Consider the following 72,089-nt stretch of genomic DNA (forward strand, 5'->3'; position numbering starts at 1 on the left):
GAAGCGATCCGATTCTTTTCGATTCAAATCGATACGATTCTTTTCGATTTGATTCGATTCGTTTTGATTCGACTCGATTCTTTTCGATTCAATTCTTTTCGATTCAATGAAATACGATTCTATTCAATTCGATTTGCTTCTTTTTGATTCGATACGATTCGATTTGATTCTTTTCGATTTGATTCGATTCAACTCGATACTTTTCAATTCGATCATTTTGATCGATTCGATTCGATTCTTTTCATTTCGATTCGATTCTTTTCGATTCGATTCGATTCTTTTCATTTTGATTCGATTCTTTTCGATTTGATTCAATTCTTTTCAATTCGATTCGATTCGATTCTTTTCGTTTCGATTTGATTCTCTTCTATTTTATTTGATTCGATTCATTTCAATTAGATTCGATACTGTTCGATTCGATTCTTTTCGATTCAGGTCGATTGGAATCGATTCGATTCTTTCGGTTCTATTCGATTCGATTCGATACGTTTCTCTTCGATTCGATTCTTTTCGGTCTGTTCGATTCGATTCTTTTCGATTCAGTTCGATTCGATTCTTTTTGATTCGATTCGATTCTTTTCGCTTTGATATGATTCGATTCGTTTCGACTTTTTTCGATTCGTGTCGATTCGAATCTATTCGATTCTTTTCTATTCAATTCGATTCGATTGATTCTTTTCGATTCGATTCCATTCGATTCTATTCTTTTCGATTCGATTCGATTCTTTTCGATTCGATTCGATTCTTTTTGATTCGATTTTTTCAATTCCATTCTTTTCAATTCGATTCTTTTCAATTTGATTCTTTTCGATTCGATTCGATTCGCCTCTTGTTTCGATTCGATTCGTTTTGATTCGATTCGATTCGATTCTTTTCGTTTCGATTATATTCTCTTCGATTCGATTCTTTTCGATTCGATTCGATACGATTCGATTCTTTTCGATTCGATTATTCTCGAATCGATTCAATTCAATTCGATTTGTTTCGATGCGATTCTTTTCGATTTGATTCGATTCGATCATTTGGATTCCACTTGTTACATTTCGATTCGATTCTTTTCGATTCTATTCGATTCAATTCTTTTGGATTTCATTGGATTGATTTAGATAATTTTTGATCCGATTCGATTCTTTTACCCTAGCTTCGATTTGATTCTACTCGATTCAATTCATTTCGATTCTTCTTGATTCAATTCTTTTCGATTCTTTTTGATTCGGTTTGATTCTTTTCGATTCCATTCGATTCTTTTCGATTCGATTTAATTGTTTTTGAATCCATTTGATTCGATTCGATTATTTTTGATTCGACTCGATTGGATTCGATTCGGTTCGATTATCGATTCGATTCAATTCCAATTATTTTTGATTCGACTCGATTTGATTATTTTTTATTCAATTCGATTCAATTATTTTCGATTCGATGCAATTCGATTCGATTCTTCTCATTTCAATTCAATTCGATTCTTTCGAATTCGATTCGATTCGATTCTTTGTGTTTCGATTCGATCCTTTTCGATTTGAGTCAATTCTTTTCAATTCGATTTGATATTCTTCGATTCAATTCTTTTCGATTCGATTCGATTCGATTCAATTCTGTTCGATTCGATTCCATTCGATTCGATTCTTTTCGATTCAATACGATTCGATGGATTCTTTTCGATGCGAATCAATTCGATTCCATTCTTTTTGATTCGATTCGATTCGATTCTTTTAGATTTGATTTGATACGATTCTTTTCAATTCGATTTGATTCGATTCGATTCATTTCGATTCGTTTCGATTCTCTTTGATGTTTTTTGATTCGATCTTTTCAAACGATTTAATTCGATTCGATTCATTTCGATTTGATTCGATTCCAATTATTCGATTCTATTCTTTTCAATTCGATTCTTTTCGATTCGATTCGATTCGATTTTTTTCTATTCGCTTCTTTTCGATTGGATTCGATTCGCCTCTTTTCGTTTCGATTCTATTCTTTTGGATTCGATTTGATTCTTTTCGTTTCGATTAGATTCTCTTCGATTCGATTCTTTTCGATTCAGTTCTTTTCGATTCGGTTCGATTTGATTCTTTTCCATTCGATTCGATTTGATTCTATTCGATTCGATAAGATTCTTTTCGTTCGATTCAATTCTGTTCGATTCTATTCGATTCGATTCTTTTCAGTTCGATTCTTTTCGTTTCGATTCGATTCTGCTCGATTCTTTTCGATTTGATTCGATTCGATCATTTGGATTCAATTTGTTACATTTCGATTCGATTCTTTTCTATTCAGTTCGATTCGATTCTTTTTGATTCAGTTCAATTCGATTCTTTTCAATTCGATTCGATTCGATTCTTTTCGATTCGATATGATTCGATTCGATTCAACTCAACTCGATTCTTTTCGATTCGATTTTTTCAATTCGATTCCTTTATATTCGAATCGATTGGATTCTTCTCGTTTCAATTAGATTCTTTTCCATTTTATTTGATTCGAATCTTATCAATTCGATTCGGTACTGTTCGATTCGATTCTATTCAATTCAATTCGATTGGAATCGATTCTTTTCGATTCAATTCGATTCGATTCGATACGATTCTTTTCGATTGTATTCGATTCGATTCTTTTCAGTTCTCTTCGATTCGATTCTTTTCGATTCAATTCGATATGATTCGATTCTTTTCGATTCCATTCGATACGATTCGATTCTTTTCGATTCAATTCGATATGATTCGATTCTTTTCGATTCCATTCGATTCTTTTCTATTCGATTCGATTCGATTATTTTCGATTCAATTCGGTTCGATTCGATTATTTTCAACTCAATTCGATCGACTCGGTTCAATTATTTTCGATTCGATTCGATTCGATTATTTTCGATTCGATAAGATTACTTTCGATTCGATTATTTTCGATTCGATTTCATTATTTTCAATTCAATTCATTTCGTTGTTTTTCGATTCGATTCAATGCGAATCGATCATTTTCTATTAGATTCGCTTCAATTATTTTCTTTTTTTTCTAAATTTTTTATTTATTTATGATAGTCAGAGAGAGAGAGAGAGGCAGAGAGATAGGCAGAGGGAGAAGCAAGCTCCAAGCACCGGGAGCCCTATGTGGGATTTGATCCCGGGTCTCCAGGATCGCGCCCTGGGCCAAAGGCAGGCACTAAACCGCTGCGCCACCCAGGGATCCCCGCTTCAATTATTTTCGATTTGATTTGATTCGGTTATTTTCAATTCGATTCCATTTGATTATTTTCATTTCGGTTCGGTGCGATTCGATTCTATTATTTTCGATTCGATTCGTTTCGTATCCATTCGAATCGTTTTGATTCCTTTCGGTTTTCGATTTGAATCGATTCTTTTCTTTTCGATTCGATTCTTTTCTATTCGGTTTGATTTTTTTGATTTGAATCGACTCGATTCTTTTTGATTCAAGTATATAAGATTCGATCCGATTCTTTTCGATTCAAATCGATACGATTCTTTTCGATTTGATTCGATTCGTTTTGATTCGACTCGATTCTTTTCGATTCAATTCTTTTCGATTCAATGAAATACGATTCTATTCGATTCGATTTGCTTCTTTTTGATTCGATACGATTCGATTTGATTCTTTTCGATTTGATTCGATTCAACTCGATAGTTTTCAATTCGATCATTTTGATCGATTCGATTCGATTCTTTTCATTTCGATTCGATTCTTTTCGATTCGATTCAATTCTTTTCAATTCGATTCGATTCGATTCTTTTCGTTTCGATTTGATTCTCTTCTATTTTATTTGATTCGATTCATTTCAATTAGATTCGATACTGTTCGACTCCATTCTTTTCGATTCAGGTCGATTGGAATCGATTCGATTCTTTCGGTTCTATTCGATTCGATTCGATACGATTCTCTTCGATTCGATTCTTTTCGGTCTGTTTGATTCGATTCTTTTCGATTCAGTTCGATTCGATTCTTTTGGATTCGATTCGATTCTTTTCGCTTTGATATGATTCGATTCGTTTCGACTTTTTTCGATCGTGTCGATTCGAATCTATTCGATTCTTTTCTATTCAATTCGATTCGATTGATTCTTTTCGATTCGATTCCATTCGATTCTATTCTTTTCGATTCTTTTCGATTCGATACGATTCGATTCGATTCTTTTTGATTCGATTTTTTCGATTCGATTCTTTTCAATTTGATTCGATTCTTTTCAATTTGATTCTTTTCGATTCGATTCGATTCGCCTCTTGTTTCGATTCGATTCTTTTTTATTTGATTCGATTCGATTCTTTTCGTTTCGATTATATTCTCTTCGATTCGATTCTTTTCGATTTGATTCGATTTGATACGATTCGATTCTTTTCGATTCGATTCTTCTCGAATCGATTCAATTCAATTCGATTCTTTTCGATTCGATTCTTCAGATTTGATTCGATTCGATCATTTGGATTCCACTTGTTACATTTCGATTCGAATCTTTTCGATTCGATTCGATTCAATTCTTTTGGATTTCATTGGATTGATTTAGATAATTTTTGATTCGATTCGATTCTTTTACCCTAGCTTCGATTTGATTCTACTCGATTCAATTCATTTCGATTCTTCTTGATTCAATTCTTTTCGATTCTTTTTGATTCGGTTTGATTCTTTTCGATTCAATTCGATTCTTTTCGATTTGATTTAATTGTTTTTGAATCCATTTGATTCGATTCGATTATTTTCGATTCGACTCGATTGGATTCGATTCGGTTCGATTATCGATTCGATTCAATTCCAATTATTTTTGATTCGACTCGATTTGATTATTTTTTATTCAATTCGATTCAATTATTTTCGATTCGATGCAATTCGATTCGATTCTTCTCATTTCAATTCAATTCGATTCTTTCGAATTCGATTCGATTCGATTCTTTGTGTTTCGATTCGATCCTTTTCGATTTGAGTCAATTCTTTTCAATTGGATTTGATATTCTTCGATTCAATTCTTTTCGATTCGATTCGATTCTTTTCGATTCGATTCAATTCGATTCGATTCTTTTCGATTCAATACGATTCGATGGATTCTTTTCGATGCGAATCAATTCGATTCTATTCTTTTTGATTCGATTCGATTCGATTCTTTTAGATTTGATTTGATATGATTCTTTTCAATTCGATTTGATTCGATTCGTTTCGATTCGTTTCGATTCTCTTTGATGTTTTTTGATTCGATCTTTTCAACCGATTTAATTCGATTCGATTCATTTCGATATGATTCGATTCGAATTTTTCGATTCTATTCTTTTCAATTCGATTCTTTTCGGTTCGATTCGATTCGATTTTTTCTATTCGCTTCTTTTCGATTCGATTCGATTCGCCTCTTTTCGTTTCGATTCTATTCTTTGGGATTCGATTTGATTCTTTTCGTTTCGATTAGATTCTCTTCGATTCGATTCTTTTCGATTCAGTTCTTTTCGATTCGGTTCGATTTGATTCTTCTCCATTCGATTCGATTTGATTCTATTCGATTCGATAAGATTCTTTTCGTTCGATTCAATTCTGTTCGATTCTATTCGATTCGATTCGATTATTTTCAGTTCGATTCTTTTCGTTTCGATTCGATTCTGTTCGATTCTTTTTGATTTGATTCGATTCGATCATTTGGATTCAATTTGTTACATTTCGATTCGATTCTTTTCTATTCAGTTCGATTCGATTCTTTTCGATTCAGTTCGATTCGATTCTTTTCAATTCAATTCGATTCGATTCTTTTCGATTCGATATTATTCCATTCGATTCAACTCAACTCGATTCTTTTCAATTCGATTTTTTCGATTCGATTCCTTTCAATTCGATTCGATTGGATTCTTTTCGTTTCAATTAGATTCTTTTCGATTTTATTTGATTCGAATATTATCAATTCGATTCGCTACTGTTCGATTCGATTCTATTCAATTCAATTCGATTGGAATCGATTCTTTTCGATTCAATTCGATTCGATACGATTCTTTTCGATTGTATTCGATTCAATTCTTTTCGGTTCTCTTCGATTCGATTCTTTTCGATTCAATTCGATATGATTCAATTCTTTTCGATTCCATTCGATACGATTCGATTCTTTTCGATTCAATTCGATATGATTCGATTCTTTTCGATTCTATTCGATTCTTTTCTATTCGATTCGATTCGATTATTTTCGATTCAATTCGGTTCGATTCGATTATTTTCAACTCAATTCGATCGACTCGGTTCAATTATTTTCGATTCGATTCGATTCGATTATTTTCGATTCGATTTCATTATTATCAATTCAATTCATTTCGATGTTTTTCGATTCGATTCAATGCGAATCGATTATTTTCTATTAGATTCGCTTCAAGTATTCTTTTTTTTTCTAAATTTTTTATTTATTTATGATAGTCACAGAGAGAGAGAGAGAGGCAGAGATAGGCAGAGGGAGAAGCAAGCTCCAAGCACCGGGAGCCCTATGTGGGATTTGATCCCGGGTCTCCAGGATCGCGCCCTGGGCCAAAGGCAGGCACTAAACCGCTGCGCCACCCAGGGATCCCCGCTTCAATTATTTTCGATTTGATTTGATTCGGTTATTTTCAATTCGATTCCATTTGATTATTTTCATTTCGATTCGGTGCGTTTCGATTCTATTATTTTCGATTCGATTCGTTTCGTATCCATTCGAACCGTTTTGATTCCTTTCGGTTTTCGATTTGAATCGATTCTTTTCTTTTCGATTCGATTCTTTTCTATTCGGTTTGATTTTTTTGATTTGAATCGACTCGATTCTTTTTGATTCAAGTATATAAGATTCGATCCGATTCTTTTCGATTCAAATCGATACGATTCTTTTCGATTTGATTCGATTCGTTTTGATTCGACTCGATTCTTTTCGATTCAATTCTTTTCGATTCAATGAAATACGATTCTATTCGATTCGATTTGATTCTTTTTGATTCGATACGATTCGATTTGATTCTTTTCGATTTGATTCGATTCAACTCGATACTTTTCAATTCGATCATTTCGATCGATTCGATTCGATTCTTTTCATTTCGATTCGATTCTTTTCGATTCGATTCAATTCTTTTCAATTCGATTCGATTCGATTCTTTTCGTTTCGATTTGATTCTCTTCTATTTTATTTGATTCGATTCATTTCAATTAGATTCGATACTGTTCGATTCGATTCTTTTCGATTCAGGTCGATTGGAATCGATTCGATTCTTTCGGTTCTATTCGATTCGATTCGATACGATTCTCTTCGATTCGAATCTTTTCGGTCTGTTCGATTCGATTCTTTTCGATTCGATTCTTTTCGATTCGATTCGATTTTTTTCTATTCGCTTCTTTTCGATTCGATTCGATTCGCCTCTTTTCGTTTCGATTTTATTCTTTTGGATTCGATTTGATTCTTTTCGTTTCGATTAGATTCTCTTCGATTCGATTCTTTTCGATTCAGTTCTTTTCGATTCGGTTCGATTTGATTCTTCTCCATTCGATTCGATTCGATTCTTTTCGATTCGATTCGATAAGATTCTTTTCGTTCGATTCAATTCTATTCGATTCGATTCTATTCGATTCGATTCGATTATTTTCAGTTCGATTCTTTTCGTTTCGATTCGATTCTGCTCGATTCTTTTCGATTTGATTCGATTCGATCATTTGGATTCAATTTGTTACATTTCGATTCGATTCTTTTCTATTCAGTTCGATTAGATTCTTTTTGATTCAGTTCGATTCGATTCTTTTCAATTCGATTCGATTCGATTCTTTTCGATTCGATATGAATCGATTCGATTCAACTCAACTCGATTCTTTTCGATTCGATTTTTTCAATTCGATTCCTTTCAATTCGATTCGATTGGATTCTTTTCGTTTCAATTAGATTCTTTTCGATTTTATTTGATTCGAATCTTATCAATTCGATTCGGTACTGTTCGATTCGATTCTATTCAATTCAATTCGATTGGAATCGATTCTTTTCGATTCAATTCGATTCGATTCGATACGATTCTTTTCGATTGTATTCGATTCGATTCTATTCGGTTCTCTTCGATTCGATTCTTTTCGATTCAATTCGATATGATTCGATTTTTTTCGATTCCATTCGATACGATTCGATTCTTTTCGATTCAATTCGATATGATTCGATTCTTTTCGATTCCATTCGATTCTTTTCTATTCGATTCGATTCGATTATTTTCGATTCAATTCGGTCGATTCGATTATTTTCAACTCAATTCGATCGACTCGGTTCAATTATTTTCGATTCGATTCGATTCGATTATTTTCGATTCGATAAGATTACTTTCGATTCGATTATTTTCGATTCGATTTCATTATTTTCAATTCAGTTCATTTCGATGTTTTTCGATTCGGTTCAATGCGAATCGATTATTTTCTATTAGATTCGCTTCAAGTATTTTCTTTTTTTCTAAATTTTTTATTTATTTATGATAGTCACAGAGAGAGAGAGAGGCAGAGAGATAGGCAGAGGGAGAAGCAAGCTCCAAGCACCGGGAGCCCTATGTGGGATTTGATCCCGGGTCTCCAGGATCGCGCCCTGGGCCAAAGGCAGGCACTAAATCGCTGCGCCACCCAGGGATCCCCGCTTCAATTATTTTCGATTTGATTTGATTTGGTTATTTTCAATTCGATTCCATTTGATTATTTTCATTTCGATTCGGTGCGATTCGATTCTATTATTTTCGATTCGATTCGTTTCGTATCCATTCGAATCGTTTTGATTCCTTTCGGTTTTCGATTTAAATCGATTCTTTTCGATTCGATTCTTTTCTATTCGGTTTGATTTTTTTGATTTGAATCGACTCGATTCTTTTTGATTCAAGTATATAAGATTCGATCCGATTCTTTTCGATTCAAATCGATACGATTCTTTTCGATTTGATTCGATTCGTTTTGATTCGACTCGATTCTTTTCGATTCAATTCTTTTCGATTCAATGAAATACGATTCTATTCGATTCGATTTGATTCTTTTTGATTCGATACGATTCGATTTGATTCTTTTCGATTTGATTCGATTCAACTCGATACTTTTCAATTCGATCATTTCGATCGATTCGATTCGATTCTTTTCATTTCGATTCGATTCTTTTCGATTCGATTCAATTCTTTTCAATTCGATTCGATTCGATTCTTTTCGTTTCGATTTGATTCTCTTCTATTTTATTTGATTCGATTCATTTCAATTAGATTCGATACTGTTCGATTCGATTCTTTTCGATTCAGGTCGATTGGAATCGATTCGATTCTTTCGGTTCTATTCGATTCGATTCGATACGATTCTCTTCGATTCGATTCTTTTCGGTCTGTTCGATTCGATTCTTTTCGATTCAGTTCGATTCGATGCTTTTTGATTCGATTCGATTCTTTTCGCTTTGATATGATTCGATTCGTTTCGACTATTTTCGATTCGTGTCGATTCGAATCTATTCGATTCTTTTCTATTCAATTCGATTCGATTGATTCTTTTCGATTCGATTACATTCGATTCTATTCTTTTCGATTCGATTCGATTCTTTTCGATTCGATTCGATTCTTTTTGATTCGATTTTTTCGATTCGATTCTTTTCAATTTGATTCGATTCTTTTCAATTTGATTCTTTTCCATTCGATTCGATTCGCCTCTTGTTTCGATTCGATTCTTTTTGATTCGATTCGATTCGATTCTCTCGTTTCGATTATATTCTCTTCGATTCGATTCTTTTCGATTCGATTCGATTCTTTTCGATTCGATTCTTCTCGAATCGATTCAATTCAATTCGATTCTTTTCGATTCGATTCTTTTCGATTTGATTCGATTCGATCATTTGGATTCCACTTGTTACATTTCGATTCGAATCTTTTCGATTCGATTCGATTCAATTCTTTTGGATTTCATTGGATTGATTTAGATAATTTTTGATTCGATTCGATTCTTTTACCCTAGCTTCGATTTGATTCTACTCGATTCAATTCATTTCGATTCTTCTTGATTCAATTCTTTTCGATTCTTTTTGATTCGGTTTGATTCTTTTCGATTCCATTCGATTCTTTTCGATTCGATTTAATTGTTTTTGAATCCATTTGATTCGATTCGATTATTTTCGATTCGACTCGATTGGATTCGATTCGGTTCGATTATCGATTCGATTCAATTCCAATTATTTTTGATTCGACTCGATTTGATTATTTTTTATTCAATTCGATTCAATTATTTTCGATTCGATGCAATTCGATTCGATTCTTCTCATTTCAATTCAATTCGATTCTTTCGAATTCGATTCGATTCGATTCTTTGTGTTTCGATTCGATCCTTTTCGATTTGAGTCAATTCTTTTCAATTCGATTTGATATTCTTCGATTCAATTCTTTTCGATTCGATTCGATTCGATTCTTTTCGATTCGATTCGATTCCATTCGATTCGATTCTTTTCGATTCAATACGATTCGATGGATTCTTTTCGATGCGAATCAATTCGATTCCATTCTTTTTGATTCGATTCGATTCGATTCTTTTAGATTTGATTTGATACGATTCTTTTCAATTCGATTTGATTCGATTCGATTCGTTTCGATTCGTTTCGATTCTCTTTGATGTTTTTTGATTCGATCTTTTCAACCGATTTAATTCGATTCGATTCATTTCGATTTGAATCGATTCGAATTTTTCGATTCTATTCTTTTCAATTCGATTCTTTTCGATTCGATTCGATTCGATTTTTTTCTATTCGCTTCTTTTCGATTCGATTCGATTCGCCTCTTTTCGTTTCGATTTTATTCTTTTGGATTCGATTTGATTCTTTTCGTTTCGATTAGATTCTCTTCGATTCGATTCTTTTCGATTCAGTTCTTTTCAATTCGGTTCGATTTGATTCTTCTCCATTCGATTCGATTCGATTCTTTTCTATTCGATTCGATAAGATTCTTTTCGTTCGATTCAATTCTATTCGATTCGATTCGATTCGATTATTTTCAGTTCGATTCTTTTCGTTTCGATTCGATTCTGCTCGATTCTTTTCGATTTGATTCGATTCGATCATTTGGATTCAATTTGTTACATTTCGATTCGATTCTTTTCTATTCAGTTCGATTCGATTCTTTTTGATTCAGTTCTATTCGATTCGGTTCGATTCTTTTCGATTCGATATGATTCGATTCGATTCAACTCAACTCGATTCTTTTCGATTCGATTTTTTCAATTCGATTCCTTTCAATTCGATTCGATTGGATTCTTTTCGTTTCAATTAGATTCTTTTCGATTTTATTTGATTCGAATCTTATCAATTCGATTCGGTACTGTTCGATTCGATTCTATTCAATTCAATTCGATTGGAATCGATTCTTTTCGATTCAATTCGATTCGATTCGATACGATTCTTTTCGATTGTATTCGATTCGATTCTTTTCGGTTCTCTTCATTCGATTCTTTTCGATTCAATTCGATATGATTCGATTCTTTTCGATTCCATTCGATACGATTCGATTCTTTTCGATTCAATTCGATATGATTCGATTCTTTTTTTTTAAGATTTTATTTATTTATTCATGACAGTCACACACAGAGAGAGAGAGAGAGGCAGAGACATAGGCAGAGGGAGAAGCAGGCTCCATGCAGGGAGCCCGACGTGGGATTCGATCCTGGGTCTCCAGGATCGCGCCCAGGGCCAAAGGCAGGCGCCAAACCGCTGCGCCACCCAGGGATCCCCTATGATTCGATTCTTTTCGATTCCATTCGATTCTTTTCTATTCGATTCGATTCGATTATTTTCGATTCAATTCGGTTCGATTCGATTATTTTCAACTCAATTCGATCGACTCGGTTCAATTATTTTCGATTCGATTCGATTCGATTATTTTCGATTCGATAAGATTACTTTCGATTCGATTATTTTCGATTCGATTTCATTATTTTCAATTCAATTCATTTCGATGTTTTTCGATTCGATTCAATGCGAATCGATTATTTTCTATTAGATTCGCTTCAATTATTTTCTTTTTTTTCTAAATTTTTTATTTATTTATGATAGTCACAGAGAGAGAGAGAGAGGCAGAGAGATAGGCAGAGGGAGAAGCAAGCTCCAAGCACCGGGAGCCCTATGTGGGATTTGATCCCGGGTCTCCAGGATCGCGCCCTGGGCCAAAGGCAGGCACTAAACCGCTGCGCCACCCAGGGATCCCCGCTTCAATTATTTTCGATTTGATTTGATTCGGTTATTTTCAATTCGATTCCATTTGATTATTTTCATTTTGATTCGGTGCGATTCGATTCTATTATTTTCGATTCGATTCGTTTCGTATCCATTCGAATCGTTTTGATTCCTTTCGGTTTTCGATTTGAATCGATTCTTTTCGATTCGATTCTTTTCTATTCGGTTTGATTTTTTTGATTTGAATCGACTCGATTCTTTTTGATTCAAGTATATAAGATTCGATCCGATTCTTTTCGATTCAAATCGATACGATTCTTTTCGATTTGATTCGATTCGTTTTGATTCGACTCGATACTTTTCGATTCAATTCTTTTCGATTCAATGAAATACGATTCTATTCGATTCGATTTGATTCTTTTTGATTCGATACGATTCGATTTGATTCTTTTCGATTTGATTCGATTCAACTCGATACTTTTCAATTCGATCATTTCGATCGATTCGATTCGATTCTTTTCATTTCGATTCGATTCTTTTCGATTCGATTCAATTCTTTTCAATTCGATTCGATTCGATTCTTTTCGTTTCGATTTGATTCTCTTCTATTTTATTTGATTCGATTCATTTCAATTAGATTCGATACTGTTCGATTCGATTCTTTTCGATTCAGGTCGATTGGAATCGATTCGATTGTTTCGGTTCTATTCGATTCGATTCGATACGATTCTCTTCGATTCGATTCTTTTCGGTCTGTTCGATTCGATTCTTTTCGATTCAGTTCGATTCGATGCTTTTTGATTCGATTCGATTCTTTTCGCTTTGATATGATTCGATTCGTTTCGACTTTTTTCGATTCGTGTCGATTCGAATCTATTCGATTCTTTTCTATTCAATTCGATTCGATTGATTCTTTTCGATTCGATTCCATTCGATTCTATTCTTTTCGATTCGATTCGATTCTTTTCGATTCGATTCGATTCTTTTTGATTCGATTTTTTCGATTCGATTCTTTTCAAATCGATTCGATTCTTTTCAATTTGATTCTTTTCGATTCAATTCGATTCGCCTCTTGTCGTTTCGATTCGATTCTTTTTGATTCGATTCGATTCGATTCTTTTCGTTTCGATTCTATTCTCTTCGATTCGATTCTTTTCGATTCGATTCGATTTGATACGATTCGATACTTTTCGATTCGATTCTTCTCGAATCGATTCAATTCAATTCGATTCTTTTCGATTCGATTCTTTTCGATTTGATTCGATTCGATCATTTGGATTCCACTTGTTACATTTCGATTCGAATCTTTCCGATTCGATTCGATTCAATTCTTTTGGATTTCATTGGATTGATTTAGATAATTTTTGATTCGATTCGATTCTTTTACCCTAGCTTCGATTTGATTCTACTCGATTCAATTCATTTCGATTCTTCTTGATTCAATTCTTTTCGATTCTTTTTGATTCGGTTTGATTCTTTTCGATTCAATTCGATTCTTTTCGATTCGATTTAATTGTTTTTGAATCCATTTGATTCGATTCGATTATTTTCGATTCGACTCGATTGGATTCGATTCGGTTCGATTATCGATTCGATTCAATTCCAATTATTTTTTATTCGACTCGATTTGATTATTTTTTATTCAATTCGATTCAATTATTTTCGATTCGATGCAATTCGATTCGATTCTTCTCATTTCAATTCAATTCGATTCTTTCGAATTCGATTCGATTCGATTCTTTGTGTTTCGATTCGATTCTTTTCGATTTGAGTCAATTCTTTTCAATTCGATATGATATTCTTCGATTCAATTCTTTTCGATTCGATTCTTTTCGATTCGATTCGTTTCGTTTCGATTCTTCGATTCGATTCGATTCTTTTCGATTCAATACGATTCGATCGATTCTTTTCGATGCGAATCAATTCGATTCCATTCTTTTTGATTCGATTCGATTCGATTCTATTATTTTTTTTATTTTTATTTATTTATGAGAGTCACAGCGAGAAAGAGAGAGAGGGGCAGAGACATAGGCAGTGGGAGAAGCAGGCTCCATGCACCGGGAGCCCGACATGGGATTCGATCCCGGGTCTCCAGGATCGCGCCCTGGGCCAAAGGCAGGCGCTAAACCGCTGCACCACCCAGGGATCCCGATTCGATTCTTTTAGATTTGATTTGATACGATTCTTTTCAATTCGATTTGATTCAATTCGATTCGTTTCGATTCGTTTCGATTCTCTTTGATGTTTTTTGATTCGATCTTTTCAACCGATTTAATTCGATTCGATTCATTTCGATTTGATTCGATTCGAATTTTTCGATTCTATTCTTTTCAATTCGATTCTTTTCGATTCGATTCGATTCGATTTTTTTCTTTTCGCTTCTTTTCGATTCGATTCGATTCGCCTCTTTTCGTTTCGATTCTATTCTTTTGGATTCGATTTGATTCTTTTCGTTTCGATTAGATTCTCTTCGATTCGATTCTTTTCGATTCAGTTCTTTTCGATTCGGTTCGATTTGATTCTTCTCCATTCGATTCGATTCGATTCTTTTTATTCGATTCGATAAGATTCTTTTCGTTCGATTCAATTCTATTCTATTCGATTCGATTCGATTCGATTCGATTATTTTCAGTTCGATTCTTTTCGTTTCGATTCGATTCTGCTCGATTCTTTTCGATTTGATTCGATTCGATCATTTGGATTCAATTTGTTACATTTCGATTCGATTCTTTTCTATTCAGTTCGATTCTATTCTTTTTGATTCAGTTCTATTCGATTCGGTTCGATTCTTTTCGATTCGATATGATTCGATTCGATTCAACTCAACTCGATTCTTTTCGATTCGATTTTTTCAATTCGATTCCTTTCAATTCGATTCGATTGGATTCTTTTCGTTTCAATTAGATTCTTTTCGATTTTTTTTGATTCGAATCTTATCAATTCGATTCGGTACTGTTCGATTCGATTCTATTCAATTCAATTCGATTGGAATCGATTCTTTTCGATTCAATTCGATTCGATTCGATACGATTCTTTTCGATTGTATTCGATTCGATTCTTTTCGGTTCTCTTCATTCGATTCTTTTCGATTCAATTCGATATGATTCGATTCTTTTCGATTCCATTCGATACGATTCGATTCTTTTCGATTCAATTCGATATGATTCGATTCTTTTTTTTTTAAGATTTTATTTTTTTATTCATGACAGTCACACACAGAGAGAGAGAGAGAGGCAGAGACATAGGCAGAGGGAGAAGCAGGCTCCATGCAGGGAGCCCGACGTGGGATTCGATCCTGGGTCTCCAGGATCACGCCCAGGGCCAAAGGCAGGCGCCAAACCGCTGCGCCACCCAGGGATCCCCTATGATTCGATTCTTTTCGATTCCATTCGATTCTTTTCTATTCGATTCGATTCGATTATTTTCGATTCAATTCGGTTCGATTCGATTATTTTCAACTCAATTCGATCGACTCGGTTCAATTATTTTCGATTCGATTCGATTCGATTATTTTCGATTCGATAAGATTACTTTCGATTCGATTATTTTCGATTCGATTTCATTATTTTCAATTCAATTCATTTCGATGTTTTTCGATTCGATTCAATGCGAATCGATTATTTTCTATTAGATTCGCTTCAATTATTTTCTTTTTTTTCTAAATTTTTTATTTATTTATGATAGTCACAGAGAGAGAGAGAGAGGCAGAGAGATAGGCAGAGGGAGAAGCAAGCTCCAAGCACCGGGAGCCCTATGTGGGATTTGATCCCGGGTCTCCAGGATCGCGCCCTGGGCCAAAGGCAGGCACTAAACCGCTGCGCCACCCAGGGATCCCCGCTTCAATTATTTTCGATTTGATTTGATTCGGTTATTTTCAATTCGATTCCATTTGATTATTTTCATTTTGATTCGGTGCGATTCGATTCTATTATTTTCGATTCGATTCGTTTCGTATCCATTCGAATCGTTTTGATTCCTTTCGGTTTTCGATTTGAATCGATTCTTTTCGATTCGATTCTTTTCTATTCGGTTTGATTTTTTTGATTTGAATCGACTCGATTCTTTTTGATTCAAGTATATAAGATTCGATCCGATTCTTTTCGATTCAAATCGATACGATTCTTTTCGATTTGATTCGATTCGTTTTGATTCGACTCGATACTTTTCGATTCAATTCTTTTCGATTCAATGAAATACGATTCTATTCGATTCGATTTGATTCTTTTTGATTCGATACGATTCGATTTGATTCTTTTCGATTTGATTCGATTCAACTCGATACTTTTCAATTCGATCATTTCGATCGATTCGATTCGATTCTTTTCATTTCGATTCGATTCTTTTCGATTCGATTCAATTCTTTTCAATTCGATTCGATTCGATTCTTTTCGTTTCGATTTGATTCTCTTCTATTTTATTTGATTCGATTCATTTCAATTAGATTCGATACTGTTCGATTCGATTCTTTTCGATTCAGGTCGATTGGAATCGATTCGATTCTTTCGGTTCTATTCGATTCGATTCGATACGATTCTCTTCGATTCGATTCTTTTCGGTCTGTTCGATTCGATTCTTTTCGATTCAGTTCGATTCGATGCTTTTTGATTCGATTCTTTTCGCTTTGATATGATTCGATTCGTTTCGACTTTTTTCGATTCGTGTCGATTCGAATCTATTCGATTCTTTTCTATTCATTTCGATTCGATTGATTCTTTTCGATTCGATTCCATTCGATTCTATTCTTTTCGATTCTTTTCGATTCGATACGATTCGATTCGATTCTTTTTGATTCGATTTTTTCGATTCGATTCTTTTCAATTCGATTCGATTCTTTTCAATTTGATTCTTTTCGATTCGATTCGATTCGCCTCTTGTTTCGATTCGATTCTTTTTGATTCGATTCGATTCGATTCTTTTCGTTTTGATTATATTCTCTTCGATTCGATTCTTTTCGATTCGATTCGATTCGATTCGATTCGATACGATTCGATTCTTTTCGCTTCGATTCTTCTCGAATCGATTCAATTCAATTCGATTCTTTTCGATTTGATTCGATTCGATCATTTGGATTCCACTTGTTACATTTCGATTCGAATCTTTTCGATTCGATTCGATTCAATTCTTTTGGATTTCATTGGATTGATTTAGATAATTTTTGATTCGATTCGATTCTTTTACCCTAGCTTCGATTTGATTCTACTCGATTCAATTCATTTCGATTCTTCTTGATTCAATTCTTTTCGATTCTTTTTGATTCGGTTTGATTCTTTTCGATTCAATTCGATTCTTTTCGATTCGATTTAATTGTTTTTGAATCCCTTTGATTCGATTCGATTATTTTCGATTCGACTCGATTGGATTCGAATCGGTTCGATTATCGATTCGATTCAATTCCAATTATTTTTGATTCGACTCGATTTGATTATTTTTTATTCAATTCGATTCAATTATTTTCGATTCGATGCAATTCGATTCGATTCTTCTCATTTCAATTCAATTCGATTCTTTCGAATTCGATTCGATTCGATTCTTTGTGTTTCGATTCGATTCTTTTCGATTTGAGTCAATTCTTTTCAATTCGATTTGATATTCTTCGATTCAATTCTTTTCGATTCGATTCTTTTCGATTCGATTCGTTTCGATTCGACTCTTCGATTCGATTCGATTCTTTTCGATTCAATACGATTCGATCGATTCTTTTCGATGCGAATCAATTAGATTCCATTCTTTTTGATTCGATTCGATTCGATTCTATTATTTTTTTTATTTTTATTTATTTATGATAGTCACAGAGAGAGAGAGAGGGGTAGAGACATAGGAAGTGGGAGAAGCAGGCTCCATGCACCGGGAGCCCGACATGGGATTCGATCCCGGGTCTCCAGGATCGCGCCCTGGGCCAAAGGCAGGCGCTAAACCGCTGCACCACCCAGGGATCCCGATTCGATTCTTTTAGATTTGATTTGATACGATTCTTTTCAATTCGATTTGATTCGATTCGATTCGTTTCGATTCTCTTTGATATTTTTTGATTCGATCTTTTCAACCGATTTAATTCGATTCGATTCATTTCGATTCGAATGTTTCGATTCTATTCTTTTTAATTCGATTCTTTTCAATTCGATTCGATTCGATTTTTTTCTATTCGCTTCTTTTCGATTCGATTCGATTCGCCTCTTTTCGTTTCGATTCTATTGTTTTGGATTCGATTTGATTCTTTTCGTTTCGATTAGATTCTCTTCGATTCGATTCTTTTCGATTCAGTTCTTTTCGATTCGGTTCGATTTGATTCTTCTCCATTCGATTTTATTCGATTCGATAAGATTCTTTTCGTTCGATTCAATTCTGTTCGATTCTATTCGATTCGATTCGATTCGATTATTTTCAGTTCGATTCTTTTCGTTTCGATTCGATTCTGTTCGATTCTTTTCGATTTGATTCGATTCGATCATTTGGATTCAATTTGTTACATTTCGATTCGATTCTTTTCTATTCAGGTCGATTCGATTCTTTTTGATTCAGTTCGATTCAATTCTTTTCAATTCAATTCGCTTCGGTTTGATTCTTTTCGATTCGATATGATTCGATTCGATTCAACTCAACTCGATTCTTTTCGATTCGATTTTTTCGATTTGATTCCTTTCAATTCGATTCGATTGGATTCTTTTCGTTTCAATTAGATTCTTTTCGATTTTATTTGATTCGAATCTTATCAATTCGATTCGGTACTGTTCGATTCGATTCTATTCAATTCAATTCGATTGGAATCGATTCTTTTCGATTCAATTCGATTCGATTCGATACGATTCTTTTCGATTGTATTCGATTCGATTATTTTCGGTTCTCTTCGATTCGATTCTTTTCGATTCAATTCGATATGATTCGATTCTTTTCGATTCCATTTGATACGATTCGATTCTTTTCGATTCAATTCGATATGATTCGATTCTTTTCGATTCCATTCGATTCTTTTCAATTCGATTCGTTTCGATTATTTTCGATTCAATTCGGTTCGATTCGATTATTTTCAACTCAATTCGATCGACTCGGTTGAATTATTTTCGATTCGATTCGATTCGATTATTTTCGATTCGATAAGATTACTTTCGATTCGATTATTTTCGATTCGATTTCATTATTTTCAATTCATTTCGATGTTTTTCGATTCGATTCAATGCGAATCGATTATTTTCTATTAGATTCGCTTCAATTATTTTCTTTTTTTTCTAAATGTTTTATTTATTTATGATAGTCACAGAGAGAGAGAGAGGCAGAGATATAGGCAAAGGGAGAAGCAAGCTCCAAGCACCGGGAACCCTATGTGGGATTTGATCCCGGGTCTCCAGGATCGCGCCCTGGGCCAAAGGCAGGCACAAAACCGCTGCGCCACCCAGGGATCCCCGCTTCAATTATTTTCGATTTGATTTGATTTGGTTATTTTCAATTCGATTCCATTTGATTATTTTCATTTCGATTCGGTGCGATTCGATTCTATTATTTTCGATTCGATTCGTTTCTTATCCATTCGAATCGTTTTGATTCCTTTCGGTTTTCGATTTAAATCGATTCTTTTCTTTTCGATTCGATTCTTTTCTATTGTTTGATTTTTTTGATTTGAATCAACTCGATTCTTTTTGATTCAAGTATATAAGATTCGATCCGATTCTTTTCGATTCAAATCGATACGATTCTTTTCGATTTGATTCGATTCGTTTTGATTCGACTCGATTCTTTTCGATTCAATTCTTTTCGATTCAATGAAATACGATTCTATTCGATTCGATTTGATTCTTTTTGATTCCATACGATTCGATTTGATTCTTTTCGAATTGATTCGATTCAACTCGATACTTTTCAATTCGATCATTTCGATCGATTCGATTCGATTCTTTTCATTTCGATTCGATTCTTTTCGATTCGATTCAATTCTTTTCAATTCGATTCGATTCGATTCTTTTCGTTTCGATTTGATTCTCTTCTATTTTATTTGATTCGATTCATTTCAATTAGATTCGATACTGTTCGATTCGATTCTTTTCGATTCAGGTCGATTGGAATCGATTCGATTCTTTCGGTTCTATTCGATTCGATTCGATACGATTCTCTTCGATTCGATTCTTTTCGGTCTGTTCGATTCGATTCTTTTCGATTCAGTTCGATTCGATGCTTTTTGATTCGATTCGATTCTTTTCGCTTTGATATGATTCGATTCGTTTCGACTTTTTTCGATTCGTGTCGATTCGAATCTATTCGATTCTTTTCTATTCAATTCGATTCGATTGATTCTTTTCGATTCGATTCCATTCGATTCTATTCTTTTCGATTCGATTCGATTCTTTTCGATTCGATTCGATTCTTTTTGATTCGATTTTTTCGATTCGATTCTTTTCAATTCGATTCGATTCTTTTCACTTTGATTCTTTTCGATTCAATTCGATTCACATCTTGTCGTTTCGATTCGATTCTTTTTGATTCAATTCGATTCGATTCTTTTCGTTTCGATTCTATTCTCTTCGATTCGATTCTTTTCGATTCGATTCGATTTGATACGATTCGATTCTTTTCGATTCGATTCTTCTCGAATCGATTCAATTCAATTCGATTCTTTTCGATTCGATTCTTTTCGATTTGATTCGATTCGATCATTTGGATTCCACTTGTTACATTTCGATTCGAATCTTTTCGATTCGATTCGATTCAATTCTTTTGGATTTCATTGGATTGATTTAGATAATTTTTGATTCGATTCGATTCTTTTACCCTAGCTTCGATTTGATTCTACTCGATTCAATTCATTTCGATTCTTCTTGATTCAATTCTTTTCGATTCTTTTTGATTCGGTTTGATTCTTTTCGATTCAATTCGATTCTTTTCGATTCGATTTAATTGTTTTTGAATCCCTTTGATTCGATTCGATTATTTTCGATTCGACTCGATTGGATTCGATTCGGTTCGATTATCGATTCGATTCAATTCCAATTATTTTTGATTCGACTCGATTTGATTATTTTTTATTCAATTCGATTCAATTATTTTCGATTCGATGCAATTCGATTCGATTCTTCTCATTTCAATTCAATTCGATTCTTTCGAATTCGATTCGATTCGATTCTTTGTGTTTCGATTCGATTCTTTTCGATTTGAGTCAATTCTTTTCAATTCGATTTGATATTCTTCGATTCAATTCTTTTCGATTCGATTCTTTTCGATTCGATTCGTTTCGATTCGATTCTTCGATTCGATTCGATTCGATTCTTTTCGATTCAATACGATTCGATCGATTCTTTTCGATGCGAATCAATTAGATTCCATTCTTTTTGATTCGATTCGATTCGATTCTTTTATTTTTTTTTATTTTTTTTATTTTTATTTATTTATGATTGTCACAGAGAGAAAGAGAGAGAGGGGCAGAGACATAGGCAGTGGGAGAAGCAGGCTCCATGCACCGGGAGCCCGACATGGGATTCGATCCCGGGTCTCCAGGATCGCGCCCTGGGCCAAAGGCAGGCGCTAAACCGCTGCACCACCCAGGGATCCCGATTCGATTCTTTTAGATTTGATTTGATACGATTCTTTTCAATTCGATTTGATTCGATTCGTTTCGATTCTCTTTGATGTTTTTTGATTCGATCTTTTCAACCGATTTGATTCGATTCGATTCATTTCGATTCGAATGTTTCGATTCTATTCTTTTTAATTCGATTCTTTTCGATTCGATTCGATTCGATTTTTTTCTATTCGCTTCTTTTCGATTCGATTCGATTCGCCTCTTTTCGTTTCGATTCTATTGTTTTGGATTCGATTTGATTATTTTCGTTTCGATTAGATTCTCTTCGATTCGATTCTTTTCGATTCAGTTCTTTTCGATTCGGTTCGATTTGATTCTTCTCCATTCGATTTTATTCGATTCGATAAGATTCTTTTCGTTCGATTCAATTCTGTTCGATTCTATTCGATTCGATTCGATTCGTTTATTTTCAGTTCGATTCTTTTCGTTTCGATTCGATTCTGTTCGATTCTTTTCGATTTGATTCGATTCGATCATTTGGATTCAATTTGTTACATTTGGATTCGATTCTTTTCTATTCAGGTCGATTCGATTCTTTTTGATTCAGTTCGATTCAATTCTTTTCAATTCAATTCGATTCGGTTCGATTCTTTTCGATTCGATATGATTCGATTCGATTCAACTCAACTCGATTCTTTTCGATTCGATTTTTTCGATTCGATTCCTTTCAATTCGATTCGATTGGATTCTTTTCGTTTCAATTAGATTCTTTTCGATTTTATTTGATTCGAATCTTATCAATTCGATTCGGTACTGTTCGATTCTATTCTATTCAATTCAATTCGATTGGAATCGATTCAATTCGATTCGATTCGATACGATTCTTTTCGATTGTATTCGATTCGATTCTTTTCGGTTCTCTTCGATTCGATTCTTTTCGATTCAATTCGATATGATTCGATTCTTTTCGATTCCATTCGATACGATTCGATTCTTTTTGATTCAATTCGATATGATTCGATTCTTTTCGATTCCATTCGATTCTTTTCTATTCGATTCGATTCGATTATTTTCGATTCAATTCGGTTCGATTCGATTATTTTCAACTCAATTCGATCGACTCGGTTCAATTATTTTCGATTCGATTCGATTCGATGATTTTCGATTCGATAAGATTACTTTCGATTCGATTATTTTCGATTCGATTTCATTATTTTCAATTCAATTCATTTCGATGTTTTTCGATTCGATTCAATGCGAATCGATTATTTTCTATTAGATTCGCTTCAAGTATTTTCGATTTGATCTGATTCGGTTATTTTCAATTCGATTCCATTTGATTATTTTCATTTCGATTCGGTGCGATTCGACCCTATTATTTTCGATTCGATTCGTTTCGTATCCATTCGAATCGTTTTGATTCCTTTCGGTTTTCGATTTGAATCGATTCTTTTCTTTTCGATTCGATTCTTCTCTATTCGGTTTGATTTCTTTTATTTGAATCGACTCGATTCTTTTTGATTCAAGTATATAAGATTAGATCCGATTCTTTTCCATTCAAATCGATACGATTCTTTTCGATTTGATTCGATTCGTTTTGATTCGACTCGATTCTTTTCGATTCAATTCTTTTCGATTCAATGAAATACGATTCTATTCGATTCGATTTGATTCTTTTTGATTCGATACGATTCGATTTGATTCTTTTCGATTTGATTCGATTCAACTCGATACTTTTCAATTCGATCATTTCGATCGATTCGATTCGATTCTTTTCATTTCGATTCGATTCTTTTCGATTCGATTCAATTCTTTTCAATTCGATTCGATTCGATTCTTTTCGTTTCGATTTGATTCTCTTCTATTTTATTTGATTCGATTCATTTCAATTAGATTCGATACTGTTCGATTCGATTCTTTTCGATTCAGGTCGATTGGAATCGATTCGATTCTTTCGGTTCTATTCGATTCGATTCGATACGATTCTCTTCGATTCGATTCTTTTCGGTCTGTTCGATTCGATTCTTTTCGATTCAGTTCGATTCGATGCTTTTTGATTCGATTCGATTCTTTTCGCTTTGATATGATTCGATTCGTTTCGACTTTTTTCGATTCGTGTCGATTCGAATCTATTCGATTCTTTTCTATTCAATTCGATTCGATTGATTCTTTTCGATTCCATTCGATTCGATTCTTTTCGATTCGATTCGATTCTTTTTGATTCGATTTTTTCGATTCGATTCTTTTCAATTCGATTCGATTCTTTTCAATTTGATTCTTTTCGATTCAATTCGATTCGCCTCTTGTCGTTTCGATTCGATTCTTTTTGATTCGATTCGATTCGATTCTTTTCGTTTCGATTCTATTCTCTTCGATTTGATTCTTTTCGATTCGATTCGATTTGATACGATTCGATTCTTTTCGATTCAATTCTTCTCGAATCGATTCAATTCAATTCGATTCTTTTCGATTCGATTCTTTTCGATTTGGTTCGATTCGATCATTTGGATTCCACTTGTTACATTTCGATTCGAATCTTTTCGATTCGATTCGATTCAATTCTTTTGGATTTCATTGGATTGATTTAGATAATTTTTGATTCGATTCGATTCTTTTACCCTAGCTTCGATTTGATTCTACTCGATTCAATTCATTTCGATTCTTCTTGATTCAATTCTTTTCGATTCTTTTTGATTCGGTTTGATTCTTTTCGATTCAATTCGATTCTTTTCGATTCGATTTAATTGTTTTTGAATCCATTTGATTCGATTCGATTATTTTCGATTCGACTCGATTGGATTCGATTCGGTTCGATTATCGATTCGATTCAATTCCAATTATTTTTGATTCGACTCGATTTGATTATTTTTTATTCAATTCGATTCAATTATTTTCGATTCGATGCAATTCGATTCGATTCTTCTCATTTCAATTCAATTCGATTCTTTCGAATTCGATTCGATTCGATTCTTTGTGTTTCGATTCGATCCTTTTCGATTTGAGTCAATTCTTTTCAATTCGATTTGATATTCTTCGATTCAATTCTTTTCGATTCGATTCGATTCGATTCGATTCCATTCGATTCGATTCTTTTCGATTCAATACGATTCGATGGATTCTTTTCGATGCGAATCAATTCGATTCCATTCTTTTTGATTAGATTCGATTCGATTCTTTTAGATTTGATTTGATACGATTCTTTTCAATTCGATTTGATTCGATTCGATTCGTTTCGATTCGTTTCGATTCTCTTTGATGTTTTTTGATTCGATCTTTTCAACCGATTTAATTCGATTCGATTCATTTCGATTTGATTCGATTCGAATTTTTCGATTCTATTCTTTTCAATTCGATTCTTTTCGATTCGATTCGATTCGATTTTTTTCTATTCGCTTCTTTTCGATTCGATTCGATTCGCCTCTTTTCGTTTCGATTCTATTCTTTTGGATTCGATTTGATTCTTTTCGTTTCGATTAGATTCTCTTCGATTCGATTCTTTTCGATTCAGTTCTTTTCGATTCGGTTCGATTTGATTCTTCTCCATTCGATTCGATTCGATTCTTTTCTATTCGATTCGATAAGATTCTTTTCGTTCGATTCAATTCTATTCGATTCGATTCGATTCGATTCGATTCGATTATTTTCAGTTCGATTCTTTTCGTTTCGATTCGATTCTGCTCGATTCTTTTCGATTTGATTCGATTCGATCATTTGGATTCAATTTGTTACATTTCGATTCGATTCTTTTCTATTCACTTCGATTCGATTCTTTTTGATTCAGTTCGATTCGATTCGATTCGATTCTTTTCGATTCGATATGATTCGATTCGATTCAACTCAACTCGATTCTTTTCGATTCGATTTTTTCAATTCGATTCCTTTCAATTCGATTCGATTGGATTCTTTTCGTTTCAATTAGATTCTTTTCGATTTTATTTGATTCGAATCTTATCAATTCGATTCGGTACTGTTCGATTCGATTCTATTCAATTCAATTCGATTGGAATCGATTCTTTTCGATTCAATTCGATTCGATTCGATACGATTCTTTTCGATTGTATTCGATTCGATTCTTTTCGGTTCTCTTCATTCGATTCTTTTCGATTCAATTCGATATGATTCGATTCTTTTCGATTCCATTCGATACGATTCGATTCTTTTCGATTCAATTCGATATGATTCGATTCTTTTTTTTTAAGATTTTATTTATTTATTCATGACAGTCACACACAGAGAGAGAGAGAGAGGCAGAGACATAGGCAGAGGGAGAAGCAGGCTCCATGCAGGGAGCCCGACGTGGGATTCGATCCTGGGTCTCCAGGATCGCGCCCAGGGCCAAAGGCAGGCGCCAAACCGCTGCGCCACCCAGGGATCCCCTATGATTCGATTCTTTTCGATTCCATTAGATTCTTTTCTATTCGATTCGATTCGATTATTTTCGATTCAATTCGGTTCGATTCGATTATTTTCAACTCAATTCGATCGACTCGGTTCAATTATTTTCGATTCGATTCGATTCGATTATTTTCGATTCGATAAGATTACTTTCGATTCGATTATTTTCGATTCGATTTCATTATTTTCAATTCAATTCATTTCGATGTTTTTCGATTCGATTCAATGCGAATCGATTATTTTCTAATAGATTCGCTTCAATTATTTTCTTTTTTTTCTAAATTTTTTATTTATTTATGATAGTCACAGAGAGAGAGAGGCAGAGAGATAGGCAGAGGGAGAAGCAAGCTCCAAGCACCGGGAGCCCTATGTGGGATTTGATCCCGGGTCTCCAGGATCGCGCCCTGGGCCAAAGGCAGGCACTAAACCGCTGCGCCACCCAGGGATCCCCGCTTCAATTATTTTCGATTTGATTTGATTCGGTTATTTTCAATTCGATTCCATTTGATTATTTTCATTTTGATTCGGTGCGATTCGATTCTATTATTTTCGATTCGATTCGTTTCGTATCCATTCGAATCGTTTTGATTCCTTTCGGTTTTCGATTTGAATCGATTCTTTTCGATTCGATTCTTTTCTATTCGGTTTGATTTTTTTGATTTGAATCGACTCGATTCTTTTTGATTCAAGTATATAAGATTCGATCCGATTCTTTTCGATTCAAGTCGATACGATTCTTTTCGATTTGATTCGATTCGTTTTGATTCGACTCGATTCTTTTCGATTCAATTCTTTTCGATTCAATGAAATACGATTCTATTCGATTCGATTTGATTCTTTTTGATTCGATACGATTCGATTTGATTCTTTTCGATTTGATTCGATTCAACTCGATACTTTTCAATTCGATCATTTCGATCGATTCGATTCGATTCTTTTCATTTCGATTCGATTCTTTTCGATTCGATTCAATTCTTTTCAATTCGATTCGATTCGATTCTTTTCGTTTCGATTTGATTCTCTTCTATTTTATTTGATTCGATTCATTTCAATTAGATTCGATACTGTTCGATTCGATTCTTTTCGATTCAGGTCGATTGGAATCGATTCGATTCTTTCGGTTCTATTCGATTCGATTCGATACGATTCTCTTCGATTCGATTCTTTTCGGTCTGTTCGATTCGATTCGTTTCGATTCAGTTCGATTCGATGCTTTTTGATTCGATTCGATTCTTTTCGCTTTGATATGATTCGATTCGTTTCGACTTTTTTCGATTCGTGTCGATTCGAATCTATTCGATTCTTTTCTATTCATTTCGATTCGATTGATTCTTTTCGATTCGATTCCATTCGATTATATTCTTTTCGATTCGATTCGATTCTTTTCGATTCGATTCGATTCTTTTTGATTCGATTTTTTCGATTCGATTCTTTTCAATTCGATTCGATTCTTTTCAATTTGATTCTTTTCGATTCGATTCGATTCGCCTCTTGTTTCGATTCGATTCTTTTTGATTCGATTCGATTCGATTCTTTTCGTTTTGATTATATTCTCTTCGATTCGATTCTTTTCGATTCGATTCGATTCGATTCGATTCGATACGATTCGATTCTTTTCGCTTCGATTCTTCTCGAATCGATTCAATTCAATTCGATTCTTTTCGATTTGATTCGATTCGATCATTTGGATTCCACTTGTTACATTTCGATTCGAATCTTTTCGATTCGATTCGATTCAATTCTTTTGGATTTCATTGGATTGATTTAGATAATTTTTGATTCGATTCGATTCTTTTACCCTAGCTTCGATTTGATTCTCTCGATTCAATTCATTTCGATTCTTCTTGATTCAATTCTTTTCGATTCTTTTTGATTCGGTTTGATTCTTTTCGATTCAATTCGATTCTTTTCGATTCGATTTAATTGTTTTTGAATCCCTTTGATTCGATTCGATTATTTTCGATTCGACTCGATTGGATTCGATTCGGTTCGATTATCGATTCGATTCAATTCCAATTATTTTTGATTCGACTCGATTTGATTATTTTTTATTCAATTCGATTCAATTATTTTCGATTCGATGCAATTCGATTCGATTCTTCTCATTTCAATTCAATTCGATTCTTTCGAATTCGATTCGATTCGATTCTTTGTGTTTCGATTCGATTCTTTTCGATTTGAGTCAATTCTTTTCAATTCGATTTGATATTCTTCGATTCAATTCTTTTCGATTCGATTCTTTTCGATTCGATTCGTTTCGATTCGATTCTTCGATTCGATTCGATTCGATTCTTTTCGATTCAATACGATTCGATCGATTCTTTTCGATGCGAATCAATTAGATTCCATTCTTTTTGATTCGATTCGATTCGATTCTTTTATTTTTTTTTATTTTTTTTATTTTTATTTATTTATGATTGTCACAGAGAGAAAGAGAGAGAGGGGCAGAGACATAGGCAGTGGGAGAAGCAGGCTCCATGCACCGGGAGCCCGACATGGGATTCGATCCCGGGTCTCCAGGATCGCGCCCTGGGCCAAAGGCAGGCGCTAAACCGCTGCACCACCCAGGGATCCCGATTCGATTCTTTTAGATTTGATTTGATACGATTCTTTTCAATTCGATTTGATTCGATTCGATTCGTTTCGATTCTCTTTGATGTTTTTTGATTCGATCTTTTCAACCGATTTGATTCGATTCGATTCATTTCGATTCGAATGTTTCGATTCTATTCTTTTTAATTCGATTCTTTTCGATTCGATTCGATTCGATTTTTTTCTATTCGCTTCTTTTCGATTCGATTCGATTCGCCTCTTTTCGTTTCGATTCTATTGTTTTGGATTCGATTTGATTATTTTCGTTTCGATTAGATTCTCTTCGATTCGATTCTTTTCGATTCAGTTCTTTTCGATTCGGTTCGATTTGATTCTTCTCCATTCGATTTTATTCGATTCGATAAGATTCTTTTCGTTCGATTCAATTCTGTTCGATTCTATTCGATTCGATTCGATTCGTTTATTTTCAGTTCGATTCTTTTCGTTTCGATTCGATTCTGTTCGATTCTTTTCGATTTGATTCGATTCGATCATTTGGATTCAATTTGTTACATTTCGATTCGATTCTTTTCTATTCAGGTCGATTCGATTCTTTTTGATTCAGTTCGATTCAATTCTTTTCAACTCAATTCGATTCGGTTCGATTCTTTTCGATTCGATATGATTCGATTCGATTCAACTCAACTCGATTCTTTTCGATTCGATTTTTTCGATTCGATTCCTTTCAATTCGATTCGATTGGATTCTTTTCGTTTCAATTAGATTCTTTTCGATTTTATTTGATTCGAATCTTATCAATTCGATTCGGTACTGTTCGATTCGATTCTATTCAATTCAATTCGATTGGAATCGATTCTTTTCGATTCAATTCGATTCGATTCGATACGATTCTTTTCGATTGTATTCGATTCGATTCTTTTCGGTTCTCTTCGATTCGATTCTTTTCGATTCAATTCGATATGATTCGATTCTTTTCGATTCCATTCGATACGATTCGATTCTTTTTGATTCAATTCGAAATGATTCGATTCTTTTCGATTCCATTCGATTCTTTTCTATTCGATTCGATTCGATTATTTTCGATTCAATTCGGTTCGATTCGATTATTTTCAACTCAATTCGATCGACTCGGTTCAATTATTTTCGATTCGATTCGATTCGATTATTTTCGATTCGATAAGATTACTTTCGATTCGATTATTTTCGATTCGATTTCATTATTTTCAATTCAATTCATTTTGATGTTTTTCGATTCGATTCAATGCGAATCGATTATTTTCTATTAGATTCGCTTCAAGTATTTTCGATTTGATTTGATTCGGTTATTTTCAATTCGATTCCATTTGATTATTTTCATTTCGATTCGGTGCGATTCGATTCTATTATTTTCGATTCGATTCGTTTCGTATCCATTCGAATCGTTTTGATTCCTTTCGGTTTTCGATTTGAATCGATTCTTTTCTTTTCGATTCGATTCTTTTCTATTCGGTTTGTTTTCTTTTATTTGAATCGACTCGATTCTTTTTGATTCAAGTATATAAGATTCGATCCGATTCTTTTCGATTCAAATCGATACGATTCTTTTCGATTTGATTCGATTCGTTTTGATTCGACTCGATTCTTTTCGATTCAATTCTTTTCGATTCAATGAAATACGATTCTATTCGATTCGATTTGATTCTTTTTGATTCGATACGATTCGATTTGATTCTTTTCGATTTGATTCGATTCAACTCGATACTTTTCAATTCGATCATTTCGATCGATTCGATTCGATTCTTTTCATTTCGATTCGATTCTTTTCGATTCGATTCAATTCTTTTCAATTCGATTCGATTCGATTCTTTTCGTTTCGATTTGATTCTCTTCTATTTTATTTGATTCGATTCATTTCAATTAGATTCGATACTGTTCGATTCGATTCTTTTCGATTCAGGTCGATTGGAATCGATTCGATTCTTTCGGTTCTATTCGATTCGATTCTTTTCGGTCTGTTCGATTCGATTCTTTTCGATTCAGTTCGATTCGATGCTTTTTGATTCGATTCGATTCTTTTCGCTTTGATATGATTCGATTCGTTTCGAATTTTTTCGATTCGTGTCGATTCGAATCTATTCGATTCTTTTCTATTCATTTCGATTCAATTGATTCTTTTCGATTCGATTCCATTCGATTCGATTCGATTCGATTCGATACGATTCGATTCTTTTCGCTTCGATTCTTCTCGAATCGATTCAATTCAATTCGATTCTTTTCGATTTGATTCGATTCGATCATTTGGATTCCACTTGTTACATTTCGATTCGAATCTTTTCGATTCGATTCGATTCAATTCTTTTGGATTTCATTGGATTGAGTTAGATAATTTTTGATTCGATTCGATTCTTTTACCCTAGCTTCGATGTGATTCTACTCGATTCAATTCATTTCGATTCTTCTTGATTCAATTCTTTTCGATTCTTTTTGATTCGGTTTGATTCTTTTCGATTCAATTCGATTCTTTTCGATTCGATTTAATTGTTTTTGAATCCATTTGATTCGATTCGATTATTTTCGATTCGACTCGATTGGATTCGATTCGGTTCGATTATCGATTCGATTCAATTCCAATTATTTTTGATTCGACTCGATTTGATTATTTTTTATTCAATTCGATTCAATTATTTTCGATTCGATGCAATTCGATTCGATTCTTCTCATTTCAATTCAATTCGATTCTTTCGAATTCGATTCGATTCGATTCTTTGTGTTTCGATTCGATTCTTTTCGATTTGAGTCAATTCTTTTCAATTCGATTTGATATTCTTCGATTCAATTCTTTTCGATTCGATTCTTTTCGATTCGATTCATTTCGATTCGATTCTTCGATTCGATTCGATTCGATTCTTTTCGATTCAATACGATTCGATCGATTCTTTTCAATGCGAATCAATTCGATTCCATTCTTTTTGATTCGATTCGATTCGATTCTTTTATTTTTTTTTTATTTTTTTTATTTTTATTTATTTATGATTGTCACAGAGAGAAAGAGAGAGAGGGGCAGAGACATAGGCAGTGGGAGAAGCAGGCTCCATGCACCGGGAGCCCGACATGGGATTCGATCCCGGGTCTCCAGGATCGCACCCTGGGCCAAAGGCAGGCGCTAAACCGCTGCACCACCCAGGGATCCCGATTCGATTCTTTTAGATTTGATTTGATACGATTCTTTTCAATTCGATTTGATTCGATTCGATTCGTTTCGATTCTCTTTGATGTTTTTTGATTCGATCTTTTCAACCGATTTGATTCGATTCGATTCATTTCGATTCGAATGTTTCGATTCTATTCTTTTTAATTCGATTCTTTTCGATTCGATTCGATTCGATTTTTTTCTATTCCCTTCTTTTCGATTCGATTCGATTCGCCTCTTTTCGTTTCGATTCTATTGTTTTGGATTCGATTTGATTATTTTCGTTTCGATTAGATTCTCTTCGATTCGATTCTTTTCGATTCAGTTCTTTTCGATTCGGTTCGATTTGATTCTTCTCCATTCGATTTTATTCGATTCGATAAGATTCTTTTCGTTCGATTCAATTCTGTTCGATTCTATTCGATTCGATTCGATTCGTTTATTTTCAGTTCGATTCTTTTCGTTTCGATTCGATTCTGTTCGATTCTTTTCGATTTGATTCGATTCGATCATTTGGATTCAATTTGTTACATTTCGATTCGATTCTTTTCTATTCAGGTCGATTTGATTCTTTTTTATTCAGTTCGATTCAATTCTTTTCAATTCAATTCGATTCGGTTCGATTCTTTTCGATTCGATATGATTCGATTCGATTCAACTCAACTCGATTCTTTTCGATTCGATTTTTTCGATTCGATTCCTTTCAATTCGATTCGATTGGATTCTTTTCGTTTCAATTAGATTCTTTTCGATTTTATTTGATTCGAATCTTATCAATTCGATTCGGGACTGTTCGATTCGATTCTATTCAATTCAATTCGATTGGAATCGATTCTTTTCGATTCAATTCGATTCGATTCGATACGATTCTTTTCGATTGTATTCGATTCGATTCTTTTCGGTTCTCTTCGATTCGATTCTTTTCGATTCAATTCGATATGATTCGATTCTTTTCGATTCCATTCGATACGATTCGATTCTTTTTGATTCAATTCGAAATGATTCGATTCTTTTCGATTCCATTCGATTCTTTTCTATTCGATTCGATTCGATTATTTTCGATTCAATTCGGTTCGATTCGATTATTTTCAACTCAATTCGATCGACTCGGTTCAATTATTTTCGATTCGATTCGATTCGATTATTTTCGATTCGATAAGATTACTTTCGATTCGATTATTTTCTATTCGATTTCATTATTTTCAATTCAATTCATTTCGATGTTTTTCGATTCGATTCAATGCGAATCGATTATTTTCTATTAGATTCGCTTCAAGTATTTTCGATTTGATTTGATTCGGTTATTTTCAATTCGATTCCATTTGATTATTTTCATTTCGATTCGGTGCGATTCGACTCTATTATTTTCGATTCGATTCGTTTCGTATCCATTCGAATCGTTTTGATTCCTTTCGGTTTTCGATTTGAATCGATTCTTTTCTTTTCGATTCGATTCTTCTCTATTCGGTTTGATTTCTTTTATTTGAATCGACTCGATTCTTTTTGATTCAAGTATATAAGATTAGATCCGATTCTTTTCGATTCAAATCGATACGATTCTTTTCGATTTGATTCGATTCGTTTTGATTCGACTCGATACTTTTCGATTCAATTCTTTTCGATTCAATGAAATACGATTCTATTCGATTCGATTTGATTCTTTTTGATTCGATACGATTCGATTTGATTCTTTTCGATTTGATTCGATTCAACTCGATACTTTTCAATTCGATCATTTCGATCGATTCGATTCGATTCTTTTCATTTCGATTCGATTCTTTTCGATTCGATTCAATTCTTTTCAATTCGATTCGATTCGATTCTTTTCGTTTCGATTTGATTCTCTTCTATTTTATTTGATTCGATTCATTTCAATTAGATTCGATACTGTTCGATTCGATTCTTTTCGATTCAGGTCGATTGGAATCGATTCGATTCTTTCGGTTCTATTCGATTCGATTCGATACGATTCTCTTCGATTCGATTCTTTTCGGTCTGTTCGATTCGATTCTTTTCGATTCAGTTCGATTCGATGCTTTTTGATTCGATTCGATTCTTTTCGCTTTGATATGATTCGATTCGTTTCGACTTTTTTCGATTCGTGTCGATTCGAATCTATTCGATTCTTTTCTATTCAATTCGATTCGATTGATTCTTTTCGATTCCATTCGATTCTATTCTTTTCGATTCGATTCGATTCTTTTTGATTCGATTTTTTCGATTCGATTCTTTTCAATTCGATTCGATTCTTTTCAATTTGATTCTTTTCGATTCAATTCGATTCGCCTCTTGTCGTTTCGATTCGATTCTTTTTGATTCGATTCGATTCGATTCTTTTCGTTTCGATTCTATTCTCTTCGATTTGATTCTTTTCGATTCGATTCGATTTGATACGATTCGATTCTTTTCGATTCGATTCTTCTCGAATCGATTCAATTCAATTCGATTCTTTTCGATTCGATTCTTTTCGATTTGGTTCGATTCGATCATTTGGATTCCACTTGTTACATTTCGATTCGAATCTTTTCGATTCGATTCGATTCAATTCTTTTGGATTTCATTGGATTGATTTAGATAATTTTTGATTCGATTCGATTCTTTTACCCTAGCTTCGATTTGATTCTACTCAATTCAATTCATTTCGATTCTTCTTGATTCAATTCTTTTCGATTCTTTTTGATTCGGTTTGATTCTTTTCGATTCAATTCGATTCTTTTCGATTCGATTTAATTGTTTTTGAATCCATTTGATTCGATTCGATTATTTTCGATTCGACTCGATTGGATTCGATTCGGTTCGATTATCGATTCGATTCAAATCCAATTATTTTTGATTCGACTCGATTTGATTATTTTTTATTCAATTCGATTCAATTATTTTCGATTCGATGCAATTCGATTCGATTCTTCTCATTTCAATTCAATTCGATTCTTTCGAATTCGATTCGATTCGATTCTTTGTGTTTCGATTCGATCCTTTTCGATTTGAGTCAATTCTTTTCAATTCGATTTGATATTCTTCGATTAAATTCTTTTCGATTCGATTCGATTCGATTCTTTTCGATTCGATTCGATTCCATTCGATTCGATTCTTTTCGATTCAATACGATTCGATGGATTCTTTTCGATGCGAATCAATTCGATTCCATTCTTTTTGATTAGATTCGATTCGATTCTTTTAGATTTGATTTGATACGATTCTTTTCAATTCGATTTGATTCGATTCGATTCGTTTCGATTCGTTTCGACTCTCTTTGATGTTTTTTGATTCGATCTTTTCAACCGATTTAATTCGATTCGATTCATTTCGATTTGATTCGATTCGAATTTTTCGATTCTATTCTTTTCAATTCGATTCTTTTCGATTCGGTTCGATTCGATTTTTTTCTATTCGCTTCTTTTCGATTCGATTCGATTCACCTCTTTTCGTTTCGATTCTATTCTTTTGGATTCGATTTGATTCTTTTCGTTTCGATTAGATTCTCTTCGATTCGATTCTTTTCGATTCAGTTCTTTTCGATTCGGTTCGATTTGATTCTTCTCCATTCGATTCGATTCGATTCTTTTCTATTCAATTCGATAAGATTCTTTTCGTTCGATTCAATTCTATTCGATTCGATTCGATTCGATTCGATTCGATTATTTTCAGTTCGATTCTTTTCGTTTCGATTCGATTCTGCTCGATTCTTTTCGATTTGATTCGATTCGATCATTTGGATTCAATTTGTTACATTTCGATTCGATTCTTTTCTATTCAGTTCGATTCGATTCTTTTTGATTCAGTTCGATTCGATTCGATTCGATTCTTTTCGATTCGATATGATTCGATTCGATTCAACTCAACTCGATTCTTTTCGATTCGATTTTTTCAATTCGATTCCTTTCAATTCGATTCGATTGGATTCTTTTCGTTTCAATTAGATTCTTTTCGATTTTATTTGATTCGAATCTTATCAATTCGATTCGGTACTGTTCGATTCGATTCTATTCAATTCAATTCGATTGGAATCGATTCTTTTCGATTCAATTCGATTCAATTCGATACGATTCTTTTCGATTGTATTCGATTCGATTCTTTTCGGTTCTCTTCATTCGATTCTTTTCGATTCAATTCGATATGATTCGATTCTTTTCGATTCCATTCGATACGATTCGATTCTTTTCGATTCAATTCGATATGATTCGATTCTTTTTTTTTTAAGATTTTATTTATTTATTCATGACAGTCACACAGAGAGAGAGAGAGAGAGGCAGAGACATAGGCAGAGGGAGAAGCAGGCTCCATGCAGGGAGCCCGATGTGGGATTCGATCCTGGGTCTCCAGGATCGCGCCCAGGGCCAAAGGCAGGCGCCAAACCGCTGCGCCACCCAGGGATCCCCTATGATTCGATTCTTTTCGATTCCATTAGATTCTTTTCTATTCGATTCGATTCGATTATTTTCGATTCAATTCGGTTCGATTCGATTATTTTCAACTCAATTCGATCGACTCGGTTCAATTATTTTCGATTCGATTCGATTCGATTATTTTCGATTCGATAAGATTACTTTCGATTCGATTATTTTCGATTCGATTTCATTATTTTCAATTCAATTCATTTCGATGTTTTTCGATTCGATTCAATGCGAATCGATTATTTTCTAATAGATTCGCTTCAATTATTTTCTTTTTTTTCTAAATTTTTTATTTATTTATGATAGTCACAGAGAGAGAGAGGCAGAGAGATAGGCAGAGGGAGAAGCAAGCTCCAAGCACCGGGAGCCCTATGTGGGATTTGATCCCGGGTCTCCAGGATCGCGCCCTGGGCCAAAGGCAGGCACTAAACCGCTGCGCCACCCAGGGATCCCCGCTTCAATTATTTTCGATTTGATTTGATTCGGTTATTTTCAATTCGATTCCATTTGATTATTTTCATTTTGATTCGGTGCGATTCGATTCTATTATTTTCGATTCGATTCGTTTCGTATCCATTCGAATCGTTTTGATTCCTTTCGGTTTTCGATTTGAATCGATTCTTTTCGATTCGATTCTTTTCTATTCGGTTTGATTTTTTTGATTTGAATCGACTCGATTCTTTTTGATTCAAGTATATAAGATTCGATCCGATTCTTTTCGATTCAAGTCGATACGATTCTTTTCGATTTGATTCGATTCGTTTTGATTCGACTCGATTCTTTTCGATTCAATTCTTTTCGATTCAATGAAATACGATTCTATTCGATTCGATTTGATTCTTTTTGATTCGATACGATTCGATTTGATTCTTTTCGATTTGATTCGATTCAACTCGATACTTTTCAATTCGATCATTTCGATCGATTCGATTCGATTCTTTTCATTTCGATTCGATTCTTTTCGATTCGATTCAATTCTTTTCAATTCGATTCGATTCGATTCTTTTCGTTTCGATTTGATTCTCTTCTATTTTATTTCATTCGATTCATTTCAATTAGATTCGATACTGTTCGATTCGATTCTTTTCGATTCAGGTCGATTGGAATCGATTCGATTCTTTCGGTTCTATTCGATTCGATTCGATACGATTCTCTTCGATTCGATTCTTTTCGGTCTGTTCGATTCGATTCGTTTCGATTCAGTTCGATTCGATGCTTTTTGATTCGATTCGATTCTTTTCGCTTTGATATGATTCGATTCGTTTCGACTTTTTTCGATTCGTGTCGATTCGAATCTATTCGATTCTTTTCTATTCAATTCGATTCGATTGATTCTTTTCGATTCGATTCCATTCGATTCTATTCTTTTCGATTCGATTCTATTCTTTTCGATTCGATTCGATTCTTTTCGATTCGATTCGATTCGATTTTTTTCTATTCGCTTCTTTTCGATTTGATTCGATTCGATCATTTGGATTCAATTTGTTACATTTCGATTCGATTCTTTTCTATTCAGTTCGATTCGATTCTTTTTGATTCAGTTCTATTCGATTCGGTTCGATTCTTTTCGATTCGATATGATTCGATTCGATTCAACTCAACTCGATTCTTTTCGATTCGATTTTTTCAATTCGATTCCTTTCAATTCGATTCGATTGGATTCTTTTCGTTTCAATTAGATTCTTTTCGATTTTATTTGATTCGAATCTTATCAATTCGATTCGGTACTGTTCGATTCGATTCTTTTCGATTCTGTTCGATTCGATTCTTTTTGATTCGATTCGATTCTTTTCGCTTTCATATGATTCGATTCGTTTCGACTTTTTTCGATTCGTGTCGATTTGAATCTATTCGATTCTTTTCTATTCAATTCGATTCGATTGATTCTTTTCGATTCGATTCCATTCGATTCTATTCTTTTCGATTCGATTCTTTTCGATTCGATTCGATTCTTTTTGATTCGATTTTTTCGATTCGATTCTTTTCAATTTGATTCGATTCTTTTCAATTTGATTCTTTTCGATTCGATTCGATTCGCCTCTTGTTTCGATTCGATTCTTTTTGATTCGATTCGATTCGATTCTTTTTGTTTCGATTATATTCTCTTCGATTCGATTCTTTTCGATTCGATTCGATTCTTTTCGATTCGATTCTTCTCGAATCGATTCAATTCAATTCGATTCTTTTCGATTCGATTCTTTTCGATTTGATTCGATTCGATCATTTGGATTCCACTTGTTACATTTCGATTCGAATCTTTTCGATTCGATTCGATTCAATTCTTTTGGATTTCATTGGATTGATTTAGATAATTTTTGATTCGATTCGATTTTTTACCCTAGCTTCGATTTGATTCTACTCGATTCAATTCATTTCGATTCTTCTTGATTCAATTCTTTTCGATTCTTTTTGATTCGGTTTGATACTTTTCGATTCAATTCGATTCTTTTCGATTCGATTTAATTGTTTTTGAATCCATTTGATTCGATTCGATTATTTTCGATTCGACTCGATTGGATTCGATTCGGTTCGATTATCGATTCGATTCAATTCCAATTATTTTTGATTCGACTCGATTTGATTATTTTTTATTCAATTCGATTCAATTATTTTCGATTCGATGCAATTCGATTCGATTCTTCTCATTTCAATTCAATTCGATTCTTTCGAATTCGATTCAATTCGATTCTTTGTGTTTCGATTCGATTCTTTTCGATTTGAGTCAATTCTTTTCAATTCGATTTGATATTCTTCGATTTGATTCTTTTCGATTCGATTCTTTTCGATTCGATTCGTTTCGATTCGATTCTTCGATTCGATTCGATTCGATTCTTTTCGATTCAATACGATTCGATCGATTCTTTTCAATGCGAATCAATTCGATTCCATTCTTTTTGATTCGATTCGATTCGATTCGATTATTTTTATTTATTTTTTTTTATTTTTATTTATTTATGATAGTCACAGAGAGAAAGAGAGAGAGGGGCAGAGACATAGGCAGTGGGAGAAGCAGGCTCCTTGCACCGGGAGCCCGACATGGGATTCGATCCCGGGTCTCCAGGATCGCGCCCTGGGCCAAAGGCAGGCGGTAAACCGCTGCACCACCCAGGGATCCCGATTCGATTCTTTTAGATTTGATTTGATACGATTCTTTTCAATTCGATTTGATTCGATTCGATTCGTTTCGATTCTCTTTGATGTTTTTTGATTCGATCTTTTCAACCGATTTAATTCGATTCGATTCATTTCGATTCGAATGTTTCGATTCTATTCTTTTTAATTCGATTCTTTTCGATTCGATTCGATTCGATTTTTTTCTTTTCGCTTCTTTTCGATTCGATTCTATTCGATTCGCCTCTTTTCGTTTCGATTCTATTGTTTTGGATTCGATTTGATTCCTTTCGTTTCGATTAGATTCTCTTCGATTCGATTCTTTTCGATTCAGTTCTTTTCGATTCGGTTCGATTTGATTCTTCTCCATTCGATTCGATTCGATTCGATAAGATTCTTTTCGTTCGATTCAATTCTGTTCGATTCTATTCGATTCGATTCGATTCGATTATTTTCAGTTCGATTCTTTTCGTTTCGATTCGATTCTGCTCGATTCTTTTCGATTTGATTCGATTCGATCATTTGGATTCAATTTGTTACATTTCGATTCGATTCTTTTCTATTCAGGTCGATTCGATTCTTTTTGATTCAGTTCGATTCAATTCTTTTCAACTCAATTCGATTCGGTTCGATTCTTTTCGATTCGATATGATTCGATTCGATTCAACTCAACTCGATTCTTTTCGATTCGATTTTTTCGATTCGATTCCTTTCAATTCGATTCGATTGGATTCTTTTCGTTTCAATTAGATTCTTTTCGATTTTACTTGATTCGAATCTTATCAATTCGATTCGGTACTGTTCGATTCGATTCTATTCAATTCAATTCGATTGGAATCGATTCTTTTCGATTCAATTCGATTCGATTCGATACGATTCTTTTCGATTGTATTCGATTCGATTCTTTTCGGTTCTCTTCGATTCGATTCTTTTCGATTCAATTCGATATGATTCGATTCTTTTCGATTCCATTCGATTCTTTTCTATTCGATTCGATTCGATTATTTTCGATTCAATTCGGTTTGATTCGATTATTTTCAACTCAATTCGATCGACTCGGTTCAGTTATTTTCGATTCGATTCGATTCGATTATTTTCGATTCGATAAGATTACTTTCGATTCGATTATTTTCGATTCGAATTCATTATTTTCAATTCAATTCATTTCGATGTTTTTCGATTCGATTCAATGCGAATCAACTATTTTCTATTAGATTCGCTTCAATTATTTTCTTTTTTTTTCTAAATTTTTTATTTATTTATGATAGTCACAGAGAGAGAGAGAGAGGCAGAGATAGGCAGAGGGAGAAGCAAGCTCCAAGCACCGGGAGCCCTATGTGGGATTTGATCCCGGGTCTCCAGGATCGCGCCCTGGGCCAAAGGCAGGCACTAAACCGCTGCCCCTCCCAGGAATCCCCGCTTCAATTATTTTCGATTTGATTTGATTCGGTTATTTTCAATTCGATTCCATTTGATTATTTTCATTTCGGTTCGGTACGATTCGATTCTATTATTTTCGATTCGATTCGTTTCGTATCCATTCGAATCGTTTTGATTCCTTTCGGTTTTCGATTTGAATCGATTCTTTTCTTTTCGATTCGATTCTTTTCTATTCGGTTTGATTTTTTTGATTTGAATCGACTCGATTCTTTTTGATTCAAGTATATAAGATTCGATCCGATTCTGTTCGATTCAAATCGATACGATTCTTTTCGATTTGATTCGATTCGTTTTGATTCGACTCGATTCTTTTCGATTCAATTCTTTTCGATTCAATGAAATACGGTTCTATTCTTTTCGATTCGATTTGATTTGATTCTTTTTGATTCCATACGATTCGATTTGATTCTTTTCGATTTGATTCGATTCAACTCGATACTTTTCAAATCGATCATTTCGATCTATTCGATTCGATTCTTTTCATTTCGATTCGATTCTTTTCGATTTGATTCAATTCTTTTCAATTCGATTCGATTCGATTCTTTTCGTTTCGATTTGATTCGATTCATTTCAATTAGATTCGATACTGTTCGATTCGATTCTTTTCGATTCAGGTCGATTGGAATCGATTCGATTCTTTCTTTTCTATTCGATTCGATTCGATACGATTCTCTTCGATTCGATTCTTTTCAGTCTGTTCGATTCGATACTTTTCGATTCAGTTCGATTCGATTCTTTTGGATTCGATTCGATTCTTTGCGCTTTGATATGATTCGATTCGTTTCGACTCGAATCTATTCGATTCTTTTCTATTCAATTCGATTCGATTGATTCTTTTCGATTCGATTCCATTCGATTCTATTCTTTTCGATTCTTTTCGATTCGATACGATTCGATTCGATTCTTTTTGATTCGATTTTTTCGATTCGATTCTTTTCAATTTGATTCGATTCTTTTCAATTTGATTCTTTTCGATTCGATTCGATTCGCCTCTTGTCGTTTCGATTCGATTCTTTTTGATTCGATTCGATTCGATTCTTTTTGTTTCGATTATATTCTCTTCGATTCGATTCTTTTCGATTCGATTCGATTTGATACGATTCGCTTCTTTTCGATTCGATTCTTCTCGAATCGATTCAATTCAATTCGATTCTTTTCGATTCGATTCTTTTCGATTTGATTCGATTCGATCATTTGGATTCCACTTGTTACATTTCGATTCGAATCTTTTCGATTCGATTCGATTCAATTCTTTTGGATTTCATTGGATTGATTTAGATAATTTTTGATTCGATTCGATTCTTTTACCCTAGCTTCGATGTGATTCTACTCGATTCAATTCATTTCGATTCTTCTTGATTCAATTCTTTTCGATTCTTTTTGATTCGGTTTGATTCTTTTCGATTCAATTCGATTCTTTTCGATTCGATTTAATTGTTTTTGAATCCATTTGATTCGATTCGATTATTTTCGATTCGACTCGATTGGATTCGATTCGGTTCGATTATCGATTCGATTCAATTCCAATTATTTTGATTCGACTCGATTTGATTATTTTTTATTCAATTCGATTCAATTATTTTCGATTCGATGCAATTCGATTCGATTCTTCTCATTTCAATTCAATTCGATTCTTTCGAATTCGATTCGATTCGATTCTTTGTGTTTCGATTCGATCCTTTTCGATTTGAGTCAATTCTTTTCAATTCGATTTGATATTCTTCGATTCAATTCTTTTCGATTCGATTCGATTCGATTCTTTTCGATTCGATTCGATTCCATTCGATTCGATTCTTTTCGATTCAATACGATTCGATCGATTCTTTTCGATGCGAATCAATTCGATTCCATTCTTTTTGATTCGATTCGATTCGATTCTTTTAGATTTGATTTGATACGATTCTTTTCAATTCGATTTGATTCAATTCGATTCGTTTCGATTCGTTTCGATTCTCTTTGATGTTTTTTGATTCGATCTTTTCAACCGATTTAATTCGATTCGATTCATTTCGATTTGATTCGATTCGAATTTTTCGATTCTATTCTTTTCAATTCGATACTTTTCGATTCGATTCGATTCGATTTTTTTCTATTCGCTTCTTTTTGATTCGATTCGATTCGCCTCTTTTCGTTTCGATTCTATTGTTTTGGATTCGATTTGATTCCTTTCGTTTCGATTAGATTCTCTTCGATTCGATTCTTTTCGATTCAGTTCTTTTCGATTCGGTTCGATTTGATTCTTCTCCATTCGATTCAATTCTTTTCGATTCGATTCGATAAGATTCTTTTCGTTCGATTCAATTCTATTCGATTCTATTCGATTCGATTCGATTCGATTATTTTCAGTTCGATTCTTTTCGTTTCGATTCGATTCTGCTCGATTCTTTTCGATTTGATTCGATTCGATCATTTGGATTCAATTTGTTACATTTCGATTCGATTCTTTTCTATTCAGTTCGATTCGATTCTTTTTGATTCAGTTCGATTCGATTCTTTTCAATTCAATTCGATTCGGTTCGATTCTTTTCGATTCGATATGATTCGATTCGATTCAACTCAACTCGATTCTTTTCGATTCGATTTTTTCAATTCGATTCCTTTCAATTCGATTCGATTCGATTGGATTCTTTTCGTTTCAATTAGATTCTTTTCGATTTTATTTGATTCGAATCTTATCAATTCGATTCGGTACTGTTCGATTCGATTCTTTTCAATTCAGTTCGATTCGATTCTTTTTGATTCGATTCGATTCTTTTCGCTTTGATATGATTCGATTCGTTTCGACTTTTTTCGATTCGTGTCGATTCGAATCTATTCGATTCTTTTCTATTCAATTCGATTCGATTGATTCTTTTCGATTCGATTCCATTCGATTCTATTCTTTTCGATTCGATTCGATTCTTTTCGATTCGATTCGATTCTTTTTGATTCGATTTTTTCGATTCGATTCTTTTCAATTCGATTCGATTCTTTTCAATTTGATTCTTTTCGATTCGATTCAATTCGCCTCTTGCCGTTTCGATTCGATTCTTTTTGATTCGATTCGATTCGATTCTTTTTGTTTCGATTATATTCTCTTCGATTCGATTCGATTCTTTTCGATTCGATTCTTCTCGAATCGATTCAATTCAATTCGATTCTTTTCGATTCGATTCTTTTCGATTTGATTCGATTCGATCATTTGGATTCCACTTGTTACATTTCGATTCGAATCTTTTCGATTCGATTCGATTCAATTCTTTTGGATTTCATTGGATTGATTTAGATAATTTTTGATTCGATTCGATTCTTTTACCCTAGCTTCGATTTGATTCTACTCGATTCAATTCATTTCGATTCTTCTTGATTCAATTCTTTTCGATTCTTTTTGATTCGGTTTGATTCTTTTCGATTCAATTCGATTCTTTTCGATTCGATTTAATTGTTTTTGAATCCATTTGATTCGATTCGATTATTTTCGATTCGACTCGATTGGATTCGATTCGGTTCGATTATCGATTCGATTCAATTCCAATTATTTTTTATTCGACTCGATTTGATTATTTTTTATTCAATTCGATTCAATTATTTTCGATTCGATGCAATTCGATTCGATTCTTCTCATTTCAATTCAATTCGATTCTTTCGAATTCGATTCGATTCGATTCTTTGTGTTTCGATTCGATTCTTTTCGATTTGAGTCAATTCTTTTCAATTCGATATGATATTCTTCGATTCAATTCTTTTCGATTCGATTCTTTTCGATTCGATTCGTTTCGTTTCGATTCTTCGATTCGATTCGATTCTTTTCGATTCAATACGATTCGATCGATTCTTTTCGATGCGAATCAATTCGATTCCATTCTTTTTGATTCGATTCGATTCGATTATTTTTTTTATTTTTATTTATTTATGATAGTCACAGCGAGAAAGAGAGAGAGGGGCAGAGACATAGGCAGTGGGAGAAGCAGGCTCCATGCACCGGGAGCCCGACATGGGATTCGATCCCGGGTCTCCAGGATCGCGCCCTGGGCCAAAGGCAGGCGCTAAACCGCTGCACCACCCAGGGATCCCGATTCGATTCTTTTAGATTTGATTTGATACGATTCTTTTCAATTCGATTTGATTCGATTCGATTCATTTCGATTCGAATGTTTCGATTCTATTCTTTTTAATTCGATTCTTTTCGATTCGATTCGATTCGATTTTTTTCTATTCGCTTCTTTTCGATTCGATTCGATTCGCCTCTTTTCGTTTCGATTCTATTGTTTTGGATTCGATTTGATTATTTTCGTTTCGATTAGATTCTCTTCGATTCGATTCTTTTCGATTCAGTTCTTTTCGATTCGGTTCGATTTGATTCTTCTCCATTCGATTTTATTCGATTCGATAAGATTCTTTTCGTTCGATTCAATTCTGTTCGATTCTATTCGATTCGATTCGATTCGTTTATTTTCAGTTCGATTCTTTTCGTTTCGATTCGATTCTGTTCGATTCTTTTCGATTTGATTCGATTCGATCATTTGGATTCAATTTGTTACATTTCGATTCGATTCTTTTCTATTCAGGTCGATTCGATTCTTTTTGATTCAGTTCGATTCAATTCTTTTCAATTCAATTCGATTCGGTTCGATTCTTTTCGATTCGATATGATTCGATTCGATTCAACTCAACTCGATTCTTTTCGATTCGATTTTTTCGATTCGATTCCTTTCAATTCGATTCGATTGGATTCTTTTCGTTTCAATTAGATTCTTTTCGATTTTATTTGATTCGAATCTTATCAATTCGATTCGGTACTGTTCGATTCGATTCTATTCAATTCAATTCGATTGGAATCGATTCTTTTCGATTCAATTCGATTCGATTCGATACGATTCTTTTCGATTGTATTCGATTCGATTCTTTTCGGTTCTCTTCGATTCGATTCTTTTCGATTCAATTCGATATGATTCGATTCTTTTCGATTCCATTCGATACGATTCGATTCTTTTTGATTCAATTCGAAATGATTCGATTCTTTTCGATTCCATTCGATTCTTTTCTATTCGATTCGATTCGATTATTTTCGATTCAATTCGGTTTGATTCGATTATTTTCAACTCAATTCGATCGACTCGGTTCAATTATTTTCGATTCGATTCGATTCGATTATTTTCGATTCGATAAGATTACTTTCGATTCGATTATTTTCGATTCGATTTCATTATTTTCAATTCAATTCATTTCGATGTTTTTCGATTCGATTCAATGCGAATCGATTATTTTCTATTAGATTCGCTTCAAGTATTTTCGATTTGATTTGATTCGGTTATTTTCAATTCGATTCCATTTGATTATTTTCATTTCGATTCGGTGCGATTCGATTCGTTTCGTAATCATTCGAATCGTTTTGATTCCTTTCGGTTTTCGATTTGAATCGATTCTTTTCTTTTCGATTCGATTCTTTTCTATTCGGTTTGATTTTTTGATTTGAATCAACTCGATTCTTTTTGATTCAAGTATATAAGATTCGATCCGATTTTTTTCGATTCAAATCGATACGATTCTTTTCGATTTGATTCGATTTGTTTTGATTCGACTCGATTCTTTTCGATTCAATTCTTTTCGATTCAATGAAATACGATTCTATTCGATTCGATTTGATTCTTTTTGATTCGATACGATTCGATTTGATTCTTTTCGATTTGATTCGATTCAACTCGATACTTTTCAATTCGATCATTTCGATCGATTCGATTCGATTCTTTTCATTTCGATTCGATTCTTTTCGATTCGATTCAATTCTTTTCAATTCGATTCGATTCGATTCTTTTCGTTTCGATTTGATTCTCTTCTATTTTATTTGATTCGATTCATTTCAATTAGATTCGATACTGTTCGATTCGATTCTTTTCGATTCAGGTCGATTGGAATCGATTCGATTCTTTCGGTTCTATTCGATTCGATTCGATACGATTCTCTTCGATTCGATTCTTTTCGGTCTGTTCGATTCGATTCTTTTCGATTCAGTTCGATTCGATGCTTTTTGATTCGATTCGATTCTTTTCGCTTTGATATGATTCGATTCGTTTCGAATTTTTTCGATTCGTGTCGATTCGAATCTATTCGATTCTTTTCTATTCAATTCGATTCGATTGATTTTTTTCGATTCGATTCCATTCGATTCTATTCTTTTCGATTCGATTCGATTCTTTTCGATTCGATTCTATTCTTTTCGATTCAATTCGATTCTTTTCGATTCGATTCGATTCTTTTTGATTCGATTTTTTCGATTCGATTCTTTTCAATTTGATTCGATTCTTTTCAATTTGATTCTTTTCGATTCGATTCGATTCGCCTCTTGTCGTTTCGATTCGATTCTTTTTGATTCGATTCGATTCGATTCTTTTCGTTTCGATTATATTCTCTTCGATTCGATTCTTTTCGATTCGATTCGATTCTTTTCGATTCGATTCTTCTCGAATCGATTCAATTCAATTCGATTCTCTTCGATTCGATTCTTTTCGATTTGATTCGATTCGATCATTTGGATTCCACTTGTTACATTTCGATTCGAATCTTTTCGATTCGATTCGATTCAATTCTTTTGGATTTCACTGGATTGATTTAGATAATTTTTGATTCGATTCGATTCTTTTACCCTAGCTTCGATTTGATTCTACTCGATTCAATTCATTTCGATTCTTCTTGATTCAATTCTTTTCGATTCTTTTTGATTCGGTTTGATTCTTTTCGATTCAATTCGATTCTTTTCGATTCGATTCGATTTAATTGATTTTGAATCCATTTGATTCGATTCGATTATTTTCGATTCGACTCGATTGGATTCGATTCGGTTCGATTATCGATTCGATTCAATTCCAATTATTTTTGATTCGACTCGATTTGATTATTTTTTATTCAATTCGATTCAATTATTTTCGATTCGATGCAATTCGATTCGATTCTTCTCATTTCAATTCAATTCGATTCTTTCGAATTCGATTCGATTCGATTCTTTGTGTTTCGATTCGATTCTTTTCGATTTGAGTCAATTCTTTTCAATTCGATTTGATATTCTTCGATTCGATTCTTTTCGATTCGATTCTTTTCGATTCGATTCGTTTCGATTCGATTCTTCGATTCGATTCGATTCGATTCTTTTTGATTCAATACGATTCGATCGATTCTTTTCGATGCGAATCAATTAGATTCCATTCTTTTTGATTCGATTCGATTCGATTCTTTTATTTTTTCTATTTTTTTTATTTTTATTTATTTATGATTGTCACAGAGAGAAAGAGAGAGAGGGGCAGAGACATAGGCAGTGGGAGAAGCAGGCTCCATGCACCGGGAGCCCGACATGGGATTCGATCCCGGGTCTCCAGGATCCGGCCCTGGGCCAAAGGCAGGCGCTAAACCGCTGCACCCTCCAGGGATCCCGACTCGATTCTTTTAGATTTGATTTGATACGATTCTTTTCAATTCGATTTGATTCGATTCGATTCGTTTCGATTCTCTTTGATGTTTTTTGATTCGATCTTTTCAACCGATTTGATTCGATTCGATTCATTTCGATTCGAATGTTTCGATTCTATTCTTTTTAATTCGATTCTTTTCGATTCGATTCGATTCGATTTTTTTCTATTCGCTTCTTTTCGATTCGATTCGATTCGCCTCTTTTCGTTTCGATTCTATTGTTTTGGATTCGATTTGATTCTTTTCGTTTCGATTAGATTCTCTTCGATTCGATTCTTTTCGATTCAGTTCTTTTCGATTCGGTTCGATTTGATTCTTCTCCATTCGATTCGATTCGATTCTTTTCGATTCGATTCGATAAGATTCTTTTCGTTCGATTCAATTCTGTTCGATTCTATTCGATTCGATTCGTTTATTTTCAGTTCGATTCTTTTCGTTTCGATTCGATTCTGTTCGATTCTTTTCGATTAGATTCGATTCGATCATTTGGATTCAATTTGTTACATTTCGATTCGATTCTTTTCTATTCAGTTCGATTCGATTCTTTTTGATTCAGTTCGATTCAATTCTTTTCAATTCAATTCGCTTCGGTTTGATTCTTTTCGATTCGATATGATTCGATTCGATTCAACTCAACTCGATTCTTTTCGATTCGATTTTTTCGATTCGATTCCTTTCAATTCGATTCGATTGGATTCTTTTCGTTTCAATTAGATTCTTTTCGATTTTATTTGATTCGAATCTTATCAATTCGATTCGGTACTGTTCGATTCGATTCTATTCAATTCAATTCGATTGGAATCGATTCTTTTCGATTCAATTCGATTCGATTCGATACGATTCTTTTCGATTGTATTCGATTCGATTCTTTTCGGTTCTCTTCGATTCGATTCTTTTCGATTCAATTCGATATGATTCGATTCTTTTCGATTCCATTCGATACGATTCGATTCTTTTTGATTCAATTCGATATGATTCGATTCTTTTCGATTCCATTCGATTCTTTTCTATTCGGTTCGATTCGATTATTTTCAACTCAATTCGATCGACTCGGTTCAATTATTTTCGATTCGATTCGATTGGATTATTTTCGATTCGATAAGATTACTTTCGATTCGATTATTTTCTATTCGATTTCATTATTTTCAATTCAATTCATTTCGATGTTTTTCGATTCGATTCAATGAGAATCGATTATTTTCTATTAGATTCGCTTCAAGTATTTTCGATTTGATTTGATTCGGTTATTTTCAATTCGATTCCATTTGATTATTTTCATTTCGATTCGGTGCGATTCGACTCTATTATTTTCGATTCGATTCGTTTCGTATCCATTCGAATCGTTTTGATTCCTTTCGGTTTTCGATTTGAATCGATTCTTTTCTTTTCGATTCGATTCTTCTCTATTCGGTTTGATTTCTTTTATTTGAATCGACTCGATTCTTTTTGATTCAAGTATATAAGATTCGATCCGATTCTTTTCGATTCAAATCGATACGATTCTTTTCGATTCGATTCGATTCGATTTTTTTCTATTCGCTTCTTTTCGATTCGATTCGATTCGTCTCTTTTCGTTTCGATTCTATTCTTTTGGATTCGATTTGATTCTTTTCGTTTCGATTAGATTCTCTTCGATTCGATTCTTTTCGATTCAGTTCTTTTCGATTCGGTTCGATTTGATTCTTCTCCATTCGATTCAATTCTTTTCGATTCGATTCGATAAGATTCTTTTCGTTCGATTCAATTCTATTCGATTCTATTCGATTCGATTCGATTCGATTATTTTCAGTTCGATTCTTTTCGTTTCGATTCGATTCTGCTCGATTCTTTTCGATTTGATTCGATTCGATCATTTGGATTCAATTTGTTACATTTCGATTCGATTCTTTTCTATTCAGTTCGATTCGATTCTTTTTGATTCAGTTCGATTCGATTCTTTTCAATTCGATTCGATTCTTTTCGATTCGATATGATTCGATTCGATTCAACTCAACTCGATTCTTTTCGATTCGATTTTTTCAATTCGATTCCTTTCAATTCGATTCGATTGGATTCTTTTCATTTCAATTAGATTCTTTTCAATTTTATTTGATTCGAATCTTATCAATTCGATTCGGTACTGTTCGATTCGATTCTTTTCGATTCAGTTCGATTCGATTCTTGATTCAATTCGATTCTTTTCGCTTTGATATGATTCGATTCGTTTCGACTTTTTTCGATTCGTGTCGATTTGAATCTATTCGATTCTTTTCTATTCAATTCGATTCGATTGATTCTTTTCGATTCGATTCCATTCGATTCTATTCTTTTCGATTCGATTCGATTCTTTTCGATTCGATTCGATTCTTTTTGATTCGATTTTTTCGATTCGATTCTTTTCAATTTGATTCGATTCTTTTCAATTTGATTCTTTTCGATTCGATTCGATTCGCCTCTTGTCGTTTCGATTCGATTCTTTTTGATTCGATTCGATTCGATTCTTTTTGTTTCGATTATATTCTCTTCGATTCAATTCTTTTCGATTCGATTCGATTCTTTTCGATTCGATTCTTCTCGAATCGATTCAATTCAATTCGATTCTTTTCCATTCGATTCTTTTCGATTTGATTCGATTCGATCATTTGGATTCCACTTGTTACATTTCGATTCGAATCTTTTCGATTCGATTCGATTCAATTCTTTTGGATTTCACTGGATTGATTTAGATAATTTTTGATTCGATTCGATTCTTTTACCCTAGCTTCGATGTGATTCTACTCGATTCAATTCATTTCGATTCTTCTTGATTCAATTCTTTTCGATTCTTTTTGATTCGGTTTGATTCTTTTCGATTCCATTCGATTCTTTTCGATTCGATTTAATTGTTTTTGAATCCATTTGATTCGATTCGATTATTTTCGATTCGACTCGATTGGATTCGATTCGGTTCGATTATCGATTCGATTCAATTCCAATTATTTTTGATTCGACTCGATTTGATTATTTTTTATTCAATTCGATTCAATTATTTTCGATTCGATGCAATTCGATTCGATTCTTCTCATTTCAATTCAATTCGATTCTTTCGAATTCGATTCGATTCGATTCTTTGTGTTTCGATTCGATTCTTTTCGATTTGAGTCAATTCTTTTCAATTCGATTTGATATTCTTCGATTCGATTCTTTTCGATTCGATACTTTTCGATTCGATTCGTTTCGATTCGATTCTTCGATTCGATTCGATTCGATTCTTTTCGATTCAATACGATTCGATCGATTCTTTTCAATGCGAATCAATTCGATTCCATTCTTTTTGATTCGATTCGATTCGATTCGATTATTTTTATTTATTTTTTTTTAATTTTTATTTATTTATGATAGTCACAGAGAGAAAGAGAGAGAGGGGCAGAGACATAGGCAGTGGGAGAAGCAGGCTCCATGCACCGGGAGCCCGACATGGGATTCGATCCCGGGTCTGCAGGATCGCGCCCTGGGCCAAAGGCAGGCGCTAAACCGCTGCACCACCCAGGGATCCCGATTCGATTCTTTTAGATTTGATTTGATACGATTCTTTTCAATTCGATTTGATTCGATTCGATTCGTTTCGATTCTCTTTGATGTTTTTTGATTCGATCTTTTCAACCGATTTAATTCGATTCGATTCATTTCGATTCGAATGTTTCGATTCTATTCTTTTTAATTCGATTCTTTTCGATTCGATTCGATTCGATTTTTTTCTTTTCGCTTCTTTTCGATTCGATTCGATTCGCCTCTTTTCGTTTCGATTCTATTGTTTTGGATTCGATTTGATTCCTTTCGTTTCGATTAGATTCTCTTCGATTCGATTCTTTTCGATTCAGTTCTTTTCGATTCGGTTCGATTTGATTCTTCTCCATTCGATTCGATTCGATTCGATAAGATTCTTTTCGTTCGATTCAATTCTGTTCGATTCTATTCGATTCGATTCGATTCGATTATTTTCAGTTCGATTCTTTTCGTTTCGATTCGATTCTGCTCGATTCTTTTCGATTTGATTCGATTCGATCATTTGGATTCAATTTGTTACATTTCGATTCGATTCTTTTCTATTCAGGTCGATTCGATTCTTTTTGATTCAGTTCGATTCAATTCTTTTCAATTCAATTCGATTCGGTTCGATTCTTTTCGATTCGATATGATTCGATTCGATTCAACTCAACTCGATTCTTTTCGATTCGATTTTTTCGATTCGATTCCTTTCAATTCGATTCGATTGGATTCTTTTCGTTTCAATTAGATTCTTTTCGATTTTACTTGATTCGAATCTTATCAATTCGATTCGGTACTGTTCGATTCGATTCTATTCAATTCAATTCGATTGGAATCGATTCTTTTCGATTCAATTCGATTTGATTCGATACGATTCTTTTCGATTGTATTCGATTCGATTCTTTTCGGTTCTCTTCGATTCGATTCTTTTCGATTCAATTCGATATGATTCGATTCTTTTCGATTCCATTCGATTCTTTTCTATTCGATTCGATTCGATTATTTTCGATTCAATTCGGTTTGATTCGATTATTTTCAACTCAATTCGATCGACTCGGTTCAGTTATTTTCGATTCGATTCGATTCGATTATTTTCGATTCGATAAGATTACTTTCGATTCGATTATTTTCGATTCGATTTCATTATTTTCAATTCAATTCATTTCGATGTTTTTCGATTCGATTCAATGCGAATCAACTATTTTCTAGTAGATTCGCTTCAATTATTTTCTTTTTTTTTCTAAATTTTTTATTTATTTATGATAGTCACAGAGAGAGAGAGAGAGGCAGAGATAGGCAGAGGGAGAAGCAAGCTCCAAGCACCGGGAGCCCTATGTGGGATTTGATCCCGGGTCTCCAGGATCGCGCCCTGGGCCAAAGGCAGGCACTAAACCGCTGCCCCTCCCAGGAATCCCCGCTTCAATTATTTTCGATTTGATTTGATTCGGTTATTTTCAATTCGATTCCATTTGATTATTTTCATTTCGGTTCGGTACGATTCGATTCTATTATTTTCGATTCGATTCGTTTCGTATCCATTCGAATCGTTTTGATTCCTTTCGGTTTTCGATTTGAATCGATTCTTTTCTTTTCGATTCGATTCTTTTCTATTCGGTTTGATTTTTTTGATTTGAATCGACTCGATTCTTTTTGATTCAAGTATATAAGATTCGATCCGATTCTTTTCGATTCAAATCGATACGATTCTTTTCGATTTGATTCGATTCGTTTTGATTCGACTCGATTCTTTTCGATTCAATTCTTTTCGATTCAATGAAATACGGTTCTATTCTTTTCGATTCGATTTGATTTGATTCTTTTTGATTCCATACGATTCGATTTGATTCTTTTCGATTTGATTCGATTCAACTCGATACTTTTCAAATCGATCATTTCGATCGATTCGATTCGATTCTTTTCATTTCGATTCGATTCTTTTCGATTTGATTCAATTCTTTTCAATTCGATTCGATTCGATTCTTTTCGTTTCGATTTGATTCTCTTCTATTTTATTTGATTCGATTCATTTCAATTAGATTCGATACTGTTCGATTCGATTCTTTTCGATTCAGGTCGATTGGAATCGATTCGATTCTTTCGGTTCTATTCGATTCGATTCGATACGATTCTCTTCGATTCGATTCTTTTCGGTCTGTTCGATTCGATTCTTTTCGATTCAGTTCGATTCGATTCTTTTGGACTCGATTCGATTCTTTGCGCTTTGATATGATTCGATTCGTTTCGACTTTTTTCGATTCGTGTCGATTCGAATCTATTCGATTCTTTTCTATTCAATTCGATTCGATTGATTCTTTTCGATTCGATTCCATTCGATTCTATTCTTTTCGATTCTTTTCGATTCGATACGATTCGATTCGATTCTTTTTGATTCGATTTTTTCGATTCGATTCTTTTCAATTTGATTCGATTCTTTTCAATTTGATTCTTTTCGATTCGATTCGATTCGCCTCTTGTCGTTTCGATTCGATTCTTTTTGATTCGATTCGATTCGATTCTTTTTGTTTCGATTATATTCTCTTCGATTCGATTCTTTTCGATTCGATTCGATTTGATACGATTCGCTTCTTTTCGATTCGATTCTTCTCGAATCGATTCAAATCAATTCGATTCTTTTCGATTCGATTCTTTTCGATTTGATTCGATTCGATCATTTGGATTCCACTTGTTACATTTCGATTCGAATCTTTTCGATTCGATTCGATTCAATTCTTTTGGATTTCATTGGATTGAGTTAGATAATTTTTGATTCGATTCGATTCTTTTACCCTAGCTTCGATGTGATTCTACTCGATTCAATTCATTTCGATTCTTCTTGATTCAATTCTTTTCGATTCTTTTTGATTCGGTTTGATTCTTTTCGATTCCATTCGATTCTTTTCGATTCGATTTAATTGTTTTTGAATCCATTTGATTCGATTCGATTATTTTCGATTCGACTCGATTGGATTCGATTCGGTTCGATTATCGATTCGATTCAATTCCAATTATTTTTGATTCGACTCGATTTGATTATTTTTTATTCAATTCGATTCAATTATTTTCGATTCGATGCAATTCGATTCGATTCTTCTCATTTCAATTCAATTCGATTCTTTCGAATTCGATTCGATTCGATTCTTTGTGTTTCGATTCGATCCTTTTCGATTTGAGTCAATTCTTTTCAATTCGATTTGATATTCTTCGATTCAATTCTTTTCGATTCAGTTCTTTTCGATTCGGTTCGATTTGATTCTTCTCCATTCGATTCGATTCGATTCTTTTCGATTCGATTCGATAAGATTCTTTTCGTTCGATTCAATTCTATTCGATTCTATTCTATTCGATTCGATTCGATTATTTTCAGTTCGATTCTTTTCGTTTCGATTCGATTCTGCTCGATTCTTTTCGATTTGATTCGATTCGATCATTTGGATTCAATTTGTTACATTTCGATTCGATTCTTTTCTATTCAGTTCGATTCGATTCTTTTTGATTCAGTTCGATTCGATTCTTTTCAATTCGATTCGATTCTTTTCGATTTGATTCAATTCTTTTCAATTCGATTCGATTCGATTCTTTTCGTTTCGATTTTTTCAATTCGATTCCTTTCAATTCGATTCGATTGGATTTTTTTCGTTTCAATTAGATTCTTTTCGATTTTATTTGATTCGAATCTTATCAATTCGATTCGGTACTGTTCGATTCGATTCTTTTCGATTCAGTTCGATTCGATTCTTTTTGATTCGATTCGATTCTTTTCGCTTTGATATGATTCGATTCGTTTCGACTTTTTTCGATTCGTGTCGATTCGAATCTATTCGATTCTTTTCTATTCAGTTCGATTCGATTGATTCTTTTCGATTCGATTCCATTCGATTCTATTCTTTTCAATTCGATTCGATTCTTTTCGATTCGATTCGATTCTTTTTGATTCGATTTTTTCGATTCGATTCTTTTCAATTTGATTCGATTCTTTTCAATTTGATTCTTTTCGATTCGATTCGATTCGCCTCTTGTCGTTTCGATTCGATTCTTTTTGATTCGATTCGATTCGATTCTTTTTGTTTCGATTATATTCTCTTCGATTCGATTCTTTTCGATTCGATTCGATTCTTTTCGATTCGATTCTTCTCGAATCGATTCAATTCAATTCGATTCTTTTCGATTCGATTCTTTTCGATTTGATTCGATTCGATCATTTGGATTCCACTTGTTACATTTCGATTCGAATCTTTTCGATTCGATTCGATTCAATTCTTTTGGATTTCATTGGATTGATTTAGATAATTTTTGATTCGATTCGATTTTTTACCCTAGCTTCGATGTGATTCTACTCGATTCAATTCATTTCGATTCTTCTTGCTTCAATTCTTTTCGATTCTTTTTGATTCGGTTTGATTCTTTTCGATTCCATTCGATTCTTTTCGATTCGATTTAATTGTTTTTGAATCCATTTGATTCGATTCGATTATTTTCGATTCGACTCGATTGGATTCGATTCGGTTCGATTATCGATTCGATTCAATTCCAATTATTTTTGATTCGACTCGATTTGATTATTTTTTATTCAATTCGATTCAATTATTTTCGATTCGATGCAATTCGATTCGATTCTTCTCATTTCAATTCAATTCGATTCTTTCGAATTCGATTCGATTCGATTCTTTGTGTTTCGATTCGATTCTTTTCGATTTGAGTCAATTCTTTTCAATTCGATTTGATATTCTTCGATTCGATTCTTTTCGATTCGATTCTTTTCGATTCGATTCGTTTCGATTCGATTCTTCGATTCGATTCGATTCGATTCTTTTCGATTCAATACGATTCGATCGATTCTTTTCAATGCGAATCAATTCGACTCCATTCTTTTTGATTCGATTCGATTCGATTCGATTATTTTTATTTATTTTTTTTTTTTATTTTTATTTATTTATGATAGTCACAGAGAGAAAGAGAGAGAGGGGCAGAGACATAGGCAGTGGGAGAAGCAGGCTCCATGCACCGGGAGCCCGACATGGGATTCGATCCCGGGTCTCCAGGATCGCGCCCTGGGCCAAAGGCAGGCGGTAAACCGCTGCACCACCCAGGGATCCCGATTCGATTCTTTTAGATTTGATTTGATACGATTCTTTTCAATTCGATTTGATTCGATTCGATTCGTTTCGATTCTCTTTGATGTTCTTTGATTCGATCTTTTCAACCGATTTAATTCGATTCGATTCATTTCGATTCGAATGTTTCGATTCTATTCTTTTTAATTCGATTCTTTTCGATTCGATTCGATTCGATTTTTTTCTTTTCGCTTCTTTTCGATTCGATTCGATTCGCCTCTTTTCGTTTCGATTCTATTGTTTTGGATTCGATTTGATTCCTTTCGTTTCGATTAGATTCTCTTCGATTCGATTCTTTTCGATTCAGTTCTTTTCGATTCGGTTCGATTTGATTCTTCTCCATTCGATTCGATTCGATTCGATAAGATTCTTTTCGTTCGATTCAATTCTGTTCGATTCTATTCGATTCGATTCGATTCGATTATTTTCAGTTCGATTCTTTTCGTTTCGATTCGATTCTGCTCGATTCTTTTCGATTTGATTCGATTCGATCATTTGGATTCAATTTGTTACCTTTCGATTTGATTCTTTTCTATTCAGGTCGATTCGATTCTTTTTGATTCAGTTCGATTCAATTCTTTTCAACTCAATTCGATTCGGTTCGATTCTTTTCGATTCGATATGATTCGATTCGATTCAACTCAACTCGATTCTTTTCGATTCGATTTTTTCGATTCGATTCCTTTCAATTCGATTCGATTGGATTCTTTTCGTTTCAATTAGATTCTTTTCGATTTTACTTGATTCGAATCTTATCAATTCGATTCGGTACTGTTCGATTCGATTCTATTCAATTCAATTCGATTGGAATCGATTCTTTTTGATTCAATTCGATTCGATTCGATACGATTCTTTTCGATTGTATTCGATTCGATTCTTTTCGGTTCTCTTCGATTCGATTCTTTTCGATTCAATTCGATATGATTCGATTCTTTTCGATTCCATTCGATTCTTTTCTATTCGATTCGATTCGATTATTTTCGATTCAATTCGGTTTGATTCGATTATTTTCAACTCAATTCGATCGACTCGGTTCAATTATTTTCGATTCGATTCGATTCGATTATTTTCGATTCGATAAGATTACTTTCGATTCGATTATTTTCGATTCGATTTCATTATTTTCAATTCAATTCATTTCGATGTTTTTCGATTCGATTCAATGCGAATCAACTATTTTCTATTAGATTCGCTTCAATTATTTTCTTTTTTTTCTAAATTTTTTATTTATTTATGATAGTCACAGAGAGAGAGAGAGGCAGAGATAGGCAGAGGGAGAAGCAAGCTCCAAGCACCGGGAGCCCTATGTGGGATTTGATCCCGGGTCTCCAGGATCGCGCCCTGGGCCAAAGGCAGGCACTAAACCGCTGCCCCTCCCAGGAATCCCCGCTTCAATTATTTTCGATTTGATTTGATTCGGTTATTTTCAATTCGATTCCATTTGATTATTTTCATTTCGGTTCGGTACGATTCGATTCTATTATTTTCGATTCGATTCGTTTCGTATCCATTCGAATCGTTTTGATTCCTTTCGGTTTTCGATTTGAATCGATTCTTTTCTTTTCGATTCGATTCTTTTCTATTCGGTTTGATTTTTTTGATTTGAATCGACTCGATTCTTTTTGATTCAAGTATATAAGATTCGATCCGATTCTTTTCGATTCAAATCGATACGATTCTTTTCGATTTGATTCGATTCGTTTTGATTCGACTCGATTCTTTTCGATTCAATTCTTTTCGATTCAATGAAATACGGTTCTATTCTTTTCGATTCGATTTGATTTGATTCTTTTTGATTCCATACGATTCGATTTGATTCTTTTCGATTTGATTCGATTCAACTCGATACTTTTCAAATCGATCATTTCGATCGATTCGATTCGATTCTTTTCATTTCGATTCGATTCTTTTCGATTTGATTCAATTCTTTTCAATTCGATTCGATTCGATTCTTTTCGTTTCGATTTGATTCTCTTCTATTTTATTTGATTCGATTCATTTCAATTAGATTCGATACTGTTCGATTCGATTCTTTTCGATTCAGGTCGATTGGAATCGATTCGATTCTTTCGGTTCTATTCGATTCGATTCGATACGATTCTCTTCGATTCGATTCTTTTCGGTCTGTTCGATTCGATTCTTTTCGATTCAGTTCGATTCGATTCTTTTGGACTCGATTCGATTCTTTGCGCTTTGATATGATTCGATTCGTTTCGACTTTTTTCGATTCGTGTCGATTCGAATCTATTCGATTCTTTTCTATTCAATTCGATTCGATTGATTCTTTTCGATTCGATTCCATTCGATTCTATTCTTTTCGATTCTTTTCGATTCGATACGATTCGATTCGATTCTTTTTGATTCGATTTTTTCGATTCGATTCTTTTCAATTTGATTCGATTCTTTTCAATTTGATTCTTTTCGATTCGATTCGATTCGCCTCTTGTCGTTTCGATTCGATTCTTTTTGATTCGATTCGATTCGATTCTTTTTGTTTCGATTATATTCTCTTCGATTCGATTCTTTTCGATTCGATTCGATTTGATACGATTCGCTTCTTTTCGATTCGATTCTTCTCGAATCGATTCAATTCAATTCGATTCTTTTCGATTCGATTCTTTTCGATTTGATTCGATTCGATCATTTGGATTCCACTTGTTACATTTCGATTCGAATCTTTTCGATTCGATTTAATTGTTTTTGAATCCATTTGATTCGATTCGATTATTTTCGATTCGACTCGATTGGATTCGATTCGGTTCGATTATCGATTCGATTCAATTCCAATTATTTTTGATTCGACTCGATTTGATTATTTTTTATTCAATTCGATTCAATTATTTTCGATTCGATGCAATTCGATTCGATTCTTCTCATTTCAATTCAATTCGATTCTTTCGAATTCGATTCGATTCGATTCTTTGTGTTTCGATTCGATCCTTTTCGATTTGAGTCAATTCTTTTCAATTCGATTTGATATTCTTCGATTCAATTCTTTTCGATTCGATTCGATTCGATTCTTTTCGATTCGATTCGATTCCATTCGATTCGATTCTTTTCGATTCAATACGATTCGATCGATTCTTTTCGATGCGAATCAATTCGATTCCATTCTTTTTGATTCGATTCGATTCGATTCTTTTAGATTTGATTTGATACGATTCTTTTCAATTCGATTTGATTCAATTCGATTCGTTTCGATTCGTTTCGATTCTCTTTGATGTTTTTTGATTCGATCTTTTCAACCGATTTAATTCGATTCGATTCATTTCGATTTGATTCGATTCGAATTTTTCGATTCTATTCTTTTCAATTCGATTCTTTTCGATTCGATTCGATTCGATTTTTTTCTATTCGCTTCTTTTCGATTCGATTCGATTCGCCTCTTTTCGTTTCGATTCTATTCTTTTGGATTCGATTTGATTCTTTTCGTTTCGATTAGATTCTCTTCGATTCGATTCTTTTCGATTCAGTTCTTTTCGATTCGGTTCGATTTGATTCTTCTCCATTCGATTCGATTCGATTCGATTCTTTTCGATTCGATTCGATAAGATTCTTTTCGTTCGATTCAATTCGATTCGATTCTATTCGATTCGATTCGATTCGATTATTTTCAGTTCGATTCTTTTCGTTTCGATTCGCTTCTGCTCGATTCTTTTCGATTTGATTCGATTCGATCATTTGGATTCAATTTGTTACATTTCGATTCGATTCTTTTCTATTCAGTTCGATTCGATTCTTTTTGATTCAGTTCGATTCGATTCTTTTCAATTCGATTCGATTCTTTTCGATTTGATTCAATTCTTTTCAATTCGATTCGATTCGATTCTTTTCGTTTCGATTTTTTCAATTCGATTCCTTTCAATTCGATTCGATTGGATTCTTTTCGTTTCAATTAGATTCTTTTCGATTTTATTTGATTCGAATCTTATCAATTCGATTCGGTACTGTTCGATTCGATTCTTTTCGATTCAGTTCGATTCGATTCTTTTTGATTCGATTCGATTCTTTTCGCTTTGATATGATTCGATTCGTTTCGACTTTTTTCGATTCGTGTCGATTCGAATCTATTCGATTCTTTTCTATTCAATTCGATTCGATTGATTCTTTTCGATTCGATTCCATTCGATTCTATTCTTTTCAATTCGATTCGATTCTTTTCGATTCGATTCGATTCTTTTTGATTCGATTTTTTCGATTCGATTCTTTTCAATTTGATTCGATTCTTTTCAATTTGATTCTTTTCGATTCGATTCGATTCGCCTCTTGTCGTTTCGATTCGATTCTTTTTGATTCGATTCGATTCGATTCTTTTTGTTTCGATTATATTCTCTTCGATTCGATTCTTTTCGATTCGATTCGATTCTTTTCGATTCGATTCTTCTCGAATCGATTCAATTCAATTCGATTCTTTTCGATTCGATTCTTTTCGATTTGATTCGATTCGATCATTTGGATTCCACTTGTTACATTTCGATTCGAATCTTTTCGATTCGATTCGATTCAATTCTTTTGGATTTCATTGGATTGAGTTAGATAATTTTTGATTCGATTCGATTCTTTTACCCTAGCTTCGATGTGATTCTACTCGATTCAATTCATTTCGATTCTTCTTGATTCAATTCTTTTCGATTCTTTTTGATTCGGTTTGATTCTTTTCGATTCCATTCGATTCTTTTCGATTCGATTTAATTGTTTTTGAATCCATTTGATTCGATTCGATTATTTTCGATTCGACTCGATTGGATTAGATTCGGTTCGATTATCGATTCGATTCAATTCCAATTATTTTTGATTCGACTCGATTTGATTATTTTTTATTCAATTCGATTCAATTATTTTCGATTCGATGCAATTCGATTCGATTCTTCTCATTTCAATTCAATTCGATTCTTTCGAATTCGATTCGATTCGATTCTTTGTGTTTCGATTCGATCCTTTTCGATTTGAGTCAATTCTTTTCAATTCGATTTGATATTCTTCGATTCGATTCTTTTCGATTCGATTCTTTTCGATTCGATTCGTTTCGATTCGATTCTTCGATTCGATTCGATTCGATTCTTTTCGATTCAATACGATTCGATCGATTCTTTTCAATGCGAATCAATTCGATTCCATTCTTTTTGATTCGATTCGATTCGATTCGATTATTTTTATTTATTTTTTTTATTTTTATTTATTTATGATAGTCACAGAGAGAAAGAGAGAGAGGGGCAGAGACATAGGCAGTGGGAGAAGCAGGCTCCATGCACCGGGAGCCCGACATGGGATTCGATCCCGGGTCTCCAGGATCGCGCCCTGGGCCAAAGGCAGGCGCTAAACCGCTGCACCACCCAGGGATCCCGATTCGATTCTTTTAGATTTGATTTGATACGATTCTTTTCAATTCGATTTGATTCGATTCGATTCGTTTCGATTCTCTTTGATGTTTTTTGATTCGATCTTTTCAACCGATTTAATTCGATTCGATTCATTTCGATTCGAATGTTTCGATTCTATTCTTTTTAATTCGATTCTTTTCGATTCGATTCGATTCGATTTTTTTCTTTTCGCTTCTTTTCGATTCGATTCGATTCGCCTCTTTTCGTTTCGATTCTATTGTTTTGGATTCGATTTGATTCCTTTCGTTTCGATTAGATTCTCTTCGATTCGATTCTTTTCGATTCAGTTCTTTTCGATTCGGTTCGATTTGATTCTTCTCCATTCGATTCGATTCGATTCGATAAGATTCTTTTCGTTCGATTCAATTCTGTTCGATTCTATTCGATTCGATTCGATTCGATTATTTTCAGTTCGATTCTTTTCGTTTCGATTCGATTCTGCTCGATTCTTTTCGATTTGATTCGATTCGATCATTTGGATTCAATTTGTTACATTTCGATTCGATTCTTTTCTATTCAGGTCGATTCGATTCTTTTTGATTCAGTTCGATTCAATTCTTTTCAACTCAATTCGATTCGGTTCGATTCTTTTCGATTCGATATGATTCGATTCGATTCAACTCAACTCGATTCTTTTCGATTCGATTTTTTCGATTCGATTCCTTTCAATTCGATTCGATTGGATTCTTTTCGTTTCAATTAGATTCTTTTCGATTTTACTTGATTCGAATCTTATCAATTCGATTCGGTACTGTTCGATTCGATTCTATTCAATTCAATTCGATTGGAATCGATTCTTTTCGATTCAATTCGATTCGATTCGATACGATTCTTTTCGATTGTATTCGATTCGATTCTTTTCGGTTCTCTTCGATTCGATTCTTTTCGATTCAATTCGATATGATTCGATTCTTTTCGATTCCATTCGATTCTTTTCTATTCGATTCGATTCGATTATTTTCGATTCAATTCGGTTTGATTCGATTATTTTCAACTCAATTCGATCGACTCGGTTCAATTATTTTCGATTCGATTCGATTCGATTATTTTCGATTCGATAAGATTACTTTCGATTCGATTATTTTCGATTCGATTTCATTATTTTCAATTCAATTCATTTCGATGTTTTTCGATTCGATTCAATGCGAATCAACTATTTTCTATTAGATTCGCTTCAATTATTTTCTTTTTTTTTCTAAATTTTTTATTTATTTATGATAGTCACAGAGAGAGAGAGAGAGGCAGAGATAGGCAGAGGGAGAAGCAAGCTCCAAGCACCGGGAGCCCTATGTGGGATTTGATCCCGGGTCTCCAGGATCGCGCCCTGGGCCAAAGGCAGGCACTAAACCGCTGCCCCTCCCAGGAATCCCCGCTTCAATTATTTTCGATTTGATTTGATTCGGTTATTTTCAATTCGATTCCATTTGATTATTTTCATTTCGGTTCGGTACGATTCGATTCTATTATTTTCGATTCGATTCGTTTCGTATCCATTCGAATCGTTTTGATTCCTTTCGGTTTTCGATTTGAATCGATTCTTTTCTTTTCGATTCGATTCTTTTCTATTCGGTTTGATTTTTTTGATTTGAATCGACTCGATTCTTTTTGATTCAAGTATATAAGATTCGATCCGATTCTTTTCGATTCAAATCGATACGATTCTTTTCGATTTGATTCGATTCGTTTTGATTCGACTCGATTCTTTTCGATTCAATTCTTTTCGATTCAATGAAATACGGTTCTATTCTTTTCGATTCGATTTGATTTGATTCTTTTTGATTCCATACGATTCGATTTGATTCTTTTCGATTTGATTCGATTCAACTCGATACTTTTCAAATCGATCATTTCGATCGATTCGATTCGATTCTTTTCATTTCGATTCGATTCTTTTCGATTTGATTCAATTCTTTTCAATTCGATTCGATTCGATTCTTTTCGTTTCGATTTGATTCTCTTCTATTTTATTTGATTCGATTCATTTCAATTAGATTCGATACTGTTCGATTCGATTCTTTTCGATTCAGGTCGATTGGAATCGATTCGATTCTTTCGGTTCTATTCGATTCGATTCGATACGATTCTCTTCGATTCGATTCTTTTCGGTCTGTTCGATTCGATTCTTTTCGATTCAGTTCGATTCGATTCTTTTGGACTCGATTCGATTCTTTGCGCTTTGATATGATTCGATTCGTTTCGACTTTTTTCGATTCGTGTCGATTCGAATCTATTCGATTCTTTTCTATTCAATTCGATTCGATTGATTCTTTTCGATTCGATTCCATTCGATTCTATTCTTTTCGATTCTTTTCGATTCGATACGATTCGATTCGATTCTTTTTGATTCGATTTTTTCGATTCGATTCTTTTCAATTTGATTCGATTCTTTTCAATTTGATTCTTTTCGATTCGATTCGATTCGCCTCTTGTCGTTTCGATTCGATTCTTTTTGATTCGATTCGATTCGATTCTTTTTGTTTCGATTATATTCTCTTCGATTCGATTCTTTTCGATTCGATTCGATTTGATACGATTCGCTTCTTTTCGATTCGATTCTTCTCGAATCGATTCAATTCAATTCGATTCTTTTCGATTCGATTCTTTTCGATTTGATTCGATTCGATCATTTGGATTCCACTTGTTACATTTCGATTCGAATCTTTTCGATTCGATTCGATTCAATTCTTTTGGATTTCATTGGATTGAGTTAGATAATTTTTGATTCGATTCGATTCTTTTACCCTAGCTTCGATGTGATTCTACTCGATTCAATTCATTTCGATTCTTCTTGATTCAATTCTTTTCGATTCTTTTTGATTCGGTTTGATTCTTTTCGATTCCATTCGATTCTTTTCGATTCGATTTAATTGTTTTTGAATCCATTTGATTCGATTCGATTATTTTCGATTCGACTCGATTGGATTCGATTCGGTTCGATTATCGATTCGATTCAATTCCAATTATTTTTGATTCGACTCGATTTGATTATTTTTTATTCAATTCGATTCAATTATTTTCGATTCGATGCAATTCGATTCGATTCTTCTCATTTCAATTCAATTCGATTCTTTCGAATTCGATTCGATTCGATTCTTTGTGTTTCGATTCGATCCTTTTCGATTTGAGTCAATTCTTTTCAATTCGATTTGATATTCTTCGATTCAATTCTTTTCGATTCAGTTCTTTTCGATTCGGTTCGATTTGATTCTTCTCCATTCGATTCGATTCGATTCTTTTCGATTCGATTCGATAAGATTCTTTTCGTTCGATTCAATTCTATTCTATTCGATTCTATTCGATTCGATTCGATTCGATTATTTTCAGTTCGATTCTTTTCGTTTCGATTCGATTCTGCTCGATTCTTTTCGATTTGATTCGATTCGATCATTTGGATTCAATTTGTTACATTTCGATTCGATTCTTTTCTATTCAGTTCGATTCGATTCTTTTTGATTCAGTTCGATTCGATTCTTTTCAATTCGATTCGATTCTTTTCGATTTGATTCAATTCTTTTCAATTCGATTCGATTCGATTCTTTTCGTTTCGATTTTTTCAATTCGATTCCTTTCAATTCGATTCGATTGGATTCTTTTCGTTTCAATTAGATTCTTTTCGATTTTATTTGATTCGAATCTTATCAATTCGATTCGGTACTGTTCGATTCGATTCTTTTCGATTCAGTTCGATTCGATTCTTTTTGATTCGATTCGATTCTTTTCGCTTTGATATGATTCGATTCGTTTCGACTTTTTTCGATTCGTGTCGATTCGAATCTATTCGATTCTTTTCTATTCAGTTCGATTCGATTGATTCTTTTCGATTCGATTCCATTCGATTCTATTCTTTTCAATTCGATTCGATTCTTTTCGATTCGATTCGATTCTTTTTGATTCGATTTTTTCGATTCGATTCTTTTCAATTTGATTCGATTCTTTTCAATTTGATTCTTTTCGATTCGATTCGATTCGCCTCTTGTCGTTTCGATTCGATTCTTTTTGATTCGATTCGATTCGATTCTTTTTGTTTCGATTATATTCTCTTCGATTCGATTCTTTTCGATTCGATTCGATTCTTTTCGATTCGATTCTTCTCGAATCGATTCAATTCAATTCGATTCTTTTCGATTCGATTCTTTTCGATTTGATTCGATTCGATCATTTGGATTCCACTTGTTACATTTCGATTCGAATCTTTTCGATTCGATTCGATTCAATTCTTTTGGATTTCATTGGATTGATTTAGATAATTTTTGATTCGATTCGATTTTTTACCCTAGCTTCGATGTGATTCTACTCGATTCAATTCATTTCGATTCTTCTTGATTCAATTCTTTTCGATTCTTTTTGATTCGGTTTGATTCTTTTCGATTCCATTCGATTCTTTTCGATTCGATTTAATTGTTTTTGAATCCATTTGATTCGATTCGATTATTTTCGATTCGACTCGATTGGATTCGATTCGGTTCGATTATCGATTCGATTCAATTCCAATTATTTTTGATTCGACTCGATTTGATTATTTTTTATTCAATTCGATTCAATTATTTTCGATTCGATGCAATTCGATTCGATTCTTCTCATTTCAATTCAATTCGATTCTTTCGAATTCGATTCGATTCGATTCTTTGTGTTTCGATTCGATTCTTTTCGATTTGAGTCAATTCTTTTCAATTCGATTTGATATTCTTCGATTCGATTCTTTTCGATTCGATTCTTTTCGATTCGATTCGTTTCGATTCGATTCTTCGATTCGATTCGATTCGATTCTTTTCGATTCAATACGATTCGATCGATTCTTTTCAATGCGAATCAATTCGACTCCATTCTTTTTGATTCGATTCGATTCGATTCGATTATTTTTATTTATTTTTTTTATTTTTATTTATTTATGATAGTCACAGAGAGAAAGAGAGAGAGGGGCAGAGACATAGGCAGTGGGAGAAGCAGGCTCCATGCACCGGGAGCCCGACATGGGATTCGATCCCGGGTCTCCAGGATCGCGCCCTGGGCCAAAGGCAGGCGGTAAACCGCTGCACCACCCAGGGATCCCGATTCGATTCTTTTAGATTTGATTTGATACGATTCTTTTCAATTCGATTTGATTCGATTCGATTCGTTTCGATTCTCTTTGATGTTCTTTGATTCGATCTTTTCAACCGATTTAATTCGATTCGATTCATTTCGATTCGAATGTTTCGATTCTATTCTTTTTAATTCGATTCTTTTCGATTCGATTCGATTCGATTTTTTTCTTTTCGCTTCTTTTCGATTCGATTCGATTCGCCTCTTTTCGTTTCGATTCTATTGTTTTGGATTCGATTTGATTCCTTTCGTTTCGATTAGATTCTCTTCGATTCGATTCTTTTCGATTCAGTTCTTTTCGATTCGGTTCGATTTGATTCTTCTCCATTCGATTCGATTCGATTCGATAAGATTCTTTTCGTTCGATTCAATTCTGTTCGATTCTATTCGATTCGATTCGATTCGATTATTTTCAGTTCGATTCTTTTCGTTTCGATTCGATTCTGCTCGATTCTTTTCGATTTGATTCGATTCGATCATTTGGATTCAATTTGTTACCTTTCGATTCGATTCTTTTCTATTCAGGTCGATTCGATTCTTTTTGATTCAGTTCGATTCAATTCTTTTCAACTCAATTCGATTCGGTTCGATTCTTTTCGATTCGATATGATTCGATTCGATTCAACTCAACTCGATTCTTTTCGATTCGATTTTTTCGATTCGATTCCTTTCAATTCGATTCGATTGGATTCTTTTCGTTTCAATTAGATTCTTTTCGATTTTACTTGATTCGAATCTTATCAATTCGATTCGGTACTGTTCGATTCGATTCTATTCAATTCAATTCGATTGGAATCGATTCTTTTCGATTCAATTCGATTCGATTCGATACGATTCTTTTCGATTGTATTCGATTCGATTCTTTTCGGTTCTCTTCGATTCGATTCTTTTCGATTCAATTCGATATGATTCGATTCTTTTCGATTCCATTCGATTCTTTTCTATTCGATTCGATTCGATTATTTTCGATTCAATTCGGTTTGATTCGATTATTTTCAACTCAATTCGATCGACTCGGTTCAATTATTTTCGATTCGATTCGATTCGATTATTTTCGATTCGATAAGATTACTTTCGATTCGATTATTTTCGATTCGAATTCATTATTTTCAATTCAATTCATTTCGATGTTTTTCGATTCGATTCAATGCGAATCAACTATTTTCTAGTAGATTCGCTTCAATTATTTTCTTTTTTTTTCTAAATTTTTTATTTATTTATGATAGTCACAGAGAGAGAGAGAGAGGCAGAGATAGGCAGAGGGAGAAGCAAGCTCCAAGCACCGGGAGCCCTATGTGGGATTTGATCCCGGGTCTCCAGGATCGCGCCCTGGGCCAAAGGCAGGCACTAAACCGCTGCCCCTCCCAGGAATCCCCGCTTCAATTATTTTCGATTTGATTTGATTCGGTTATTTTCAATTCGATTCCATTTGATTATTTTCATTTCGGTTCGGTACGATTCGATTCTATTATTTTCGATTCGATTCGTTTCGTATCCATTCGAATCGTTTTGATTCCTTTCGGTTTTCGATTTGAATCGATTCTTTTCTTTTCGATTCGATTCTTTTCTATTCGGTTTGATTTTTTTGATTTGAATCGACTCGATTCTTTTTGATTCAAGTATATAAGATTCGATCCGATTCTTTTCGATTCAAATCGATACGATTCTTTTCGATTTGATTCGATTCGTTTTGATTCGACTCGATTCTTTTCGATTCAATTCTTTTCGATTCAATGAAATACGGTTCTATTCTTTTCGATTCGATTTGATTTGATTCTTTTTGATTCCATACGATTCGATTTGATTCTTTTCGATTTGATTCGATTCAACTCGATACTTTTCAAATCGATCATTTCGATCGATTCGATTCGATTCTTTTCATTTCGATTCGATTCTTTTCGATTTGATTCAATTCTTTTCAATTCGATTCGATTCGATTCTTTTCGTTTCGATTTGATTCTCTTCTATTTTATTTGATTCGATTCATTTCAATTAGATTCGATACTGTTCGATTCGATTCTTTTCGATTCAGGTCGATTGGAATCGATTCGATTCTTTCGGTTCTATTCGATTCGATTCGATACGATTCTCTTCGATTCGATTCTTTTCGGTCTGTTCGATTCGATTCTTTTCGATTCAGTTCGATTCGATTCTTTTGGACTCGATTCGATTCTTTGCGCTTTGATATGATTCGATTCGTTTCGACTTTTTTCGATTCGTGTCGATTCGAATCTATTCGATTCTTTTCTATTCAATTCGATTCGATTGATTCTTTTCGATTCGATTCCATTCGATTCTATTCTTTTCGATTCTTTTCGATTCGATACGATTCGATTCGATTCTTTTTGATTCGATTTTTTCGATTCGATTCTTTTCAATTTGATTCGATTCTTTTCAATTTGATTCTTTTCGATTCGATTCGATTCGCCTCTTGTCGTTTCGATTCGATTCTTTTTGATTCGATTCGATTCGATTCTTTTTGTTTCGATTATATTCTCTTCGATTCGATTCTTTTCGATTCGATTCGATTTGATACGATTCGCTTCTTTTCGATTCGATTCTTCTCGAATCGATTCAATTCAATTCGATTCTTTTCGATTCGATTCTTTTCGATTTGATTCGATTCGATCATTTGGATTCCACTTGTTACATTTCGATTCGAATCTTTTCGATTCGATTTAATTGTTTTTGAATCCATTTGATTCGATTCGATTATTTTCGATTCGACTCGATTGGATTCGATTCGGTTCGATTATCGATTCGATTCAATTCCAATTATTTTTGATTCGACTCGATTTGATTATTTTTTATTCAATTCGATTCAATTATTTTCGATTCGATGCAATTCGATTCGATTCTTCTCATTTCAATTCAATTCGATTCTTTCGAATTCGATTCGATTCGATTCTTTGTGTTTCGATTCGATCCTTTTCGATTTGAGTCAATTCTTTTCAATTCGATTTGATATTCTTCGATTCAATTCTTTTCGATTCAGTTCTTTTCGATTCGGTTCGATTTGATTCTTCTCCATTCGATTCGATTCGATTCTTTTCGATTCGATTCGATAAGATTCTTTTCGTTCGATTCAATTCTATTCGATTCTATTCTATTCGATTCGATTCGATTATTTTCAGTTCGATTCTTTTCGTTTCGATTCGATTCTGCTCGATTCTTTTCGATTTGATTCGATTCGATCATTTGGATTCAATTTGTTACATTTCGATTCGATTCTTTTCTATTCAGTTCGATTCGATTCTTTTTGATTCAGTTCGATTCGATTCTTTTCAATTCGATTCGATTCTTTTCGATTTGATTCAATTCTTTTCAATTCGATTCGATTCGATTCTTTTCGTTTCGATTTTTTCAATTCGATTCCTTTCAATTCGATTCGATTGGATTTTTTTCGTTTCAATTAGATTCTTTTCGATTTTATTTGATTCGAATCTTATCAATTCGATTCGGTACTGTTCGATTCGATTCTTTTCGATTCAGTTCGATTCGATTCTTTTTGATTCGATTCGATTCTTTTCGCTTTGATATGATTCGATTCGTTTCGACTTTTTTCGATTCGTGTCGATTCGAATCTATTCGATTCTTTTCTATTCAGTTCGATTCGATTGATTCTTTTCGATTCGATTCCATTCGATTCTATTCTTTTCAATTCGATTCGATTCTTTTCGATTCGATTCGATTCTTTTTGATTCGATTTTTTCGATTCGATTCTTTTCAATTTGATTCGATTCTTTTCAATTTGATTCTTTTCGATTCGATTCGATTCGCCTCTTGTCGTTTCGATTCGATTCTTTTTGATTCGATTCGATTCGATTCTTTTTGTTTCGATTATATTCTCTTCGATTCGATTCTTTTCGATTCGATTCGATTCTTTTCGATTCGATTCTTCTCGAATCGATTCAATTCAATTCGATTCTTTTCGATTCGATTCTTTTCGATTTGATTCGATTCGATCATTTGGATTCCACTTGTTACATTTCGATTCGAATCTTTTCGATTCGATTCGATTCAATTCTTTTGGATTTCATTGGATTGATTTAGATAATTTTTGATTCGATTCGATTTTTTACCCTAGCTTCGATGTGATTCTACTCGATTCAATTCATTTCGATTCTTCTTGCTTCAATTCTTTTCGATTCTTTTTGATTCGGTTTGATTCTTTTCGATTCCATTCGATTCTTTTCGATTCGATTTAATTGTTTTTGAATCCATTTGATTCGATTCGATTATTTTCGATTCGACTCGATTGGATTCGATTCGGTTCGATTATCGATTCGATTCAATTCCAATTATTTTTGATTCGACTCGATTTGATTATTTTTTATTCAATTCGATTCAATTATTTTCGATTCGATGCAATTCGATTCGATTCTTCTCATTTCAATTCAATTCGATTCTTTCGAATTCGATTCGATTCGATTCTTTGTGTTTCGATTCGATTCTTTTCGATTTGAGTCAATTCTTTTCAATTCGATTTGATATTCTTCGATTCGATTCTTTTCGATTCGATTCTTTTCGATTCGATTCGTTTCGATTCGATTCTTCGATTCGATTCGATTCGATTCTTTTCGATTCAATACGATTCGATCGATTCTTTTCAATGCGAATCAATTCGACTCCATTCTTTTTGATTCGATTCGATTCGATTCGATTATTTTTATTTATTTTTTTTTTTTATTTTTATTTATTTATGATAGTCACAGAGAGAAAGAGAGAGAGGGGCAGAGACATAGGCAGTGGGAGAAGCAGGCTCCATGCACCGGGAGCCCGACATGGGATTCGATCCCGGGTCTCCAGGATCGCGCCCTGGGCCAAAGGCAGGCGGTAAACCGCTGCACCACCCAGGGATCCCGATTCGATTCTTTTAG

Source organism: Canis lupus, chromosome 36, assembly GCF_048164855.1.
Source record: "Canis lupus baileyi chromosome 36, mCanLup2.hap1, whole genome shotgun sequence".
NCBI classification, from domain to species: domain Eukaryota; kingdom Metazoa; phylum Chordata; class Mammalia; order Carnivora; family Canidae; genus Canis; species Canis lupus.